General features: G+C 43.2%; 2 protein-coding genes across 3 annotated transcripts; both read right to left on the bottom strand.

Moving 5' to 3' along the window:
* Positions 1-4,734: 4,734 nt before the first annotated feature.
* On the bottom strand, positions 4,735-13,007 carry LOC308112877 (SRSF protein kinase 3). Of its 2 annotated transcripts, none has more exons than XM_080468662.1 (12): positions 12,630-13,007; positions 11,927-12,030; positions 10,088-10,196; positions 9,116-9,203; positions 8,901-8,988; positions 8,611-8,717; positions 8,331-8,481; positions 8,050-8,126; positions 7,359-7,466; positions 6,301-6,370; positions 6,115-6,207; positions 4,735-6,026 (listed from the first exon to the last, which is right to left on the bottom strand). In XM_080468662.1, the coding sequence occupies exons 1-12, from the start codon at positions 12,677-12,679 to the stop codon at positions 5,839-5,841; spliced, it is 1,233 nt and encodes a 410-aa protein (XP_080324788.1). In that variant the 5' UTR covers positions 12,680-13,007; the 3' UTR covers positions 4,735-5,838. The 2 variants fall into 2 exon arrangements, with proteins under 2 accessions (XP_080324788.1, XP_080324787.1); XM_080468661.1 differs by having other exon boundaries at positions 8,880-8,988; positions 12,630-12,693.
* A 6,363-nt stretch (positions 13,008-19,370) lies between these two features.
* LOC308113696 (plexin-B1-like) lies at positions 19,371-68,674 on the bottom strand (the record flags this gene model as incomplete). The annotated part of the gene is made up of 37 exons (XM_080470126.1): positions 19,371-21,279; positions 30,157-30,231; positions 30,454-30,529; positions 31,536-31,600; positions 31,730-31,877; positions 32,535-32,695; positions 33,885-34,057; positions 34,445-34,529; positions 34,661-34,764; positions 36,018-36,201; positions 37,398-37,544; positions 38,079-38,145; positions 38,230-38,408; positions 38,501-38,718; positions 38,794-38,894; positions 38,974-39,122; positions 40,305-40,481; positions 41,409-41,651; positions 41,742-41,964; positions 42,765-42,938; positions 43,708-43,844; positions 44,626-44,731; positions 44,818-44,969; positions 46,404-46,573; positions 46,653-46,746; positions 48,020-48,142; positions 48,227-48,325; positions 49,483-50,259; positions 52,040-52,148; positions 52,388-52,496; positions 53,855-54,011; positions 55,319-55,451; positions 55,547-55,647; positions 59,036-59,164; positions 65,058-65,240; positions 66,131-66,373; positions 67,811-68,674. The coding sequence occupies 37 exons, from the start codon at positions 68,672-68,674 to the stop codon at positions 21,175-21,177; spliced, it is 6,540 nt and encodes a 2,179-aa protein (XP_080326252.1). The 3' UTR covers positions 19,371-21,174.
* Between the last annotated feature and the right edge of the window lie 3,415 nt (positions 68,675-72,089).

Below are 72,089 nucleotides of genomic sequence, written 5' to 3'. Positions count from 1 at the left end.
AGTTTGACCCTGGTCACATAGAAAAGCCAACTGAAGAGATAAATGGCAAAAAGACCAGCAAATGAGGATGTCGAGAGGGAACAATTCTCTTTTATAGTCAGTTGACTTTTGGCTCAGTTGCAGTTATATCTTTGGTCTCGGCTCTGAATCGGTGGTCCTACGTCGCAGTGTGAGGCAGGTTCAATGAAGGCCGTTGTCACGGTCTTGCGACCAAAAACAGCGATTAAATTCAGACTGTGTCAGAAATTTGTGGCGATGGTGAAGCTGCTGCTGGAGGCCTCCGTCAACTAACTAAACAATAGAAATGTAATATGAAGTGACGTACTGATCACCGCGACACTGGAGCGAAACCCAAATAGAGGCTTTGTGGCTATAATGGTAAAACACATCAAAACAAGTACGTGAGATATAAAGAAAAACCGTCAGAAGTCATGTGTTTTATAAATCCATCAATCCTGGATCATCTCCATATGCAGACTTCAATATTAGATCCCCTGGAATCATCTCTGCTTCACGCTCAAGGACATCCTGTACCCGTCTCCAAGCGCGAGCAACTTTTACAACTTTTAGCAAAACGCCAACATTTGACGCCTGAGGAATGAGACTGAGGCAGCTCTTCTGGTATAAACACAGTTCCTAGGATTGCGGTCAGTCACATCTTCAGCCAAACGGCGCACGTTTACTGTGGGACCACCTGTAAAACAAACCAAGAAAACCTGATAAAGTCAGCTGGCTGAGCTTCCCCGCGGCTCCCCGACTGGCCCTGGGTGATCGGAGGGTTGACGCGCGTTGGGTTTCTACTCAAACTCCCCCTCGGTCACCTCAAGTTCCTCCCAGTCCCTTGATGTCCGGTTTGTTTTCTTTTTCGCCGCAGCGTAATGTGTCTTCTGGTTATTGGCCCGAGGGTGTCAGGAAGGAAGGCGCTGACCACAAGATGTCCTGTGGTCGCTCTCACATCCAGAGCTATCGGCCTCTGAGCGTGTGTGTGTGTGTGTGTGTGTGTGTGTGTGTGTGTGTGTGTGTGTGTGTGTGTGTGTGTGTGTGTGTGTGTGACAGAACATCTCCCCACTGTAGATCCTTTTCTTGACGTCTTGCTGTGAATGTTCGAGGTATTTTCTCCAGATGTCGGACAGAACGCGACCCACCTCTTTGGCATCATCGCAGTCTTTACTTTATGCTATGTGAAGGGCAGCATATGTAAACTGTTAAGAGCAGGATGTGTTCTGTGCAAGCCGTGATACTGCTGTCATTTCCTGAATAGATGCAGTTGGTGTTCACATTTAGAGGAGTCAGTATCACCTTTGAAAACTGAAGACCTCTGCAGTGTTATCCGTGCATTTTCTTTTTTTTTTTTTGTAAGTTTCAGAATGTAGTTCTGTGATCATTTGGACCTTCACAAAAGGGGCAACATCAGCACAAACACAGCTTTTTCTCTCACTTCCATGCTGTCAGCAGTCTTAAAAATAGGTTGAGCCTCAATAGTCAGCATCTGTGCGCGCCAGGAGGAGGGGAATAAATGACAAAATGTCGTAGATGGTAAACCGGCAGACAAAAAGAGTCCAGCTGTTTAGAGGCCACTGCAAACCCAACCGAGCGTCCATCCTTCCTCCCACGTAGCCTTAACACGTCCACCGATGGCCAAAGGTAATATTTAGGAACGCATGGTTACTCAGCCAACTTCCAAACAGACCTCCCTCCCTGAAACAAAGGTTAGACGCTGACGAGAAACCAAAAAAATGCAGTGTTTTTTTTCTACAAAATCTGAGGCCATAAATATGAGGCGACTCTTCCAGGCCCTCACAAAGACCTCTCTGGATTGTAACGGACAATCGCACCGGATTTGTTTTGTCTGTAGAACAGTGCTTAAGGAGTTTTTTATTTCCACAATGGCAGATCTTAAAGGTAACACTCATGGATGCTCCATGTCAATGATGTTCGTTTTCTCCTTGTCCCTGGTTCTTCTGCTGAGCTGCGGATGCTCGGAAGCCTCAGTTTACCACAAAAAAGGTGAGAACTCTTTTATAGCTCAATAATAGTTTATCCACACAAAGAGTGTGGAGGCCTGGGGTTGAGGTTATGCCCAATAGGACTGTTTCTTTGACGAAAAATAGTTTCTGATAAGCTACTGTTCTGGAAAGCGGTTGTATTGCTTGTATCGAGCTCACTAGTTTGACCCCTGGTGGGTAAGTCCAGGACGACCAAATGGTCTCATGTAGCCTAAACTATACCGAGGCCTGCTTTATACCGTTGTGTCTTGTTGCTTGGTCCTGCTCTCCGCCTCCAGGGTCAGCACAACACACATTAATCACCACTAACACTGAGGTATAGCCGACTGGTGAACCAAGCCCAACCGGCTCGCCCCGAACGTTCCGTCCTCCACGTCACTGACCTTGCATTTGGTCCCCGTGGGGCTCTTCACCACACATCACCGTGCCGCTATTGATCTGAAGGTGACAGGCAGACCCCAGGAGAATCGCTCTGCAGGAACCGGAGGGGAAACACAATATGGACGCTCGATTTAGCCATTAATGCTCCTGACCTCTGAGCCGAGCTCTGCCGCGAGAGACAAGCATTTATAGCCTTCGTCGAGTTTGACCGTTCCTGAAAAAGTAAATTCTTACCTGGTGGGGAAGGTCGGACTGGACTGTGAATGCAGATTTGTTACTGTGGTGCTTCTGTCTCCCACAGGCATATGTTCACACAAAGACAAGTTCTACAAACCAGGGGAGTCTTTCAGAAGAGGCTGCGACAAGTGCTTCTGCCATGACTTCGGCTTCTACTGCTTTGCGTGAGTAGATTCATTCAACATTATGGACGCATCAGTTCAGCGCCTGATAATGTCACCTTCCGATCTTATTGGGTTTTATCTTTTGACACCATAACTTGGTTGTTTACATCCGATCTCATTCCTTCAAAAAGGCTTTTCTCCCCCTGAACAGGCCGATGAAGCCCACCTCATGGCCCAAGAAGTGTCGTCGACTGAGGACTGAGTGCGGCTATGCAGTCGTCTATAAAGAAAACCCGCTGGTGGCGTGTCGGGCTTACAGCTGGATCGGCTGATCGACCCGGACATCTCACTTGAAGGTGTTGGAAATAATCACTCAAGGGTTTTGAATAGCACCTTGGTGATCGCAGTGCTGTGGGTTTCATTGAGGACAAGTCAAATTCAATTTGATGCTCTTGGTCTAAAAACTACAGAAATTATTGTCTTCAGGTTGAAGTGAAGCCTCTGTCATATTGTGTTCGGCAATGTTTCATGCATCAATATATGTTGCAATATCTCCATTGTTTAATTTGGAGATTCAGCCTGACAAAAACTGGAAATTCATCCATTTCTGTTATAAGGTTGAACATATTCTGATGGTGTTACACTTATACCAGAGTCCCATTATGTCTGAGACCATGTAGTAAACCTGCAGACACAGAACTGTACGGGTGTAAAATGTATTTTTATTAAAATGTTCTGTGTAAAATGTACAAACTGGACTGGTGATAGCATCAGTCTGAACAATGGTTCTGCCTGCACTGATAAGAATAGCTCTTTAAGTTCAAAATAATGAACTTATTGCGAAACTATTTACTCATTGTTGAATATTGCCCGTCAATTTGACTGATCAGTTCTGTAGATTTGCTGTAAAATGCCACCTTGGCTCTTGAACCTTGATAAAGACTCATTTTATACTTTGACTCCAGCTTCCTTACACTGCATTCATAATATTTATATATTGTATGACGACACCAGTAGGTGGAATTACTTTCTGCAAGCAAATATCTTTAGAGCTGATGAATAAAAAAAATTGATTTAGCCCAGTAAGATTTGAAAATGCTGCATATGATCATTAGTGATCATTTGGAGTTAATTTTCTGCTTGGTGAAAACTTTGTTAAAAATTAAGCATAAGATCCTTTAACAGGACTAATGTAGAAATCTTTTTTTAGTCCGACTGAGAAGTAAGATTCTGAAGAGTCTGCATGACAGAGAATGTTAGAATAATCTTAATCATGAAATCTGAGCAAATCTTCAATGCAAAAAAAAAAGTGGTATCGTGTAAAGAACGACTTGCAGGCAATTGTGACCACTGACTTGTGGATTGTAAAAAAATGCAAATTGGATTAACCCGACACATAAACATGACACACCAGTCAAAGGTTTCAGAATTTACACTATGTGGCAACACACAATACTTAAACCAATAGTTGTTTAGTTTATCTAAGTTCTTTTAATGTTAACAGATCTGGACTAGATGGGAGAGTTGGAACACGGACCTTTTTATGATTTACCACATTTCTTGTTCATATTGTCTGTCTCTGTGTTTTATATATATATATATATATATATATATATATATATATATATATATATATATATATATATATATACACACACACACACACACACACACACACACACACACACACACACACACACACATACAGAGAGAGAGAGAGAGAGAGAGAGAGAGAGAGAGAGAGAGAGAGAGAGAGAGAGAGAGAGAGAGAGAGAGAGAGAGAGAGAGAGAGAGAGAGAGAGAGAGAGAGAGATGTGTGTATTAAAAAAGAGCCACACTGACTCCGTGATGTTCACACCAGTATCTGTGTTGGACCCCCACTCTGTTAAAATGTTATAAAAGTATATATGACTCTGGAGGAGACTGCTTTCAACCCACAGGAAGAAATGTTTTTTTTTTTATAAAGGCTTGTGAGACTATAAATAAAATACATCAGACTTCTTTTTCATGGCATTTGCTTTGTCTTTATTTTTCAAAGCTGCATAGTAAAAAAAAAAAAAAAAGAACTAGAAGACAAACTTTGCTTTAAAACATCAATACAGTACTCAATATCTGCTATAATGCTCCAATTTGAATGTAATTTAAAAGCTGCACTTGTTTTTGACACTTTATGTATTTTTTCCATCTTGTAGGTTTTGCATAGCATGCTAACCTCCGTGATCTGGAGAAACAAAATGCTCATTGGCTTTGGGATTTGTTTGAGCAAACTGATGCGTGTGTTTACCTTTGGTTAGATCTCAAAATGTATTTTTTATTGATTCAGGCTAAGCTGAGTTTAGTTTTGGAGGAATTATGGTCGGGTTTTATGAAGGTTGTCAATGTTAGCATCCGCTACAGCTACAGCTACAGCTACAGCTACAGCTACAGCTACAGCTAACAGGTTATTGAGAAGTACAACAGGGTTAAATAAGCCTCAAGTCCTCAGAAGTTTAGTCAAATCTACACACTGGTTGTCAGGCTTGTTCATGGGAGATGGTTTTGAAGGTCTGACAAAGAAAAAAAAAGTCTCATTAACAGAAACTTCTAGTGCAACAAGAAAAGGCTCCACTAGTGATTAGCTAAGGCCCTGTTTACCCAACGTTTTCAATTATTGACGGTGGCGCTCAATTCTTAAACTACCAAGTCCCAGGGGAATATGGACTGAGAGTCATGACACTCGGGACGCCGCCATTGTTGTTGTTGTCCATCTACTGAGCATGTGCACCGCTAACGCCGTGGTGCCTATGCGCCATAGCAATTGTTTTGGAAAAGGTGCATTTCCTCCATCTACAAAAGATTCAAAGTTGGAGTGTCCTATAAATAGCAGTTTCCCCTGTTTTCACGAAGACGGAGCCTTTTCGAAAAATTTACACCCCGGAAGCTGTTTTAAAAAAGTGACATTTTCAGTAGCTCTAAGCACCGCTGCTATGTAAACAGAACCCAAAACACAATGAAAGTTTACCATTTTCACTAGAAAACACTGTCGCAAATAGAGCCTATGTCTGATGGGGTGAGTGAGGTGTAGCTGATGCGAGCGCCTGGCTTATCAGGATTGTAGACTTCCCGGGGGGTTAACACGCAGTCAGCCATGGGTGGCGTAGGCACTGCGCCGCGGTGGCCCTCCTCTCCGGCTGATATTCCAGCATGCGAAGAAGAAAATCGGAGAATCCAGAAGCGTCCTCCAACAGGAAGTGGTATTTCTCCAGCAGCACATCGTAGAGGCTCCACGGCTTCAGTGGGCCGACACGGAGCAGATCACCTACAGCAAAAAAAAACGAATTAGAGTATAGAGTGCACAAAAACGACAGGCAGCCACAAGTCACTGAAAGGAGACTCTTCAAATGTACCTCTGCGGCTGAAGTACTCGGCAGAGAATTTACCCGACAAGGCCACTGCTGGTGGGATTTTGCCGAGCAGCTCCATGATCTGGGCGATGTGATCTGAAGAACACGGGGACGTTTACATTCGGTCATGGAACAGAGATTGGGTATAAAGCGTGCAGCCGCGATTTAAGTGGCGTACGGAGAACAAACCTTCCTCCAGAGATACGGATTCACTGGATTTGGGTTCGAACAGCGAGTCCCCGGTGAGCAACTCGAAGGCCTGACGGAGAAAAGGAGTCCACTCAAACGTTCGCACGGGAAGGTAACGACAAGTCATGATACGTCTTTTTGGTTTTTTTCTGAATCCTGTCAGCTGCTGTATGGGAAGCACCGGTGTTGGGATGGGCGACAGTTTGTGTGAAGGCAGGTAACTTTATTAAACATACTGGGTTTAAATGTCATGTGATGTTTTACAGACCAACCAATAACATTGTTCACCTGCTTTTGTTGAAAATGAGAGAAAGTAAAGAGTCTCAGCCATTATTGACACATTTCAGATTGATCGCCACAAGATTTGGACAGTTTCAGTTCTTTAAAACGTCAGAAAGATGAATTTCTCCACTCACATCTTAGGTCCTTTAAGTACGTTTGTTTCCTCGTTGCATCTTTGTCAAGTCAAGAAATCTTTCCTTGGGTGAATGAAGAAGACTCACCTACATTATGGCAGGAGTCTCAGTACAAGCAGGTAATTTTCTACGACGTTTCACACAATGAATCATTCAAAAATGAAGCTTTATTTAAGGAGGGTTTAGGAGGATTTAGCATTAAAATGTGATTTCACCGTCAAGATGTTCCATGCTTTGTTCCACAGAGTCTTTCGATAATGAAATGTTGTTTTTTTTTTAAAACACAGACTGAAAAAGAAAACCTTTCACTTAAAGACTTGAGGCTCAACATCTCTACATCTATATCTTTAAATAAAACCACTCAAGAACTTTAAAAACTGAACACATAAACCTCATGTTAGGCTCTTTCCTAAATAATACTTTCCTGTCTATAAAAATTCAAATGTCTGCATTATAAGGCAAATAAAAATAACGTCAAGCTGAATAAACTCAAAGTCATTGACATGTACTTAAATGCTTTTAGAAATTTTTTTTAAGAAGTACCCTGACATTGATTTCTGACCTAAATGCGTACGATGACTCACACAGATGCAACTCTTTGATGGATAGCGTGAGCTCATATTGGGTTTGAAGTTTTCTCACCATGCAGGCGACGCTCCAGATGTCGGCAGGCGGCCCGTACTCAGAACCGAGCAGGACCTCCAGAGAGCGATACTGACGGGTCTGGATCTCCTCGCAGAAGTGTTTGTACTGCCGTTACAGCAGACCGGGAAAAAATGGAAGAAAAAAATAAGTTGATTCAGTAATTTCTCTCATTATGATCGTTGTGATGTTTGTTTTTTTTCATTCTGACTTTTCTCACTTGTTTGATCACATTGCACCAACAGGGCGGTGTCCAGAGCTATGTGAGTAGAACTCACGGTGGAAAAGAGCAGTGCCAAGAGACAAACTGCTATTCAAACGGACAGCGAAGCCCTGCCGGGAAAAAGCTCTGACTCCGCCCACACCGAGGTGGTATCAGATTGGAATGGAAAAGCGCCGCTAGTTAGCGTGTGGTGACACACCGGCGCAAGACTGTCTCGCGAGCTCGGCTAGCAGCGAGCCAACAGCAACAAAGTGAAAATGCTTGTAAGGTACAGTTCTGATATTTAACAAAAGTAACTATAATAAAGTGATTTGGATGGGAAAAACAGCTTTTACTGACATTTTTGAAAGTTGTGTCTTCAATCATTCTTAAACTATTAATGCTTTGAAATTTAGATCTAGATTTTGACAGTTTGTCCGTTGGGACGTTTTCCCTGGGGCTCCGACAAACTGTAGAGCAGGTACTGACCACCCAGCAGGAACTGCCCAAGTCCGCGATCTTGACAGTAATTTCCTTCAGGGTGTCTGGATTCAGCTGTTTCTCTTCTGAAACAAACAGAAGAACAAGCAGCATTCACACATTAAACTCTTAAGTTCAGTGCCACAAATGTCCTCATGTTTACAAACCACTTTCAGTGGTTTTTCTTTCCTACTTAATACAATTTTAACATGTCCAAGTTTGGAAGTCTCATAGTTAAAACACTCAATGTGAATCAGGGATTCAACAGAAATGAAAAAGCAGTGCCTGACCTGTGGGTTTGGTTTGTGTGGAGGAAGAGGTGCTGCCCACCGACGGTGCTCTGGTGGACTGCTCCTGCACGCACAGCAGGATGTTCTCCGGTTTGATGTCGGTGTGGATGATCTGACACTGACTGTGCAGGTAGTCCAAACCCTGGAGAACCTTAGCAGGAGAACAGGGTTCCCACACGTTGTGTCATGTGAAAGAGATTTTGTGTCTCATCTTTAAAACACGACATCAAATACATTAGACACACAGATTTTTGTATTCGGTGAATGTCATCAGCTTCACCTGAGTGAGTATTTGTTTGACCCGCGGCTGCAGCAGCCCTGGATTCCCAAAACACAGCTGCCAGCTCCTCAGGTCCGGACCGAGCAGCTCCAGCACCAGGCACATGTCTGACCCCTCGGACGTTAAGGTCCACCTCACTGCGGAGACACCCTGAGACCCCCCCCCCCGACGTCTGACACCTCCCGCACTGCGTGGCTGAAGCTCTGAAACCCACCTTCCAACACCATCACACCTCCGCGAGTCAAGTTTAGAAAGTCTGTCCGAGAAACAAGAGACCTGGAGGAGGATACGGACCCCGTTGACCCCGGCGATCCTGAACTCATCCAGCAGCTGAACGATCCTCAGGCTGGAGGGGTGACGACCCCCCGGACCACTGGCCTGGTGACAGAGAGTTAGATAAAAAAAAAAAAGTGGGTGGGGGTGGGGGGGTTGGGGGGTTGGGGGTGACCACGGTGCTCATAGTGTAAGAAAGAATCTCGATTGTTTCTAGAGGAGCTTCACTGACGCATCGCAGGAGGGTCAGTTCGTCCTGACCGGCCTGAGAGAAACCCTCGCCGCTCTTCAGCACCTTCACAGCGACACGACGACCAAGCCTACACACACACACACACACACACACACACACACACACACACACACACACACACACACGCACACACACAGAAATGAAATGAGAAATGAAGAACTTCTAATGACCATTGGCGCTGCAATCTGTGCTGCAAAGCACAGATTAACATCAAGACACATTTTACAGCTTATCGAGTTTAAAAGTTTACCTTTGATATTCATAAATCTATTAGTTTTGTTTCCTACACTAGTAGCTAGCTGAAGTATTTGTACACGAGCTGATATATATATATATATATATACATATATAAATTGGCCCTTTTGAGTTCAGTATTGAGGAATTGAATGGATTCTAAATTTGCTGGAGGAGTTTAGAGTGAGTAAATTGTTTATCAATAACTTTTTACTGTCAGGACTAAGAAGTCCCACTGAGCAACAGTGGTCCATCCAAGTCACGTCTTTAAGACGTCATCTCTATGTATACCTCTAGAAGACGTCTTCAGGAATCCAGAATTAAAGTTTTTTGTCATAAGAACATCCAAACAAGACCTCTGGATGACGTGACGCAATGAAAAGAAAAACGAAAATAGTGACTGCACCTGGATTTAAACCCAAACCTCTTTTATGACAGGTACGACTCCTATCCAACGAAACACTCTGGATTACACTGATTCATACAATGATTTTGTAAGTATGTCACTTATATATGACACGCTTAAAAAAGTACTGTATGAATCAGTGTTATTTTTAAGCTGTCATATATAAGTGAATCATTGTCAGAATTAAAATGATCAGGTGTATGCAGTGATTTGGACCACTGGACCACAGGGAGTATTATTTGAATTTAGTGTGTTTAAATATAAGACTCTGTGTGCCATTTCAAGCTTGTATGGTGGTTAAATGGACCAACCTGAGGTCTGTGCAGAGCCAGACGGTTGAGAAATAACCCGAGCCGAGCTTGGATTCCACCCGGTATCGTCGGTTGAAGGTGTCCCCTACCTCAACAGGATGGTACCCACCTTGAGAGATTAAAGAGACCAAGTTGTATTAATTGAATTGCATGCACGGGATGATTTAATTTAGATTCAATGACCCGACGTCTTTCTGACTTGATACTTGAAACATTTGCATCACGCGGAGCGGATTTTTCTCCTCGCATTTAAAGAGCTTAAAAAGAGGGCTAAATGTGGCACAAGAGCTATTTCTGGCATTACAACTTCCTCTGAGCTACAACGTGTCTGTTAGTGAGTAATACGTTCAGAGCTGCCAGCGGGACACGGAGAAATGATGCTGCCTCAGCCTCTGTCTCTTCCAGCCGGCGTGACACACACACACACACACACACACACACACACACACACACACACACACACACACACACACACACTTCTTGGACGTCGTCTGAAATCTCCAAATTGAATCTCTGTTTCTATTAAAACTGAACATGATCTATGCTGGTGTGTGATTTATCGCCGTGTCAGGCGTGTGCGGTCGGTGTCGCAGCAGAGGAGCTACGGGAGATACAGGCCGGGTCCTGCACAGCTGGCAGGAGGGGGCGAGACGCCAGGGTCAAGTGAGAGGTTTAAGTGATAAGCGTGGATACACACTTTTAATGGGACGCCATTGTGAAGGGATGTTTGTGTTTACAGGAAGGAAGAATTACATTTTGGAGTGCACTGCTCAAAGAAACGTGTTGGTTTAATGCACCCGGACTATTCCAGGCTGGAAGCATGTAGGGAGCTGAAGCCAGTGTCAGATGATTATGGAGTGGAAGCTACTACACCCAGGACAGGTTGCCAATCCATCACTGGACTAACAGAGATACATAAATACTCACTGAGGCCATCTTTGTGAGAGGAAGCCACTTGAAGATCAACCACTCAGATTCAAGGACCACGTCCATCCACAGACACCCATACGCCCATAATTCAACTCAACCTGCTCCAGAACCAAAACAGAGATATAATGCCTCCTGGTCGTCCTGTTTCGCTCTGAAATCCTCCTTCCAGTTGTGTAAATATATATATATATATATATATATATATATATATATATATATATGCACACACAAGTATATATACAGAAGTAGACAGTCTATAGCTCCATCTTCAGCAGGCGAACAGCCTGATGGAAGAAGCTCCTCCTCATCCTCTGTGTTTGCCTACAGGCAGGGGTAGCGCCGCCCTGCTGGCGGCAGAGAGAACAGTCTGTGGCTGGGGTGGGGGGGTGGGGGGGGGCTCACTCACAATCTTCTTTAACCTGCAGCGTTTGTTGTAAATGTCCTGTAGGTTGGGTATTGTGGTTCTGGCGGTGCTTCGCCGAGCGGAACTGTGTTGATTCCTGAGTAACTTTCCTCAAAATAAAGAAGGTTTTACTTTGACTTAACTTTTTCTATCGGTGGTATTATTTTTATTTATTTATTATTATGGTGTCCAACCTGGTCTAGGAGAACTTCTGTCCTGCAGGTTTTAGGTCTCACTGCTTCAACACACCTGCACCTCTTGAATATTGTCATTGTTTGTGTTGCAACAGGGAGAAACATTCATGACGGAGGCCTTCAGGGACCAGGATGTCACACCGCTGGTTTCAATGATCTGATCCTTACAATTAGTTCCTCCTGATTGTTTCAGCCTTGAACCTTCAGTTTGTCGTCTCCAGCCGGACTTTGTACACACCGTGGTTACAGGACTGCTGAGGTCTCGTACGGACGGTTGTGAGAGGACAAACATGTGGCGGGAGACCATCCTACCATAACAGTACTCTCTGGGGTCTTCACCGTCGCCGCTGGCTTTGGGATCCGGCTGCTCGTGGCATCCGAGGACTTCTAAACTATCTGATGGATCACCTTCATTCCTGCAAACAACAACACACACAGGTGTGTAAAATGCATTGCGTGTGTGTGTGTGTGTGTGTGTGTGTGTGTGTGTCAGTGGTGTGTTGCTGGGGGTGCCACCACGGTCGGTCTACTTTTAAAGTTTCCCACCGGCTCAGCTCGCCGTGGAAACTTGTGGCAGAGCCAAATCGGAAGTGGCAGTATTCCTGACTCAGCTGTAAATTATTCCGCAGCATGTTGGTGCAACTGGATCACGCCGGGCGTCTCCTGGGAAGGTGGCTGCATGATTTAAGGTCACGTCTGCAAATAATGTTCACAGGTCTGTTTTGGGGAGACGTGCAGCCGCGTTAAGGTTAAAGAGATTTTAAGAGACTGACGGTGATTGAAGGTTTCTACTGGAACGAGACAAAGACATTTTGATGCAGGAAACTTTTAATTATTATCATGATTCCAAACATCAGACCTGATGATGAGTTTGTGTTTCAAAGTGCTCCTGGTAAAGACATTAAGGAATGTTAAAAAAAAAAACTACCAATAATGCAAGAAACTAAGAACTTGGTAAAGTCCCTTCTCGTCTTTTAGTAAGACATGGAAGCATCATTTAAAAAGAAATACTCACTTTGGTTGGCGTTGACCCTCTGTATATGTGGAGCGAGGACTCCGCTGCATGATGTGCTTCGGGGCGGACGCAGACGCAAAGTGAGCGCACCTTTAAGGCGGCGCGGCGGCTGCAGAGCTGGAAGACGCTTCTGAATCTGGGCAATCTTTCAAGACAGGGGAGCTGGCAGCGGTCGGCAGGGTCTAAACCTGGAAATCCCCCGCGGACCTCCAAGTCGCTCCCCTTTGGGACGGGGGGGGGGCTTGTCGTTCTCTGGCCTGAAGCTTCCTCCCGTTCTCAGAATTCCTCGAGCGCCTCGCGCTCTCGTTTTGTTGGAGAGCCACAACAGAGAGCAGAAGATTAGAAGGAGCGTCTGGTGAAGCCGAACAGACGAAGGGAGGAGAGCGAGCGACAGCTGTTGAAGACTCCCACCCAAAACGGGCCGTTCGACCTTTGGGCCGCTCAGATCACGGATTGCTAAACCAGGCTGAAGAATGGGATCCTCGACCTCCAGCACAGTGTCAAGTATCATAATAAACCCGCGACAGCAACGGTTCGCCTGTCCGGAGGAACAAAGTGGAGGAAGAGACGGAGCGGAGGACGAACGACGTCTTTCTGTCAAGAAAAGGTGAATTATCGTGGTTCAAGCTCATTCATTTTATATTCCAACCCTCAGTGCGTCTCCTCAACACGTTTGAAAACACCTGAGAGCTCGACTCTCTGCTGCCTCCTGCCAACACCAGGCTGTTAACCCCCCCCCCCCCCCCCCCCCCCCCCCCCCGACATGGCGCAGGGCTCCGGGGTAATAAAGCAGATTACAGATAGGCAGCGTGAGAATATAGATGGAGTGTGTGTTGAAGGGAACGAGAAGTGAGTGAGAGGAGATACTGAGGGGCCTCTTGACCTCTTGAATAACTGTTCATAGTCAGATGACATGCTGCAGAATCACACCTCCTGAAATACCTTCACCATGAAATACCCTCACCATGAAATACCCTCACCATGAAATACCTTCACTATGAAATACCCTCACTATGAAATACCCTCACCATGAAATACCCTCACCATGAAATACCTTCACTATGAAATACCTTCACTATGAAATACCCTCACTATGAAATACCCTCACCATGAAATACCCTCACTATGAAATACCCTCACCATGAAATACCTTCACCATGAAATACCTTCACTATGAAATACCCTCACCATGAAATACCCTCACCATGAAATACCTTCACTATGAAATACCCTCACCATGAAATACCTTCACCATGAAATAATTTCACTATGAAATACCCTCACCATGAAATACCTTCACTATGAAATACCTTCACTATGAAATACCCTCACCATGAAATACCCTCACTATGAAATACCCTCACCATGAAATACCTTCACTATGAAATACCTTCAGTATGAAATACCTTCACCATGAAATACCTTCACTATGAAATACCCTCACCATGAAATACCCTCACCATGAAATACCCTCACCATGAAATACCTTCACTATGAAATACCCTCACCATGAAATACCCTCACCATGAAATACCTTCACTATGAAATACCCTCACCATGAAATACCTTCACCATGAAATACCTTCACTATGAAATACCCTCACCATGAAATACCTTCACTATGAAATACCTTCACTATGAAATACCCTCACCATGAAATACCCTCACTATGAAATACCCTCACCATGAAATACCTTCACCATGAAATACCTTCACTATGAAATACCCTCACCATGAAATACCTTCACTATGAAATACCTTCACTATGAAATACCCTCACCATGAAATACCCTCACCATGAAATACCTTCACTATGAAATACCCTCACCATGAAATACCCTCACCATGAAATACCTTCACTATGAAATACCCTCACCATGAAATACCTTCACCATGAAATAATTTCACTATGAAATACCCTCACCATGAAATACCTTCACTATGAAATACCTTCACTATGAAATACCCTCACCATGAAATACCCTCACCATGAAATACCCTCACCATGAAATACCTTCACTATGAAATACCTTCAGTTGAAATACCTTCACCATGAAATACCTTCACTATGAAATACCCTCACCATGAAATACCTTCACTATGAAATACCCTCACCATGAAATACCCTCACCATGAAATACCTTCACTATGAAATACCCTCACCATGAAATACCTTCACCATGAAATACCTTCACTATGAAATACCCTCACCATGAAATACCTTCACTATGAAATACCTTCACTATGAAATACCCTCACCATGAAATACCCTCACTATGAAATACCCTCACCATGAAATACCTTCACTATGAAATACCTTCACTATGAAATACCCTCACCATGAAATACCCTCACTATGAAATACCCTCACCATGAAATACCTTCACCATGAAATACCTTCACTATGAAATACCCTCACCATGAAATACCTTCACTATGAAATACCTTCACTATGAAATACCCTCACCATGAAATACCTTCACTATGAAATACCCTCACCATGAAATACCTTCACCATGAAATACCCTCACTATGAAATACCCTCACCATGAAATACCCTCACTATGAAATACCCTCACTATGAAATACCCTCACCATGAAATACTGTGGCTCAGGAGGTGTTCGCACGACGCAGCCTTCTTCGCTGAACGTCACTGTGAATAAGACTCATCAAACACCAGAGGAGTGGCTCTTCAGCTCCTCTGTGGGCACGAAGCTTCACTCTGTGGCAAATAAATACATATGGGTTGTTTTTTTGTTATTTCATTCACACACTGATTAAAAAAAACAAAAAAGGGTCAAATCTCCGGGTTAATCACAGTTAAAGAAGGATAAACAGCCCTCACTTTGAGGAAAAGAAAAAGAAAAGGGGAGGGGGGTCGAAAAAAGGAGGGAAAAATATAAAGGAAAATAAAGAAAAGAGATAAATAGGAAAAATAGAATATAAGGGTGAAATATGACAGTAAAGAAAAAAGGGGGGAAAGGAAGGGAAAAATATAAAAGGGAAATAAAAAGGAAAAAATAGAAGAAAAAAGGAAAATAAAGAAAAAAGGAAAATAGAATAAAGGAGGAAAATTGACAGTAAAGAAAAAAGGGGGGAAAGGAAGAAATAAATAAAAAAGGAGAAAAAGATGAAAACATATTAAAAAAAAAAAAAAGGTAAGATAGAAAAAAGGAAAAGGAAAAAGAAAAATGTAAGGCAAAAGGTAGAAAAGAAAAAAAAGACGACAAAAAGCAATAAAGAGAATTAAATGTCCAGTGGAGCTAAAACCGTTCTCACCACTGGAAAATGTGCAGCGACTATAAACAGCAAAATAAAAGACTAAAGAGGATAAAATAATCAAGATGTATAAAATAGCTAAAGCAGGAAAATCTATGAAAAAAAAAAAAAATTTAAAATGAGCAAAACAGCTAAAAATACCATAAAATAAATGTAAATTGAAGCTGTGATGCTTCATTAATGCGACTTATCTTTGTATGTGCGCCGTGCTTTAAAATTATTTTGTGTTTTTTTCTTTACTTCACATCACGTGCATGTGTTGCCTTGAATCGTGAAAACGACTCATTTGGTCCTAAAAGTTGGAGATTTTACAGATTAAACCGATTCTAACTGCTGTTAGAATCGGTTCAGAGAGAAATTCCCAGGAAACCTCCTGAGACTTCCAGCTGAGCTGAAGCCGATCTGGAGGGAGAAGCCGCTGACCCCCGGCCCAGACCACCAAACAAACACAAACACACATTTCTAGAAAGTAATAATCATCAGAGAGAAGAAACTGAAACATGGAATCAAAAAATATCAAATGAAAAAGACAGAAACTAATCGGCCTCCTTGATTCAGAGAAAGAGTGCAGCGCTTCATTCTCTTTGTTTTCTTGTTCCGTTTCATTCGTCTGGTTCCAAAGTTTCTGAGTCACGCTGGTCCTGGGAAGCTGTTACTGCTTTCCTTTGTTCAAAGAGCCACTTTATAACGCTTCCCAACGTGTGTGTGTGTGTGTGTGCGTGCGTGTGCGTGTGCGTGTGCGTGTGCGTGTGCGTGTGCGTGTGTGTGTGTATGTGTGTGTGTGTGTGTGTGTGTGTGTGTGTGTGTGTGTGTGTGTGTGTGCAGGCCTGGCACAGCTCCTGCCAGGATCTAGATCACTGGGCCAGTAGGTAATACATATCAGACCACGCATGAGGACGCAGGTTTCATCATCAATCGCCCACAAATCCGAGGAGGAGGCTCATGAACCGCCTCAAAATCACAAACGGCACAGGATTTCCTCCCACGTTAAAACATGTGGACCCTCCTCCCGTCGGCCCCTCGGCTCCTGATCGCCATCAACCCAAACGCCGCTGATTTAGGACTCCGGCCATGATTAACGCACAGGGATGTTGAGCTGCTGAGAGTTTTACTGCTGCCGGTGTGGCTGCTTGTCTCCTCTGCCGGGGCTGCTGGGTAATCCCAGCCCGCTGGGACGCCACCAGCGGCACGCGACAGGTGAGCACACTCCCAGATTTACAATACCCCGAGAGAGGGAGGGAGGGAGGGAGGGAGGGAGGGAGGGAGGTAGAGAGGAGGTCTAAATATGGAGGCCAGAGTCTCGCACACCGATGGAAAGCAGTTAACGCGTTGAGATCGAGCGCCAATCAGTTCACAGGAAACCCGTTTAGACGTCAAACCACAACCTTCCTCACTTGGACTCCGACACTGGAAACGCTAAAGGACCAGTGTCCTTTATCAGAGGACCAGTATAAAGGACCAGTGTCCTTCATCAGGGGACCAGTATAAAGGACCAGTGTCCTTCATCAGGAGACCAATATAAAGCACCAGCGTCCTTCATCAGGGGACCAGTATAAAGGACCAGTGTCCTTCATCAGGGGACCAGTATAAAGCACCAGTGTCCTTCATCAGGGGACCAGTATAAAGGACCAGTGTCCTTCATGTGTCTGCAACCGTTTCCATTAAAATTCTCTCTTTCCACTAATAAAAGTGTTTTGAGCCACGAAACACGTTTAATCCTAAAGTAATGAAGGAGGGAGAGAAAAAGAGGAGTAGAGCTGCATGAGCTGGTTGCTTCGTCCTTTTGAACGGCAAAATATACAATATTATTATAGATGATTGATCTATTGGTATTATTGTTGTTCTGATTGTAATAATATTTATTGATTTACAGTATAAATATTTTTCCTTCTCATTATTATTGGTACGTGGTTTGTTTATTGTTTTTTATGTAGTTTTGTTCAACGTACATTCATGACGACAATTTAGACATTTTGACGTTTTAGCTTTTGTAGCCACTTTTAACCGATTTTAACAGATTCAGTTTGTTTGATTTGGACTTTTTTTTTTTTTTTTATATATATATTTTTTTAGCAGCTCCTCCTCCAAACACTTTATTTTTTCTGTCTTTCAGCAATTTGAGCTCCTTTACCTTTGTCGCCCGGCGAGTCTGAGAATAAGGCCGGTACGCAGATGAAGTTAAAAAACCAAAGAGAAAGAGGTATAGTAGAGGTATAGTAGGAAGACATCCAGTTTTCAGTGAGCGGAGACAAACCAAAGAGCCAGAGGCTGCAGACCTCGGGCCCCGAGGCGAGAAGCAGACTTGGGATCAGAACTTGGAAGGACGGGCCACCACCGCTCGGGGTCCCTGAGCCTGACCTCTGACCCCCATCACCACCGCGTCCTGGAAATAAGATGCATAAATGTGGGAAAAGGAATTTCCCAAAGGGGATTCATAACATCTGGTTAGTTTAATTAAATATGCAACAACATTACGTCTCATTAACTCTCATGTTAAGTGGTAAAGTTTTCCACAATAAAATGTATCACCACCAGCCTGGAAGCTTTTCTTCGGCCTTCGACGCCCAGCGAGCTGTTGACTATTCGTTCTTTACAGCTTTAACTCTTCTTTCAATATCTTTTTTATCCCCTTTTAGTTTGAACTGTGTTTGTTTTATTGTTTTGTCTGTAGCTTTTATCTATTTTATGTAAACGTGTGAACTGTGTATCTTATTTATTCTTTATACGGCACTTTTCTCGACTTTTTTCTCTCCAAGTTGCACGATGAAAAAAAATAAAAAAATCTTAACATTGTACTTAAAAAAAATAAATAAATAAAAATGCAAAATGGAGAAGGGGGGGGGGTGAACGTATCTGATTTTAAAGCACATGATTTAAAAAAAATAAATAAATCTTAACATTGCATTTCAACTAGTTTTTAATGCGAAATGGAAAAAAGGTGAAAAAATTTGACTTTTTTTATTAAGCGCATGATTTTAAAAAAGGAAATCTCAAGTGCAATGATGGAAAAAAATGTACAAAAAAATAAAAAATTATATTTTGACTTTTTTTCCAAAGTGCATGATGAAAAACAATGTTAACATTGTACTTAAAAAAATTTTTTTTTAATAAAAATGCAAAATGGAGAAGGCGGGATGAACGTATCTGAATTTAAGGCACATGATTTAAAAAAAAATAAAAAATCTTAATGCATTTCAACTAGTTTTTAATGCAAAATGGAAAAAAGATGAAAAAAAATTTTTTTTAAGCGCATGATTTAAAAAAAAAAAGAATCTCAAGTGCAATGATGGAAAAAATGGACAAAAAACAAAAAAAAAAAATCAACATTATATTTTGACTTTTTTTTTTCCAAAGTGCATAAAGTCCTGAGAGAGGAAGCTGCTTTCTCCTCTCCCTCCTCAGAAAACCATCAACGCTGCACCTTCTCAAGAACTTGCGGCGGAATGACTCGACACAGCCGTCAACATCTGGATCACTTTATTGCGTCACATCACGTCGTTGTTAAGTTCATCCTAGCAGTTAGTTGGCGGAGGCTAAAGTCAGGATTATCTACAGTACAAACACCAGAACGGAGCTTTGCAAACACAGATAAGCCACAAACGACACGACGGCGTCGCAGACAATCAGAATAAACTCCTTTTTTTTTTTTTTTTTTTTTCTTCAATGTACATGATAATCGCCTCAAACTTTACAAACCCCCATCCCTCCTACGTCCTTTAAAAACAGTCAAATCAGCAGAATGATTGTGAAGTTGATCTTCAACCGTGGAGATAAAACACCGAAAATTACAACAAGAAAATGACATTTAAAAAAAAAAAAAAAAAGGCGGAAAATGACAGTTTTTTAAAAAAAAATTATAATATGTCTGGAAGAAACAACAACTTAAGCGACAAAATAAATAAACAAATAAATTAAATTGAAAAAAACATCTAATAAAAGACTTTCACGAGTGGCATCGCACAGCAACAGGCGCCGCGGTTTAAAAAGAAGGTTTCCCAGTTAAAGGGCCGGCGGCTCTACGATTTGGCTCGACGGAGAAACTGGAGTTTGAGTAAAGCTGCTATTTTTTTTTTTTTTTTAATCTGGAGAATCGGATCGATCAAGCAAATCGCACTGTAGCGCATGGAACTTAAAAAAAACTCAAAGACAAGTATTTCCGGTGAGGCTTGACGTGTCTTCGTCTCCACGTCGGTTCAACTTGAAGTAAAAACTTCGGACGGATTCTTTTTTTTTTTTTTTTTTTTTTTTTTAAAGTAGAAATTCTGTATCGACTCGTGAGAAAACACAGCGAAACTGCGAACGAAGTACATTTGGGACCGTGAGTCTTCATCTACGTACGTCTTTTCTCCGACATAATGAAAACTGGTATTTTTTTTCAATGGCGAGAACTCGAGATCCGTGAGTCTGTTTGGGATTCCGACGGAAATGACGGACGTCATGCAACATGCTCGCGTCAGGGACGATTCCTTCCAACAATTTAACGACATTTATACGGATTCTAGTGAGAATCGTCTCGACTTTGTTGATTTTCTTTCTTTTTTTTTTTTTTAACATTATTGTGTCCCTGAAACGCTGACTCGGCAGGTTGACGCTCTAAAAGTACCGTCAAAGGAAAAGGTGCCGTGTTAGGAAATTTAAATTTTTTTTTTAAAAAGTGAAATGGAAACCAGAGCGACGGTTAACGTGACACGGCGGCGGCGGCGGATCAACCGCCGGAGGAGGGTAAGACTTGGATGAATGATTTAAAGAAGCATCGTTTGTCCTTTTCGTAAGACTTTGACACGACTGGGTAAGAAACTCTGTTGGTGTTAAAAAGCTCAAGTCCTCTTCTTTTTTTTTTTTTTTCTTCCCTTTTCACGTCCTTCTTCCTCGCCAGGCGGGAATGTTCTGTGCGGTTCCTCTCCTCACAAAAACATCAAGTAAAGAAACTCGACAAAACGGTGATTCTCGTTGCGGGCGAGCTCATCCACGTGGAGGAAAACTGTCCGTAGAAGTTCCTGCTTTCATTCGCTTCTTTTCACGTTTTTCTCCACTTTCCCCTCCTCAAGTCTGCGGGGAACCCGACGGCGTTCCGGAGCCTCTCCCGTCCAGCGTCGGAACGTTCCTCAAAGCCGCGGTAAAAACCACAGTTTTCCTTTTGTCGTCCTTCATAAAGGAAAAATAAAAAAAACAAAACAAAAAACAAAACCAGGTTTTTCTTCAGGAGGAGACGTCGACCCGCACAAAGTCTTTCTTCAAGGTCTGAATCCACGCCAGCCTCGGGGGTCATAGATCCGTCACCTTGTTCTCCACGGCGGCGGCGATCTGTTGGAGCCGGTAGCCCAGCTGCATCTTCTGCGCCGTGGCGTCGTCCTCCAGAGCCGTGATGATCTGGAAAAGAACAACACGGTTAGAAGTGAGCCTCCAGCTGGAAGCTCCTCGAAATGATCCACCGTCACGGTGATGTCACGGCCGATCTCCTCATGGAGCGTTCCCACCGGTTCCTCCTCGACTAGTACCCGGTACCCGGGCAGCCGGGGTTCCAGGCGAGCTCGAGGCCGATTCATACTCCATGAGAACAGTCATATTTAGCTCGTAGCATCGCCACTGTGTGAGCCCCGCGGCTCGTTAACATGTCGGGTTGCGGCTTTACGTGATGCACCTGAACGCATCACTCGGCTCCTGTAGTTAAAACCAACATGGCGGCTCAGACACAGACTCTCTCTTACGGCTGAAACAGTTCAGAGAAACGTATTTCTGAAAACATTCAAAGCGAGAAATAAGCTGTGCAGTTGAAAAGTTTAAACGCCGCTTCACAGACGCGTGGCCGCTGTGAGGGGGCGTGGCCTGTGAGTTCGACAGCTTCTCCTCGGAGTATGACCTCTCCTGCAGAATTATTTTTTTTTTTTCACTTTTCTTCTTGTTCTTGTGGTTCTTATGGGAGAATGTCGGGGAAGTCAAGGCGAGTAGAAAGTGTGATGTTGGGGGCGTGGCTTGACCGCGATGGAGTAAGCCGTGTTTAGCTTGAGCTCCCGTCGAGCCTCTACTAAAAGCAATATTTAATGAGTATTTTTATGTATACAGCAACTACAACTTTATTGATATAACTCCAAAGAAGGCTTCTTCACTGAGGACGGACAAATGGCGACTAATTTGCGGAAATACAAGTATTCTGGCCCAGCCAGCACGAGGCCAAGCAACTCCTCGGACCAGAGTGTTTCCAAGAGTCCAGGTGAGAAGACCCCACCCCCAGCGGATACCGGAGAGATGGAAATAGCGCGCTTAAAGTCGGAAATCCTTCTTTCACTTAAAGCGGATATTTCAGCGGTGATAAAGTCCGAACTGAAAAATGCCCTCGCTGAAGATTTTGATTTTCTTAAGAGCGAGCTGAAAGCAGTGAAAACGGAGATAATCAACAACACCGCTGCGCTGAAATCCGATATCGACCAAATGACGGCAAACATCAGAGAGGTTGAGGGGGGACTTTCAACATGGTCGGACGAAGTAGCCACTCTCCAGAATACAGTAAGTGATATGAAGATAGAGATGGCAAAACTTCAAGATAAGTGTGAGGATATGGAAGGGAGAATGAGGAGGTGCAATATACGAATCATCGGCATCCCGGAAACACCTGACTCCTGCGCCACAGCGACAGTGTCGAAGATGCTAACGGAGGTGCTGCAGCTGGACAAAGAGCCGCTCGTCGACCGCTCACACCGGACCCCGGGCCCGCGGAGGTCGGATGGAAAACCGCGCGCCATCGTTGCGAAACTCCACTACTACCAAGACTGCGCCGAGGTCCTGCGTCGCGCTCGCACGCGCGGGCCATTGCGTTTTAAAGGAGAACTGCTCACCATCTTCCCTGACTACACTCCGGGGGTGGCCAAGGCTCGGGCCGGGTTCACGGAGGTGAGAAAGCTCCTCCGCGACCGACAGGGAGTCCGTTACGGAATAATGTTTCCAGCCCGCCTCAAAATCACTTACAAAGGAGAAGCCGTGGAGTTTACGGATCCGAGCAAGGCTATGATGTATGTGAAGGCGAGCATAATTCCAGGTATGGAGGCTGGACAGTGCCTCTGAGATTGAAAATGTTTGAATGCCTGTTCTGACTTGCTTGTTCTGTGATGCCGAGTGAATCTCAAATCCTGAAACGTTATTTCACGCATGCATAACTTCTCATTTTTTTATTTTTCTCCAACAAAAAAAACTTAAGTTCATATTTACATTGGTATACTAATGTTTCTATGTAATTACAAGCTAGAGAACATCCTGATTAGCACGTCCATATATATCTCTAGTTTATTTCATGTTTATTATGGGTTGTAACAACTATGTTTGTTTAGTTGCTCAGTATTCTCTTTCATAATTATAACTGTGATACACTGTACAATATAGTACTACAGACTTTGTCATGTTGAATCTTGCTGTTCAAATCCTACTTGGAAGGCTTGGCGGGTGAAGCATTGAGCTTTCTAGTTCCCCAAGACAAGCACAATATGTGTGGATTTTTGTTCAAGGGATGTTGTAATCACCTTGTCCGTGTAGGTGAGGGGGGGTGGGAGTTAACTGGACCATTTTACAAACCGAAATTATACCATTGCACCTCTTTCTTTAAATATATTTGTAACTGTACTTTACAGTCCTTGGGTTTCATGTGTGATGCATATTTCCTTGCATACACACTATGGCCAACATGAGTAACTTAAGAGGATACAGCCGCCCTGTTAACTTTATAAGTTGGAACGTTAAATCCATGAATCATCCAGTAAAGAGGAAAAAAGTCCTTTCGCACCTAAAACAGCTGGATACAGACATAGCCTTTTTGCAGGAGACGCATATAAGCGCAGGGGACAGTACTCGGCTTCTTAGAGGATGGGCTGGTCAGGTGTACCAATCCAATTTCCACTCAAAGACTCGAGGTGTTGCTATTCTGATTAATAAAACTACTCAATTCACAGTATCAGATGTACAGAAAGATAGCTCTGGGCGATACATCATTGTTGTGGGAAAACTATACACACTTCCAGTTATTTTAGTATGCATCTATGCCCCAAACTGGGATGATCCCAAATTCTTTACAAACCTTTTCTCTCGCTTACCAGATATGACAACACACTACCTCATACTTGGTGGTGACACCAACTGTACACTTTCTTCCAATATGGATCGGAGTGTTTCTAGGAGGGCATCCCTGTCAAAATCGGCTCACTCTATTCAGCACTTCCTAAAAAACTATGGCGTGGCAGATGTCTGGCGATTTCGCAACCCCACTACCAGAGCATATTCCTTTTTTTCCTCTGTCCATAGGACATATTCACGTATCGACTACTTCTTTGTAGACAAAAGGATCCTTCATACTATAAAAAACTGCCAATATGGAGCCATAGTCATCTCTGATCACGGCCCAGTCATTATGAAAATGCAGATTCCGAATACACAAATCACATGTCGTCTGTGGCGACTTAACCCTTTACTTCTTTCAGACCAAGAGTTTACCACTTTTATATCAGCTGAAATTAAAATGTTTCTCAACATTAATCAAACACCAGGAATGTCACCCTCTATTGTATGGGAATCACTAAAGGCATATCTAAGGGGCCAAATAATCTCATACTGCGCAAATAAAAAAAGAGTAAACACTGAAAGTCTTAAAAAATTAACAGATGAAATATTGGAATTGGACACGCTGCACAGTCACTCCCCCACGGCAGACACTATCAAAAAACGTCTGTCACTTCAAACGGAGTTTAATATCTTATCTACGCGACAGGCTGAATATCTTCTTTCCAAAACCAAACATACACACTACGAACATGGGGAAAAGGCTGGGAGATCGCTTGCACATCAGCTACGCCAAAGAACTGCTAACCAAACCATCCCTGCAATTAATGATGAAAATGGTCTAAAACATACCGACAATGAAACAATTAATTCATGTTTTAAAAGTTTTTATCAATCATTATATACTCCAGATTCGTCTGCCAGCCCCTCTGCTTTAAATGACTTCTTTACAACCCTGAATATACCCCGTGTAGACCCAGTGCTGTCTACTGAATTAGAAAAAGATTTTTCAGCCACGGAGATAGCCTCAGCAATTAGTGCTATGCAAAGTAGTAAAGCCCCAGGGCCAGATGGCTTCCCAAATGAGTTTTATAAGCAATTCTCAAATCAGATCTCTCCGTTACTGCTATTGGTATTTGAAGAATGTTTTGTTAACAAGTCCCTACCACCAACCATGCGACAAGCAGTTATTTCTTTGCTACCTAAAACAGGAAAAAATCTTCTTGAGTGCAGTTCATATCGGCCTATTTCGTTGTTGAACACTGACACAAAAATCTTTGCCAAAATTCTGGCATGTCGCCTTGAAATGATTATTCCCTCTATTATTGCACCCGATCAAACGGGGTTCACAAAAAACCGATTTCCTTTTTACAACATTAGGAGATTATTTAACATTCTCTATGGTCCCACCCTGCGCGAACCCGATGATATTGAGGTAATTCTCTCACTTGACGCTGAAAAGGCGTTCGACCGGGTGGAGTGGGACTACCTTTTCAAGACTTTAGAAATTTTAAATTTGGGCCCTAAATTCGTATCCTGGGTTAAAATTCTATATACTCTACCAATGGCAGCCGTGCGCACGAATAACAATCTGTCCACCTACTTTGAGCTCAAACGAGGCACAAGGCAGGGATGCCCTCTGTCACCACTCTTATTCATTATTGCACTTGAGCCGCTTGCATTAGCCCTGAGACAGAACACTGCTATCAAGGGTATACATCGGGCAGGTTCAGAGCATAAAGTCTCACTTTATGCAGATGACATGTTATTGTTTATCACGAACCCTATATCAAGTTTTCCTAAACTATTAGCTTTACTCTCAAAATTTGGAAAAATATCGGGCTACAAAATAAACCTCCATAAAAGTGAACTTATGCCCATTACTAAAGTGGAAGAACAGCATTTTGTGTCAGTCCCCTTTAAAATAAGCCCCCAAAAGTTCAGATATTTAGGCATATGGGTTACTTCAGACTACAAAGATCTCTTTAAGGCCAATTACCAAACTCTGCTATTAAAGGTGAAGCAAGACCTCGAACGGTGGGACCATCTACCTCTCTCCCTCGGGGGCAGGATCAACACAATTAAGATGAATGTACTCCCTAAGTTTCTTTATTTATTTCAGTGTCTCCCCATCTTCCTGACAAAGTCTTTCTTCCACAACCTAAACAGCCAGATATCATCCTTCATATGGCATAAAAAACCACCAAGAATCAACATGAATATATTACAGAGGCCCCGCTCAACTGGAGGTATGGCACTTCCAAATTTTATGTACTACTACTGGGCTGCCAATATAAGAGCATTGTTATACTGGGTGAAGAATGATGGCATTGATGTCAATGACCCTGAATGGGCGGTGCTAGAGAAAACTTCCATTGGTTCTACTTCATCAGTAGCTTTATTATGTTCCAAGTTACCACTAAATCAGCCTATCTCATCCTTTACCTCAAATCCAGTTGTCATTCATTCACTCAAAATCTGGTATCAGTTTCGGCGGTCTTTTGACCTTATCGACCTTTCATGTTCAGCACCAATATTAAGAAACCATTTGTTTGCCCCATCAATGATGGATGAGGCATTTGATATTTGGTCAAGAAGAGGAATAAGAGCATTATCTAACCTCTACGTTGAGAACAGGTTTGCTTCATTTGAACAACTATCACAGAAATTTAATCTCCCCAAGTCCCATTTCTTCAGGTACCTACAAACCAGAGATTTTGTGGCCTCTAACTTTGCTCAATTTCCATTACGTCCACCTGAAACTCTACTGGAAGCAATTCTCAAATGTAAAGTCAACACAAAACAAATAATAAGTAGAATGTACATATTACTAAATACATCTAATGTGGATAATCTGGACTCTCTCCAACACAGATGGGAAAAAGATTTAAATGAAAAAATTCCAGAAGCAAAGTGGCAACAAATAATACAAAGAATTTACTCCTCCTCAATATGCCTTAGACATGCTGTGGTTCAATTTAAAATAGTCCACCGTCTTCACTGGACCAAAGAAAGACTAACTAGGTTTAATAAAGATATTGATCCTACATGTGACCGTTGCAAACAAGCTTCAGCCACATTACTACACATGTTCTGGCTATGCCCAAAGATGTACAGTTTTTGGCGGTCTATTTTTGAGACACTCTCTATAATATGTGGAACAACAGTAGATCCCTCTCCAATGATCTCACTGTTTGGTGTGGCCCCGGGGGCCACTCCTCTCCCTGGGCACTTCAGAAATATGATGGCCTTTTGCACCCTGCTCGCCAGGAGACTTATTCTATTTAAATGGAAGGATGCCCGGCCTCCTACATATGGCCAATGGATAAGGGAAGTCATGCGCCATATTCATTTAGAAAAAATTAGATATACCATTAGGGGGTCCACCAGAAAATTCTATATTACCTGGCAGCCATTTATCTCTTTTGTGGAAAACATGGCAGCTGCCAATATTGAAACATAACCCAAGTGACTATGTACCTGTTATTTTTAATTTTCCTTTTTGTTGTCAATATGTTTACAAATGTGCTTAGTAAGCTTGCAGATGGTCCAGTAACTGTGGGTGGGTGGGGTGGGGTGGGGTTATTGAGAAATTGATGTAAAAGTTCTGTGATTATATTGTTTATTGGTTGTATTTGAAAATAAAAAGACATTGTTCAAAAAAAAAAAAGAAAGTGTGATGTTGGCAGGCGGCAGGCCGCTGACTGGCCGGCGCGTCACAACACTGATGAGTCGGTTCTTTCACCCCGGAATCCTCTGAACACGACAGAAACGCTCACAGAGACGGATGTACAAAAATAAACCCAGTGGAGCAGCGACCAGGTGCAGATGTTTCTTTGTCTGGTGACCAGAGGATTCAGGAGCTCCACAGCAACACGCTACGAGCATCAGGAGGTCTCCGAGCCACGGGTACCACCGGTGTTTTGGATTAACTGGTTTCCCTGTTAACTGGTGACCGGCTTCTTCGAGCGTCCCCCTTTTCACAGAAAACCCGGCCAAAATCCGTCGCTGTCCTGGCGATCGCCGTTTACCCACACGTCCATTAAAGCTTAAAGTATGGGGGCATTAATGTAGGAAAACTATTTGTCAGTGCGTATGGAGAGTTTCTGTCTGTATTTCAATCCGTCTGTCCAAAGTCAGAGTTGCCAATGTGTAAAAGAATTTCTCAATGTGGACCTGAATCTGCAAACGTCGTCTGTCTGTAATTAGGTATTTAAATCTGTTCATCTGTATTACAATTTGTACGCAAAAAGATTTGTCAATATGTACAAAGATATTTGTGATTTCAAATGCTGAAAATACAGAAAAAAAAATTTATTTACACGTGACTTTTGCTACAGTTCTGCCATGATAGGATTCCAAGCTGTGAAGACTGGGTTTTGAGGCCCTGAGCACAGGCTCACAGGCTCCTTCGTTCTGGCAGTCTACCAACAGGTTGAGAAAAAAACTTTTCAACTACTGATATCTTTGCACGTAATGACAACTCTTTGTACTCTTTGAAATACAGACAAATCGTTTTGCTAGAATAATGTCCCCATATTAAAGTATCGTACCGTTTGTTTGTCTTATTTCAATGTCAGCTGCTGCTAACGGCTGGCGGCAGAAGTCACCAGTTAACACGGGCACCAGTGAAACCAAAACACCGCATTTTAATTTTCCACATTTTGTAATATTACTGAGAAATATATGAAAATATATACTATTTCATTTGTTATTTGAGCTGATATCCAATGCACGTTTGCTCCGCATCACGTCAGGCGTGATTACTTGTACATGACGGAGAAAAGCTCTGATGACTCCGCCCACGCCGCAGTGGTAGGATATTGTCATAGAAAACGACCGAGGCTGAGTAGGTACTAGTGGAAAATGGCTATAAATTATCTAAAAATAAAAATGTTTTTTTTTTTTTTTTTAAACATTGGAAAAACCTCCAAGAGACAAACAAGGCAAAAAAACTGACATAAAACAAGGTCAGACACTAAGTTGCTGTCAGTACTTGGTGAATATGTGGTATATTTTGATATATAGGTCGCTTCTAACCAGCCAGATAACTAAAAGAAAGAAAGAAGTGACTTATAGTCTGGAAAAGATGGTACTTTGATGAGCGTGTAAACATGTTGCTGTGTCGCCCTTTCACTTTTTACAGTAATTTTCCTTTCCTGCCTCAGGGATTTGTCTGCCCTCAGCTCAGACTTCCAGGTTCACGTTCGAATAATGTTCTGCTGTGTTTGAACTCACTGAGGTACTGAGTGTGATCAAGACATGAGCAGCTTATAAACCCAACCAGACAAGTATGAGCCTGTCAGTCTGCACCGAGGGCAAACAGAGTTCAAGTTACAGGCTGAAAGTAGCAAAATGAGAGGTCGGACTGAAATATTAAACATCGGCCGATGGACGGATATCGATTTTTTTGGAGCACAACCAGAGTGAGCGCGCCAAGAGCCCGCAGGCTGTCTGGGTAAAAAAAAAAGAGACGTGATACATATGAAGTGGTGAACAATGATCAGGAAGACAATTACGTTTAGGATTCAGAGAGAAAAGGCCTTTTGACAGTCGAGGTAAAAACACAAATCTCCATGAATACGATGAAGAGCATCACGAGCTGCTACCTCCACCTGGTCTCACTTCAAACGACACTTTCTGATCACATAAAGTAAAAAATGAAAAAATATTTAAAAGTAAAAGCTGATGTAAGCAAGACACTTTTGCTAATGACATTGATGTTATAAGGCAGGATTGTCTTGATCTGCTATCATTAAAAATTGGGGAAATTTCTGATGTTACAGGATGAAACTTAAAGTTTTTTTTTATTCTTTATTAAAAAATTTTTTTACAAAATATTAGTTATGAAAGCAGATCAGGAGCTTTGGAAATAAATTAAAGTTGTATGAGCAATAGCATTTATTTGTAAATAAAAAGCTTATTTCAGTATTTGAGTTGGTCAGTGTCACACTAACAATACATTCAACTCCAGAAATGTGTAGAATAAATAGTTTCAGAATTTTTTCTTGCTCATTTCTTAGAAATTTAAAGGCAAAGGTGATTTTATCTACTGTAGCTCTCTGGTGCCCCCTGGTGGAGACTTGATGAACTCTGAAAAAACACTGATTTATAGTGATAATCTGTCAGTGTTCACTCAGATTTAGTGATTTGGGCTTTGGAATAAATCTCAGCAAAACCAAGCAGCCACGCCTGTGAGGAACTCACCTGATCGTAGTATTTGTTGATGTACTTGTACAGCTCATGTAAAGCCACCAGGCAGTTGACCTCCGCCGCGTAATTCTGTGCGGGAAGGAGATTAAAAATAGAGAGACGTCAGCGGGTGGAAGCTGTTGAAAACCGCACCGGCTGTCGTTCATATTTAATTCTCGGCTCTTGTCATGCAGCCGCCCGGATGGAAAAACTTCGAGGGCCTGAAATGATTCATGTGTTCTTGCTTCTGCCTGAGAAAATAAAATAAATTAAAGAAAATAACGTTATTGGTGCTAAAAGTGAAAAACGTACACGGGAGAGTTCAGCCAGAGCCGAGTTCATCTCCTGGTCGCTGGCCGAGATGGTCTGACGGATGTCTGCGTAGTACCTGGAGGACAGAAAAACACAGAGGAAAGGTTCAAAATGAAGAATTGATTGATTTATATCAATATTTTCACAAATCTACAGTAATTGCATAAAGCAGGGTGATTGTAAAATGTGATTATTGAATATTAGAGACGGGGTAGGATTAAATAGGTTTTCTCTTGTTGAGCTAGATATATGTGTTAAATGTGTATTTGTATGTGTAAAATGATATGGGTTTAGAAATGTGTGTGTACATTGGATGTAGATTTTATTTTGTGTAGATCTATAAAATCTAGATTTAATCAGATATGTATTTAGAAAGGGTTTTATGGATATAACAACAACAATAACAATAATAATAATAATAATAATAATAGTTTTTTTTATGCACTTTACATTCAAGCAATCTGAAAGTGCTACGAAGTAAAAAAGATTAAAGATTATTCACACACATTCTAAGAAGTTCCCTCTGGGATTATTAAAGTATTTCTTTGCATGTTGTTTCAGAACATGGTTAACAAATAATAAAAATAAATTCAATCGATGGTAAAAAAATAAATTACAAAATAAAACTTGGAATTGTTTTACCTTTCGAGCCATTTCTAGTAGTTTTAGCCGCAGATATATTTATAGTAGAATTAAAGTTTGAATATTTCCATTACTAGTTTGAATTTGTTCCTGATTGTGGAAAATGTCAGCGGGCGGATATATTTAGTCAAAGTATTTATTAATAGAAACCTCTGGTGTGAGAAAATATATGTAGAAAAACCAAAACTTTACTATCGCTGATGAAAAAACCCCAAGAAGAGCGTCCCGGCGATGCTTCCATACATCAGCAGTGTAAAGTGCAGCAGTCTGCTCTCAGCCCAGCCAGGCATGGACGCCTCGCAGGCTTTGTCTACCGTCTGTCTGGAGCTGACAGATTGTCCCCCCCCCCCCCCCCCCCCCCCCCCTCCCCTCTCGTTTTCTCTCCACAGACCATTTCTCATGCCCGGGGTCAGTGGGGCGACTGGCTGCCATATTCCTACCTCTCCACCATCTGCTTGTAGCGCGGGATGTCTCTGGCGTACAGCAACTTGTTGATGGGAGAGTCCTGGGCGAGGAAGAAACGAGGCGTGAGCGTCACAGGGAAGGAATCTGGTTCATCCAACAATTCGTCCAACCAGGAGTTCGGCACATGCACTGGGAGCTCGGTGGGGTTACTGTGTTCACGCTCGCTCACCCGTCCCAGTTTGTGGTCGGCGATGGTGCAGGAGTCCATGAAGGTCTGGGCGATGACGGACAGCACGGCGTCCACGTGGTCCGAGGTCTGCACGTCGAAGATGAACTGCGGGTTCTTCAGGATGTTGATCCAGAACCGCAGCGGCAAACTGTGTCAGACGGGGAGAGATCCGGTCATTCATCCGTCCTCCAACCCGCCGTGTCGAACTTAAAGAGTCGCACGGGGCTGCAGCTGATGCCGGCTGATGACGGGAGACGTCACAGGAACTCCTCCAGACAGACACGTTTGCGTCTCATCGGGAGGAGACCTGCCGGCAACAAACTGGAAAAACGTCCCAACAGGCTGCCGACCGTCACTAAATTAAAGCTCAAGGCTGAAAACACAAACATTTCTTCCTAATCTGGTTCAGGGAGCTTCCTGATGCCGATCACATACAGAGTAATACCACAGATGACCACTAGGGGGCAGAGTTGTACAGTGACGCTCATGTGCACAAAGGAAACAAAAAAGAAAATAAAGAAATAAAGATCCGTCGAGGGACAAACGTGAGACAATGTGTTGTTTGAATCTTGAAGCAGTGTGTGTGTGTGTGTGTGTGTGTGTGTGTGTGTGTGTGTGTGTGTGTGTGTGTGTGTGTGTGTGTGTGTGTGTGTGTGTGTGTGTGTGTGTGTGTGGAGAAAAACAAATGAACGATGTTGCTTCGCCTGGACTTTTGTCTCCTTCCAAACCTGGAGGAATTTTAAGACCTGTTGAGGACTTGTAGGACCTGCAGGACCTGTAGGGGGGGGGAAGGGGGGGGGGTCACCTGTTGGTCTTCCAGATGTGGATGGTCTCGGGGTCGGTGATGCTGTGCTGCAGCGCCTGCTCGTCCAGCAGGTCGAAGAAATACTTGACGGCCAGCGGGACGGGCCGGCTGGTGCTGAGGATGGCCGTGAAGAGGTCGTCCACAAACTTCTGTAGCGTGCCCTGAGGGACAGAACCAGAGCAGACCAGACCAGACCAGACCGTCTCACTCAGTGGGAGGTAGTAACCCCTGAGGGGGGGGGGAGGGGGAATCTGAGGAAGTACCCTTTGAGGGGGGGCGGTCTGAGGTAGTACCCTCTGAGGGGGGGGAGGGGGAATCTGAGGAAGTACCCTTTGAGGGGGGGCGGTCTGAGGTAGTACCCCGAGGGGGAGGCAGTCAGATTTTCTCTCAACCTCAATACGTTTTTTCCTCTAACTAATATTTAATTTTCCAAAATAAGTTGAGAATGTGTAATTTTTCTTGAAGAACAATATTTATTGTAATTATTCATTTGTAAATAGTTGATCCAGTTTTTATTGTGCGTATTTGTCTACCTATAACATTTTATTTTATTTTGTTACTAAAGTAGGAGGAGCTTCAATATTTATCACAAATAAATGGAAAAACACAAAGAAATAAATAAAATGATAGAAAAAAATGATTGCCCTGAAAATTATTATTATGATTATGATTATGATTATTATTATTATTATTATTATTATTATTATTATTATATGAAATATGCTTGTTAATTTTACCAATTTCATGTCAATTTTAATTTATATTATGTATTTATTTATTGAACTATTTCCCCCAACACTAATAATTCTTACTTTAGTCGAAGTGGGAGCTGAAACATTTGGAGAAAAAGTAAAAATAAATAAGAATAATAATTTTAATAAAACTTTTCAAAATTTAAGAAAAGTATTTTAAAATGCAAAGAAATTCTTTGTTATTTTATAATGAGACACATCACTATTAGAGTATTTTTTCTGTACTATTAATTTTATCATATGCTTACTTAGATGTTATCTTACAAAGGTTTTTTTTTCACTTTTAATTCTTATTCAATTAAATAATTCTCCACCACCACAATTAAAAGGTATGTGAAGGTGATGCACAGTAAAAGAAAACATTTTCATATCTTAACAGCAACATATTTCAGAGGAAGAGGATCAGAAAGTGCAAATTAAAGATTTATTTTAACAAACCAGTATATAATCTATTGACTTCATAAAGTCATTGAATGTGGTTTTATAACCCACCGTCTGAATTATTTCACATTAATTATCAGTACAACTCCTCACAACACATTTTTGGAGGGATGTGACCTGTAGTCCAGGTGCTACGGTATGAAAACGGTGTGTTCACCTTCATGGAGAGCAGGCGTGTGAGGTAGATCTCCGGGATGGCCTTGGCCCTCTCGCCCCCTCGCTCCCTCACGCTGCCCCTCCGGTGTTTGGGCAGCTCCGACTCCTCGCTGGCTTTCACCAGGTGCCACAGCCGCACGCCTCCTTCGTCCCCGTCGTCCAGCATGGGGGTCTCTGTGGGGAGGGGGCGGAGTTTAACGGGCCCGCGTCTGCTCGGGACGTGTCAGTCTCTACAAAGTACTCTCAACTTTATTAACATGATCGCCGCTGAATATCATCCAAACACTGACCTCTGCTGGCTGTTCAGGCTCAGTGCAGTGCGTGTGTGTGTGTGTGCGTGCGTGCGTGCGTGCGTGTGTAAACGGATTCTTATTTAACATCACATGATCTATATCAGAACTGGTTTGAGAGAAATGAGGCTGTGAGTCTTAATTCAGGGCAAACTAAGCCCTTAAACATCTTATAAAAAAACACACTGGGAGGACTTAAAGGTCCCAATCGAAGCACAAATCAGAAATATCGTTGGACGCGTCTCCTCGTCGGTACTGAACAGAGACTCACTCTCTCCAGGCATGTAGTCGTGGCTGTCATGGAGATGGTGCTTGTTGTTTCGCGGGACGAGGGCCACCGTCGCTCCGTCAGGCACCTGAAAGCACACCGTGAACCTTACTGGAGCTGTTCTGTGTGTGTGTGTGTGTGTGTGTGTGTGTGTGTGTGTGTGTGTGTGTGTGTGTGTGTGTGTGTGTGTGTGTGTGTGTGTGTGTGACCTGCTCTCACCTTGTAGTGCTGCAACGTGTTGAGGCGTTTCCACGAGCCCTGAACCACGGACGTCAGGTCCTCGTCCGAGAGGATCAGGTGACCTGCCACGCCTGCACGCCACTCTGAGGGGAAATATTAACCCACGCACACAGCCGAGAGGACGTTTCAAACCAAAGTGTTGGAAAAACCCCTTTACCCTGTTTAAAGTCGTCCTGTTGGAGACTAAAAGTCTTAAAGACACTCACTCAAATACTTTTTTACACTCCAGCAGTAAAACCTTCCCACAAATTCATTAATAAATTAATTCTTAAATAAATATCTTTAATAAATCATCATCGTAAATAGTCATTTAGTTTGTAAATAACCCACTGAGAGGAAATTACACTCAAAAATATGCTAATTAGGAAGAACAATGCATGTAGAGAGAGTATGAAGCCATTGAATCCATGTCGTCTGTAGTTTAATATTTGTCTCTGGTACTTTACAGTACTCTCCCTGACAGTCAATAAACAACATTTTAATTTTATTTAATTTTTGCACGACAATTGATGAAAAAAAACAACTATGTGATTCTGTTCCTGTTGTGTTCATCTCAACATAAATAGGTGCAAACAGCCACATGATTCCAGTTCAACGCAGGAAAATGGTACAAAATGTTATTATTTGATATTATTATACTATATATTATACATTACTATACACGATTAACATTGTGAAATAAATGTACACATTTCTTAAATACTTTTTTTTTAAAACAAACAACTAAATATATACACGAATGAACATTTTTCTAAAGTAATAAATATCTGGAACGTTTGGTTTCAGTGTGATTTGTAATCATTTCCTGGTCTGATGTCAACCGGACAGATTTTTGCTTGAAGAGTGATCGTTAATAATAAAAACATTTAAACGTGAGATTGAACTTAATCTCGTTATTGGTTAAAATCAGTCAGTAAGAAAATCATTTTTGGGGTTAGTCTTGTTGAAGTATGGGATGATTTGAATCTAATTAGTTTGACTTTTGAAGGTTTCTTTCGGTTTCATTCGAGAAAGCGAGAACAAAATATGAACAAATTAATTAACACTAATCTATTTCCGCCGTATTGAGAAGTGTGATACATTGGTTGCTAGATTTTTTTATAAAAAGGCTGAATCTTGTAATCCAGTCAAATGGTTAGAAACTCACCAGGTTAGGTCAGAGAGCCTCATCTGCCCACTAATGTAACTTCTCAGTAAACAATCTGTAACTTTTACTATTATTCGTTCTTTTACATTGACTGGATTTATTACAAGACTAAACCACGTTTAACTGATGTTCATGGTTTAAATGACAAATGATAATTAAACTACAGTCAGTTCATTGATAAAAACGCACCGAGGAGAAGAGAGTCGATGTGCGGCCTCTGCGAATACGACGTCCCCTTCCAGGTTTGTTCCAGAAGCTTCTCCTTCACCTGCGTGATGGTGTCACAGTCCAGCACTTTGGCGGGAACCGTCTGCGTCGCCGTGACGCCGCCGCCGCCTCCGTTCGTTGTCGCCAGCGTCGCCACATTCAGAGTCTGCACAGAGGAAACGAGGCTCATCAGCCTCTTTTCCCGACTGACTATGCTGGGGCAGCTATTACCCCTCATGATGTCATAAAGGGAAACTCTCTGAATCGCCTGTATGAGCACACATTCAATAGGAAGTGGAGCAAACAAGTGAGGGAGACGACTTTCTTCACTTCTGGAGCCTCATACGCAGGCTATCAGGGCACATTACTGTTAGAAAACCATTATAAAGTCAATTTTGCATAATATTGGACCTTTAATATGAATCTTGACAAATTAGTTTATTTTTTTAACGTCCAAATTGTCCCACCCATCAACTTCGTTTGGCCCAATAAACTACAATTTTTGGTAACTTGGTGGTATTTTAGTCCATTTTGAAGGCATAATTTGTGTATTTAAACATGTTTATTTCTCTTTTAATGAGTCAGAAAAGTTTAAACAGAAGTAAAAAAAAAACAAGAATTCTTAAGCGAACCTCCTGTGATTGAATTTCAATGTGGCTGATGATGGCGATAATGATTAAAGTATCGCAATAACTACAAACGCTTAAATAGAGGATGCTCTTCCAGATAACAGTGCTCTTTCTCTCGGCCCTCGTCGGTTACATCTTCATAGCTTTCTATGAAGATGTTTGAGAAGTTAAGTTGTTTGTTGTTGTTGGTTATTTTTCGTAAGTTTTTGTGCCTTCGATTTCTCCCCCGTGACCTCCACCGAAGAAATGATTGAAGCTGTCAAGCGATTAAGAATTTCTTTAGAATCTAGAGAATAGATCATAGAATCATAGAATCTTTAGAATTCTGTGGTTTGGATGAGCTCAATGCATGGAAACATGATTAATCGCTTTTTTTTTTCTATATTTGGATATCCCATAGTGACATTTACAATACCTTGTGCAGCCTTAATGTAGGAAATCAAGAGAAATTACCCACTTTCTTTTCATATTGAAACCTTCGCAGAGTATAAAAACATAATCTATTGATTTTACGTGTATATTGTAGCATATTGAGCCGCCATAATTATACATGTATAAATAAAGTAATAATAAATAAAAAAGAATGCACTTTGTATTGTACTCGCACTGTTCAGTCGCTTCAATATCTGACAAATCCACAGATTAATAAAGAAAAAAAGTAATAAAAAATGTTGGAAAATGGTGATAGAATCTGCATTTCCAGGATGTCTGATGAGGAGGTGTGTTTCCTGACCAGAGTGCGGTACTCCACGTCCTCTCGCAGCAGCCGGTTGTCGTTCAGCGTGTACTTGGCTTTCCCCGTCACGGCGTCCACAGGTCCTTTATCCACCTGGTGCTTTATGGCTCTGAACAGCATGTAGAAGGACTCGCCCGCAGACTCCTGACACATTCAAAGTTCAGGGTAACTTAGAAAAAAACAGGCACTCGCAGGGTATTTTTTCACAACTCTCGAGCCAGAAAATCTAAGAAAATCTACTGAATCTCTTCACAGGAGGGTTAAAATGTCAAAGAACGTTGTTTAATAAATGCGTTTGTGCTGAAGAGTGACCAAATGTTAGGTTTTGCTTTCATAAATCGTCATTCCACCTCCTGTTTTTATAGTCAGAACAGCGAGAGCGGACTTTTTCATTTAAACACACAACAGTTCCAGGTTTTATGGAATTAAAAGAAACATAAGAAGTGATTCTGCTTCCCACCACTAGAGAGCAGTGCTGTATACTCTATCTATCCATCCATCCATCCATTTTTTTTTTCTTTCCCAGGATTGACTCATTTTATTGAGTATGATCAGTTCTCAGTCACAAAAACAGTCTGAGCTTAAATCCAAATATGGTGATAATAATAATAAAGCTATCAAAGTAAAACCTGTGTGAACTTCTGATGCAGCTGTGAGTGAAATGTTGTTTCTACAAACCCTCAGAAAGGTGAAGAGACAGATCGACATCCAGTTAGTCAGAAGCTTCTCCACCACCGACTCTGTTCTGGAGACAAAATAAAAAAACGTGTCAGTTTTATAATGCGTGTCTCCGTCTGGACCCAGGACGATCGGGACGGGGGGGGCTCACCTGCGCAGCATGAGTTTTGGGTTCTTGGCCACGTACTGCTCCACCAGGTCGTTGAGGAGCGTCTTCAGGATGTCGGTGAAGTACTCCAGCTTGCCATGCAGCGCCACGGTGAGCAGAGAGGCCACATAGGCCCGGTCCCGGGGGGAGAAGGTCCGCTGGACCTCCAGCGTGTGGATGAACTGGAGACACAACAACAAGGAGCAGTCAAGAGAACACGCCGTCTCGTTTTGCTCGGGGCCTCCGGGAACCAGCGTCCGTACGGCGGACCGACCTTGGTGAGGAAGAGTTTGCTGTTGAGCAGGTTGGACAGCTGCACCAGGCCTTGCTCCACCGTCTGCCTCCGGCTCTCCGGGACGTCGAGGTCTCGTCTCAGCGGCGACTCCTGATGGCCCGGGAAGAAAATCCGCTCTGCGTACGCCCGATAATCCAGGAAAGGAATCCCTGAACCCACCAGGTCGCTGGACATGTCCATCATCTCCGTCATCAGGTCTGAGGAGCAGATGAAAGCTGCGGTTTCACTGTGTTCAGGGTGAATCACGGTGGAAACAGGAAGTGGACTTGTACCTGTGAACTCCTTCTTACAGCGGTCCCTCACGCTGGTCTCCAGGTTCTCCAGCTGGATCTGAACCTTCTTATAGTCCCTCATGGCCTGTTTGCTCTTCCTCCTGACGGGAGCACATTCACACACATTCATCTACAGAACCGACCAATCAAAAGATAATCATGGCGGTGAGGAGAATTCACCTGTATATGAGGACAATGATGAGCACGATGAGAGCCAGGATGGAGGCCCCCACCCCGACTCCCACCTGAGCCTCCAGAGGAAAGGTGGACTGAGCCTGGCTGTCGTACTGAACTCTGCCCAGCGAGAAGTTCAAGTTCCCCATTTTCACCTGGGAACCAAAGTCACACACACAATAATAAGAAACCAGCCATTTCCTGATTTAAAAGCAAACAAACAGCAGAAAACAATCCAGTGATCCTCACAGTGTTTCTTCATACCGAATTCATCAAATTAACAACTAAATAGCAGAATGTATGTAGCGTAGCTTTCAACCATACATTTAATGCCACACACACAAACTGATCAAACACAAATGCAGAGACTTTACGAGAATATAAAGTTGTGTCGTATCAATTTTTAACAGAAGCCAAGAAAGTTTCAAAAGGTTTAGAAAGAAAAAAGAAAAAGATTTTACTAGTTAAAGCCAATAAAAAAAATAACTACTCATCCAAGAAACTAACTGATGAATTAGCTTGGTGTAAACACTGTGCCTGCAGCGGTGTTATTGTAGCGCTGCATGAGCTCGGCGGGTGCCAACAGAGGAAGATGCTCTAAAACTAGAAAAATCAGTTCATTCAATGCTGCGAAAGCATCAAAGGTGCTGTGGGTGAAAACACACTCAACTCCAAAAAACGGTTAGAACTCCAGAAAACATTAAGAACTCCAGAAAACGGTGAGAACTCTAGAAAACACTCCGAACTCCAGAGAACACTATAAACTCCAGAAAACAGTCTGAACTCCAGAAAACGGTGAGAACTCTAGAAAACACTCCGAACTCCAGAGAACACTATAAACTCCAGAAAACACTCCGAACTCCAGAGAACACTATAAACTCCAGAAAACACTCCGAACTCCAGAGAACACTATAAACTCCAGAAAACACTCCGAACTCCAGAGAACACACTCAACTCCAGAAAACAGTCCGAACTCCAGAGAACACTATGAACTCCAGAAAACAGTCTGAACTCCAGAAAACAGTCCGAACTCCAGAGAACACTATGAACTCCAGAAAACACTATGAACTCCAGAAAACACTATGAACTCCAGAGAACAATATGAACTCCAGAGAACACTCTAAACTCCAGAGAACACTATGAACTCCAGAAAACACACTAAACTTAAAGAAACTGTCTAAACTCCAGGAAACAAACTGAACTCCAGAGACTCGGTAAACTCCGGTTAATCTCCTTGAAGTTCATAAAACCCATTAAACTCTGGAGAAGCCAGAAAACCATCTGAACTGTGGAGAAGACCCTGAACTCTAGAAAACTCCCAGAGGTGAGTGACTCACGGTGAACTCCGGCAGACTGTCCACGCCGTCCGGCTTCTTGCCGCCCGTCACCGGAGGCTGCTGCGCCGGCGGCTCGCAGTACAGATGGTTGTGCGTCAGCGTCTTCACCAAACACAGGCCGTCCCCGATCCGAGCCTCCACTTCCTGTTTGTAGATGGCCAGGTCCAAGTTCTCCCCCTTGCAGTGGACGACAGAAGACATGAGACGAGCTAGCGGCTCTCTGCAGACGTGCAGATCTCCCATCATGCACTGCAGCTGCCTCGACCAGCAGGTTCAGTTTTATCCTCTGAACACTGGACGCCAACAAAAAAGACCCTGCAGTATAATTAACCCCCCAAAAAATGACACAGAACCTTGTGCCAACTGTTACTCGAGTAAAAGCAGAGTAGGCATTCAAAAACATTACTTGTAAGAGTAATAAAGTACATGGATTAAAACATATTCAAGTAGTGAGTAACTTCTGAGGAACCTTGTCATTTAATGAGGGCGCGCTCATGTTGATACAGTGAAACAATCAAACTTTCACAAGAATCTGCTTAAAAAACATTTTCTTTTTTAAAATACTATTTCTAATTGTTATAAATTTATATTTTACTTATAATTTTTATTAAAATAATTTTAAAATAATTTTTCTCTGCCAGGTATGAATTTAAACATTAAACAAGGCACCATATTATAAATGTTCAGCATCTTTAAATATGTGATTTTACAGTGTTTACGTCCAGTACGACAGTGACCACCACATTGTTTGAACTCTGCTGGGGAAACATTATTATAGTCTTTTCTGGACTTTTGTATGCAAGATATTTGGATTTTTTTATTTTTTTTTTTTAAATCTATCAGTGTTTTAATATGTTGTGTTTGTATCATTATTTGTGGAGGAGAGTTATTCTAGACACAGAGTATAAAAAATATCGAGTATACTGTATACTTGTTTTTGTAAGACGGCCATTAATCTCAGTGTTCTTTCTCATTTTAAATTGTTGAACAGCTCATGGAAACAATTCATCATATCTATATTGTGCAGGTCTTATCCAGAACAGCTCATGAGAGTGAATGAAGGTTAAAAGTTCCAGCCTGTGGGCTTGATGGGGGCTCACAGACCTCCACGGAGATGATGCTGCCCGGTTTGTGGTGGTACGGCTTGCTGGGGTCGTTCTGGTTCAGCGGGTAAAGCTTGGGGTTGAGCTCGTAGCTGAAGGCTTCGTTTCCCACGGAGCTGAAGTCAAAGTGAAGGCTGTCCAACAGGAAGTGAACTCTGACCCGCGCCCGGCGGGCCTCCTGGCCCACCGCCGGGGTGGGGCACAAGATGAGGGAGGAGCTGTTGACGATGCAGCGGGACTCGTACTAGGGCGGAGGAGGAGAAGGGGGGGGGAGTTATACAGGAAGGCCAGGATAAAAAGGAGTGGATGGAGGAGCGGAGGAACATGAAGCCACCTGCTTGACGTGGCACAGCGTCCCCTCGGGGCACTCCGCCTCGGGAACGATCCTCCTCCACCTCCGCAGGAGGCCCCGCCTCCTCTGGGGGGACGGGGCATCTGCGAGGAGACCCCGCCTCCTCCGGGGGGGCAGGGTATCCGGGGGGCTGAGGGTCACCCTCATCTTGGGCTCTTGGACCACGTCGAGGTTGTGACCGGACACTCGGATGATTCTGCCTCCGCTGTGGGGGTGGAGAGAAAGATTCACGCTGCTGAAGGTTTACACTGATAACAATGGATGTAAACGTGACCCGGATCCACTGAGGGAAGAACAATTTCTATTTTCCTTTCATGAATCTAAACTATCTGGTGTGTTCCAAATCAATAGGAAGAGTTTTTCTAAGTAATCTTCACACCTATTCTATTCCTTGGCTTGTAACCCGACTCTGCCCATTTTATTTGCTGCCATGTTATTGTATCTTATCGTTTTTTGTACTGATCGCACCTCATTTCTTTAATTCTTTGTGTCTATTTATGTACAGCTCTTTGGCTCAACTGTGGTTGTTTTTGAAGCGCTATATGAAGATGAGTTAAGTAAAGTAAAAAGTATATAATGTAATTTAGTTTAGTTAATTTTTCTTCACCAAAAACAGGTGTGAGGTTAAATAGCGACTCCAAAGTGTCTCTGTAACTATGTGATAAACTGGTGACCTGTCCAGACGCACCAATCTGCCTCACGTCTCCAAACTTTTCATTTTTGTGGATCCAAGTTTGGCTTTTGTCTCCTTTAATGGAATCATAACACAAGCAAATGGAATTGAGTGTATTATTGTGGAAGCATGCAGCTTGTGAAACACGCTACACATTCGTTTCTCTAAACTACAACGCGTAATTACATTTAATATCCCAGAAAATCTCACGTTTTGATCCCTGATGGAGACGATGCATTTGACATACATTCATTTTCTTCACCCTTAACTTCAGCCTGACTCATCGTCACCTCATAATTTACTTTTCTACAGTAACATTCCAAAGAAAGTACCTGAGGAAGCTTTTGGAGGGCGCCGCCTTTGTGATGTTTGGATTGGGGGTGTAATGATAGAGCGAACCCTGCAGGTGGCGCTCTGCTCCTCCAAACCTCACAGTGATGCTGTGCTCTCCGGTCCTGTTGCTGCCTCTGGTCAGGCAGATGATCTGGTCCTCCTGGATGTTCAGCCTGAACACACACACACACACACACACACACACACACACACACACACACACACACACACACACACACACACACACACACACACACACACACACACACACACACACACACACACACACACACACACACACACACACACACTTTACTGTCATTTCTTCTTCAAGAGCACTGCCACATGCACAAACTAAGATTCTGGATCAAATTATAAACAGTAAAAATAGATCTAATCTTTAACGTCATTGCAACCTCATGTTTTCATGTGTGTGCGTGATAAAGGCTGTTGAGCAACAATAACTGATCTGATTCAGACAAACTGAGGAGCATCAAGACAGAAAAAAACTCATCATATGAATAAATTAATCATTTAAGATTTTTGCATTGAAATGCTGAAAATTTTTAAGTATTTCAAAGTATTAAGTATACAAACACAAATTGAATTGTTCCTGGATTGAACTGAACTCATTATGAAGTGTTTTACATTAAAAAAAATACAGGAAATGCAGAAATCCACCAAAGTTTATGACTTGGTTGAAGGAAAAACTTTAAGTTCTGACTTAATTCTCCTGAGGGAGCCACCTAGACAACCAGCCAGAACTGTAAATCACTTTATAGAACACTATTTCACTGTGAGTGAGGTTTTTCTACTTCTTTGCTTTGTAGAAATATTATCAGGATGATTACAATTGTAATCGTCGCACACATTTTGCCAACAATCATGAACTATGCAAATCCAAATCCCCGGCTGTACATCTTCATCCTCAGAGACACCTACACCACACAGGGGACGCCCCCGACCAGAACGCCCACGTCTGCAGGATGACCCGTCCTCAGCCTGCGACCCCGGATGGTGACGGATGAGCCCCCCGCCTTCGGACCCCTCTGGGGGAAGATGCTGCTGAGCACTGGGTCCTGGAGGTGGAGGAGGAGGAGGAGGTCAGGAGGAAGAAGAAGAAGAAGAAGAGGAATAAGGAGATAAGGAGGAGGAACAGGAAGAGGGGGAGGGAGAGGAAGAGAACAAGAATGAGGAAGAGGAGGTGGAAAAATAGGAGGAAGAAGAGGAGGATGAGGAAAAGGTGGATTAAGAGATGGAAGCGAAGGGGGAGAAGGAGGAGAACAAAGGAAGAGGAGGATGAGATGAGGAAGAGAAGAGGGGGGAGGGAGGAGAAACAGGAGGAGGAAGGAGAGGTGGAGGAGAAGGAGGAAAAGGGGGGTCAAGAGATGGAAGAGAAGGGAGAGAAGGAGAACAAAGGAAGACGAGGAGGAAGAGGAAGGACGAAAGAAATAGCGGGATCAATAAAGTGTTACTGAGCCAGCGTGTTCATGACGAGATAAAGAGACGCAGAGGTGCATTGTGGGAAACGAGGTCATTAAAGCTGCTGTCAAACTTTTACTGTTTTACGAGCTGATGACTTCTACCGCTTTATTTCCACTTCACCGCTTCTTTAATCAGACATAAAAGTGAAAACGTCTCCATATTTCCAGGATGATTCCTCCTCTCTGCCCCTCACTGCCAAGTCTCGCCCCACAGCCATTACAGCCTGAGAGACGGCGACACGCCGGGATACAGAACGATCACAGGCTACAGCCCCTGAAGGGGGCGTGAAAAGGCTTATCCCTTTATTTGGAGTAAAAGTGGACATCGGGAGACGATACGTGCGATTGAATGAGAAAACACACTTTCCCAGTTTACCTGGAAGCTGAAGACCTGAGCCGACAGCCCGAGTCCTCCGCCCCTCACTTTGACCGAGGCCTGGCCGCTCCTCTCCCCCCCGCTGCTGGTGGTCTCGCAGACGATCCTGAAAGAGACGCACGGCTCCGTTAAAGAAGATGACGGCGATTCCCGTCCGCGTGAGTGGATCTGCGAGGTGAAGGGACGTCTTGCCTCGACGAGACTTCGTATCTGCTGTGGATGACGCTGCAGGGGACGCCCGCCACGCTGACCCAGCTCTGGATGTCCTCGGCTCTCTGACCCAGGTTGGAGCCCGATATGGTGACCACCGTGCCCCCTTCTACGGGACCAGACACTGGATCCAACTGGAAGAGGGTGGCATACTTAGAATGAACGTTCATAACAAGCGAGAAGCCAAAGTTTCCACCCAAATAAATAACACTTTACTGTGTTATATGCTAAAGATGGCTAACATTTCACTGAAGGTGGTTTTTTTTTTAAGGTTTGTTAACCTGTACCTGGTAACAGAATGATGAAGAGAACTGTAAAAAAAAAAAAGAAAACTTTGACCATTTGAAATATGTAAATCAAAGTTATAACCCGAGGGCTTTCTCGCATGATCAAATCTGAGGCTAACAAATAAATCCAAACTCGATAGAGTTACAGAAACTAGAGTGGAGCTGCAAAACTGCCCATTGCTTCTATATTAAAGGTCCCATATCGGGCAAAATTCACATTAAGATGGTGTTATAACAGTAACATGCGTCCATATATCCTGTGTATGTAGCCTCTGTCATTGCTCTCATTTGATCCACATTTTAGTAACTGTGTGCTCATACAGGCAATTCAAAGATTCTTCCTTTCATGATATTATGAGGGGAAATAACCACTCCCTCTGGTAGTGAAGCTCTGCCTTGCTGAAATACTGAATAAATTCAGCAACAGTTAACATCAAAGTTAGCAGGGGCTAGTGTTAGCTACTTGGTAGTAACTTTAATGACACTTACCACCAAATTAAGTAAATTATTTTGACACCCTATTTTTAAATGAACATTGTCAGGAGCCTCTCCTTCTGGGTCACATTCTGGTTCAAACTGGTTGAAAAACAGCGTTCATACGAGTCATAGCGATAAATCCACCGTAAACCTTAGCACACTGTCCCGATGTTTTAGATTAACTGGTTTCATTGTTAAATGGTGATTGCCTTCCTTTAGCGTCCATTGTTACTGCTAATAACAACATATATTAAAATAAGACTCACTGCAGGTACGACACTTTTAAACTTCATTGTAAATGCTGTTAAGCGGCGTTCTTCAGGACAACTACGGATTTCTGTCGTGGTTTTAACATCTGTTATTAGCAGCAACGAGGGACGCTAAAGGGTCACCAGTAATATTGAAACCACTTAATGTGAAACACCGACAAGCTCTTGTCCCTGAGTCGGACCTGGAGTAGGCGTGGACAGACACAGAAACAGAAACAGCCTGTTCTCAGTTGAGCTCAGTAGAGGGACTTTTAGACTGACTGACATTCAGGACCAAGGCTGGATTTGATGAAATACACCTTGAATACAATGTTGTTGGACAAATGGCACCGATGCGAAATTGTTGAAAAACTGTACAAGATAGGAGCTTTAAAGGGTTTTGCTTGTAGGTGACAATAGGCGTGTCCACCCACGTTTGGCTTTACTAATCAGAGATCAGAGTGGAGGTTTGCGGCCTTTTTTTTTAGGTCAACCTGAGGGGGATTCATAAAAAAAAAAAAGGAATTTACAACAGGAAAAGATCTGAAAGTCTCACAAAGTGGATGACGGGAGCGGGGCAGGTGTGTTTGATATCCTCCCTGCAGGAGTCTCGGTACAGGCAGCGGGACCTGGACGCTCCACCGCACCAGGCGCAGCCGTACTTGGGGTCGGCGGTGCGACAGCGGCTGCAGTCCGACCGGCCCACCGAGCAGTTGAACAGAGTCACTGCGGCGAGGCGAGAGAAGACGTTCAGTCATGTTGAAGAAAAACACACACACACACACACACTGATGAGCCCGCCCACCGTGGAGACCCTCAGCGCTGTCCACCAGGTGGTTGTTCCTCCTCCTCACGTTGATGGTGGCGCGGTACTCCTCCACCGAAACAGAATACGCGTACTGAAAGGAGAGCGGCGCACGTCAACATGCGTATGAGCTGAAGTTATTCAAAACCACGTGCAAAGCAGGCGTGGTGACTTTTTATTATCAGCACCTGAGAGATAATCAAACAAAGTGATGCAAACACACAGAGGCCGACAATCAGAGGGCAGATTTTCATTGATTTCTCTCCTCGAGCACATTACAGATGTATCGACGCTATAAGAGATTCTCTGTGACCTTTCTTTTTGGTAGTTGTTCGTCAAGAGAAAGACGTGGATGATGTTCTTTCTGTTAAATTCTGACACACAATTTCAGTCACAATTACTCAGTTTAGGCTATTTACTGTGGGAACGAAATAAAACTAGATGAGTAATGGCATGTAGAAAGGTTTTGGTGCTTTGATGGACAAACAAAAACAACAACAGTAGCAAGGCAGGAAGCATACAAATCTTTAGCGTCTTGTTGGCCGCTCCCTTCTACTTTCTCAACCTGATGTGTGAACAAATATTTTTAATATCGCCTTGATCGCCTATCTCTACTTTGAGATTACAAACATGACTTATGAAATAAAGAGTTTGTCAATTAATATTTACACCAAACAATGAAACAGCTAAAAGAGTTAAAGGGGCTTAAATAGCTTCAAGAGCTAAAATGGATAAAAGAACTGAAAATGCAAATAAGACGTATAATAAAATGGATAAAACAACAGAAACGGCTCAAACTGCTGGGAAAAAACAACAAAAAACTAATTCTAGGTGTTAAAGCAACTAAAATGATATGGAAATAGAATAAAAATAGATTTAAAAACTACAACTGCTAAAAGGGTGAGAACAGCTAAAATAACAAAAATTGCTAAAGGAGCTAACTTTTTAAAAGAGCAAAAATGACTGAAACAGCTTAAACAAGTAAAACGCTAAAAGTTTGAGTGAAAAAGCAGAATTAGATAAAATGGTTACAACAACTTAAATAGCTAAACAGACTGAAACTGTTAAATACAATTATAGCAAGTCAGAAGCTTTTAATCCTATTTCATTAATTTCATAAAAGAAACAAACTACAGTTCTGGTAAACCTGGGAATGGGAAACCTTTATGCTGGATAAGTTAATAATCTGCGTTCAATTTATTTGAAGGCTCCAAGTGTATTTAGCAGTTTGCTTCAGTTATTCTTTCATAAAAACCACCAATAAACCACCTCAGATTAAAAAAAAAAAAAGAAAGAAAGAAAAGGATTGTGTAGCTTTGTGAATCTTATTCCTTTGCTGAGCCGTCTCGTTCCCCAGAGTTTCCTACCTGGTGCGGTTGACACGTGATGAGGAAGACCGACGGCTGCGCAGCGTCCGGCTCCACCGAGGCGTCGACCACCACCGACCTGTTCTCCACGTCCAGCACACACTCGTAGTCCAAACGCTCGTCCTGCAGGGAAACGCCGAACCACAACGGTGGCTTATTGCGGTCCAACACAAGCCGCACTTTAAATTGTAAAACTGATAGAATTACCCGGAACAGGTCGAGGTGCTGTCCCACCAGCGTGATCTTCCTCTCTACGTTCACAGGAAGCAGCGAGGAATCCTGAACCTTCTCCACACAGGGACACTCCTAACGATACAAGATTTCCACATATCACTCAGACTTCACACCACTACAGGTGGATTCACTCGAGGTCTCCAACATATATAGAGGATCCACTTCAATTAAGGTCATTACGTATGTATATATTTCTTTAGTCTTTTCAGGCAGGTAGGTTTTTGAAGCATACCATTGACACATTTAGACGGCGTACTTCCATCTCAATCTAAAACGTTGTCTTATGAGCTGGTGTGACTGAAGAAAGCCGTCAAGGCATGTCAAAGGTGGGTTTTAAAAAAAACCTACTTGCTTGAACAGACGAAAGCAAACTGCATAAGATCCAACAAAGTTCTTCCACATGGATGGTACCGCCATGATTTTCTATATGTGGGCGCTTTCGCACTTACAGTAAAGTAAAATTTACACAAAAATGGCAAAACAATTTAAAAAATTGCCAAAAACTAAACATCAGCCAACAACACAACAAAGTTTGAGCAATGAAAGAAAAAGATGTGATCAGAAACTAGATGGGAACCGAAATGTGATCAGAGATGGCAGACTAGCACTTTGTTAGCATGTGGGAGCTAATAAAATATTAGCCGCTGCTAAAAGCGCTGAATGAATGAGGAGTTTAATATTAGAATAATCTCTCCATTTGTCGACTTAACCACCTTTGTTTCTGGGTTTGTAGACGTGTTGTGCAAAATATTATGTCCATATTTCTTCAGATTGTGGATCTCCTTTTGGCTAAACTGATCAGCCAGGAGATTAGCCAAGACTCAGCATAGCGTGCCGCTTTGGCTCCACCTTCGTCTTGCAGAGGACGATCATAACGTATAAATAATCTTGTGTTAAAAGCTACACAAAGGAACATGTGGCTAACAATAATCTTAAACTATTATCACTTACTAAAAGATAACAATGATTGATTGTTGTTTTATAGCCATGACAATAAAGTTTTCTGATTTCTGACCGTAGACTGTGAGATAAAGCGTTTTTATGTTCAGGGTTTAATATAAAGTACCAGTTTATCTGTTTAGCATTGATACCGGCAGCAGGGGCTAACACCTGACATGTCTCAAAATCTCATTTGTAATTTTAATCGCCAACATGCGTTTTGTTCACTTTCAACAAAGCCTAGTTAAAGTATTTTTTTCAGTGAGTTGGATTATAATTTCTGCACTCACCAGGAGATAAGCGTCAGTTGAGGAGTCAGACTGGTGGTTTGCTGCAGATTCAGGGCTGAGCTCAGTAACTGACTGAGGTGACTGTGAGGTGGCCAACGACTGATGGACGGATGAACTTGTTGTGGGCTCCACCTCGGCCCTCCCTGACGTATTCAGCCACGGAGGGGAATTGTTGTCTTCAGAGGGAGTGAGAGGAAGGAATTCCTCGCCGCGATCGATCGGAAGCGTGGGTAACAGGGCAGCGTCGCTGGAAGTAGTGGCGCTTATCTCAAAGGAAAAGGCCACGGAATCAACCGAAGGCTCAGAAACGCCCACGTGAGACTCTACCTGGGCAGTGGTGCTGCTGGGTAATGGCGTGTGGGGTGTTCTCTCAGTTATATTCACGACCTCATTGTTTGAAGGGTTTTCTGTGGCGCTAGTCATAGCGTTTCTGTCAGAAACGGACCCGCCTCTGGGGGTGGTGGTGTTGGTGGTGTTGGTGGTGTTGGTGGTGGTGGCGACCCCCATGCTGGTAGTGGTGGCCTGGGGGACGCTAATGACAATGGGGGAAGTGGTGGGGATTGTGGCTGGTGAAGTGGGCTCAGCTTTATAGGTGGTAGGTGGTCCTGCAGTAGAAGAGGGGACAGCTGCCGTGGTGGGGACAGATGTCTCAGTGGGTGGTGGTGACGGCTGTGTTGTTGTTGGCGCTATTGTGGTTGACGATGTTGTTGTCGGAGGAGTCGGAGGTGAAGGGGGCGGTTTTTGGGTGGGTGCTGATGGGATGGTGGGCGGTTTGGACTTGATGATGGAAGATCAGTGATGACAGAAGAGAATGGAGAAAATAAAAGGGAGGGAGACAAAATTAGGATGCAACAGAAGGGGATGGATACAAAACAAAACAAAAACAAAAAAAACAAACATTTATGGTAAAAACCTCAAAAACAAACACAAATCAGGCTTTCATTCAAACATCCATGAAGGAGTTCGATGAAAATTTCAGGTATCTGAAACAGCTGAATGAGACGATTTGCTTAAGGACAAGTGAAACGATTTAAAAATAATTTCAGCAAAATTACTTTTTCCCAAAAGTGTGGGCACTCAGCAAAGCCTCGACTTTGTAACGTCTCATTCAGAAGATCTAGGAAAAGTTTTGATTCTTGTTTCGGGGACATTTGGATTCGTTCTGAGGTCTTATGGCAGCTACACAATCTGCGATGGGCAATCCTGACGGTATCTGTCGCCATGACTTCAAATCTGTGTTCGGCGAGACAGGCTCGAGGACGGACGATGTCACAGATGTGCGACAACCGAAGCCCGCAATCATTTTCCAAAAGTGTCAAAACTCCCATGGCAGCTGACTCATAAAACCGGACAGGCGCTCACAACCGATCGAAATGCAGCGGAATATGACGCAACAACCAGCACGACACAAAAGCTACAGCAGATTGAAATGGAGGTGAAACTCAAAAGAAATAGTTTGTGGTATTTCAAAAGGAGTCTCATTTACACATCGAGTCATTAAGCTCCAACCACGGCTGCGACATTGTTTCTCCAATCACACCTGCAAGTGTTTCTAAGTAGTCATGCTTTTCGCGTACAATTCTCTTTTAAGGTCTTTATGGGCCCGTTCAGACCTGGCATGCATTTTGGGTGGTCTGATCACAAGTGGCCAGCAGAAACTCTGGGAAAGAACTTGGACGTCTGTGCCTGAGGGTCTGCAGAGACACAGTGTCCAATAGGGTCCTGGGCAGAGGAGACCGTCCAGAGCAAGACGGATGACATAACAGTAGTAATACAATACGAACTCAAGCGGTTAGCGATAAACGCACGATACAGACAAATGTAAACAGTCTGCATCATGGCGCGCCACATGTGATCACGTATCCCAAAACGCATGTTAACGCCAGGAGTAAAAAGGGGCCACAAGTTGATGTTCGGGTCGGGAAACTTTAGCGGACAAATGATCAGCATTGGAATCTTGAGGTTAACTGTGGTGGATTTTGAGTAATTCATAGAGCAACACTGTCTTCTCCATCTTAGCTTTTTCATTGGCAGCGTGAATTCCTTCCTTCAACCGGCACAATGCTTCCCATTGTTCCCTGCTGATGCTGGCTAACACAAACCCGAGGCATGTTCAATCTGCCGGCTGCCAAACAGAAGGACAAAAGTTCAAAAATCCTGCACTCTTTAGTCTGGGAAAAACGATCAATTCTTATGGTGACATGACAGCAAAGGTTTCCACCGGGTTTGTTCATTTTCCAGGTTGTGTGTTATGGCTGCAGAGGAAGTAGTATCATGTGTTTGTCTATATAAACTGAAACTAGAGCATTGTTTTCACCTGCTTTTTTCTATGGTGATAATTGTGATGACTCCATAGCTTCAGCAACTCAAATACAGTCGTAGAATTAAGAAACTCATCTGATTTTATTCCTATTTTATTCACGAAAAAAAACATTTAGACCGACTAAAACACGAATTTGCATTGTACAGTATACCATCGACTCACTGTAATCGGCAAGTTGAAACAGTTTTCAATCCCATTTCAGTGTTTTATTTTGAAAACATGATGAGGACTCACATTCCGGTTGTAGATGGTGACTCCTTGACTGCAGGTGTGCTGATGTGTGCAGATATGCTGGTGGATACACCAGTTACACCCCCAGCGACTGCTAACACACCCGTGGCATCTGATATCCCGCCAAGCAGCAAGAACGCAGTCCCAACAACCAAATCAGAGAATAAAGATCAAAAATCATGACAGAAGGAAAACAGACTACAGATGGTGTTCGTGCCTACTGATCTGAAGCAGAATGCAGCAGACCAGCCAACGTTCACCAGCGTTTTGTTAGGCGGGTTAAGTGTGTGTGTGTGTGTGTGTGTGTGTGTGTGTGTGTGTGTGTGTGTGTGTGTGTGTGTGTGTACTCACGGCCTCCGTCCAGAGAGCTGTTGGACCAAGCTGCAGTTGTAGAAGGTGAACTCCGTCTCTGCCACCGTCACGTTGACGAAGCGCAGCGACAAGGTGACCATCACAAACTCTGCGTCAGAGCAAAATGGCTTCAGTCAGCCTCAGACAGCTTGTTTCCTTCCTTTCTTTTCTATATCAGACCTCTGTGGCCTGACGTGACGAGCTAACATGTAAAAAGCGCTGCTGGTTGACCCTTCCTCTGTACAAACCCCTGACCTATGACCCCTGATGGACTCCAAGCTAGTGGAAAGAAATGGATTAAAACCAAGCATGTTCATCTTTAGAAAGGTCAGATCTTGGGCATGTGGACAGTTTAAGTATCAGATATTCTTCGTTGACATACTGTATATGATTGAAATGCTTTTTTTCTTGTGTCGACTTGTTTTAACACAATGTAAACAAGGGGCGTCAAACATAAGGCCCATGTGCCAAAACCGGGCCCACAGGAGGCTTCAATCCTGGTCGCTATACCACCAAGCAAATGGTGAAGTTTTCAAAGAAAACATTGATTTTTTATATATTTTTCTTTATTCTTAAGACTAGAGAACTCAACACAACACTGAGACCCGAGCTGAGATATCAGTGATGCTGCCATGAAAGACAGATACCTGCAACAAACCTCAAGGCCAGGCTGTCAGGGGGAGTTTGTAAAAACCTGCAGAGTGCAACAGTTGTAGGAGAAGTTTTGGGGACATTTCACTGTACAGTATTTTGCACCAGAAGGTTTAGTTACCTTCGCCAATGAAAGTTGGGACAAAAGTTATGATTTTGGAAAAAACTATTGACCGGTTCAGGGATGATTTCCTTCATCGAAGGAACAATCCAATAGATTTTGGGATCAAACAGATCCTGGTGAGGTAAGATATTTACTCCATTGTAGACACGCTGGAGCTCCGCTGTGAGCAGCCAGTCAGGGCTGACGCTGCACACTTCTAACTCTCCGCCTCCCTTCTACACCCTCAGCCAATCACATGCCAACTCGCTCAAGTAACACAAAAGAATGGGAACCAGCAGAACATGATTGAACTTCGACATTGCAAGGTGGCGTTGGCAAAGCTCTACCGAGTGCCTGTTTTAGTTCAAAATGGCTTCATGTTGAGATTTGAGTCATTATTAGTAATTGTTTGGTTTCGTACGTATCCTCACCACAACAAAGAAAAACGTTAAAGTTCAAATTTAAAGGTTATTATGGCTCTATTTTACTGGTCCAGCCCACTGACACCACTGTTTTAAGCTATTTGTGGATTAAAAGGGATTAAAAATACCCCCACCTGTTAAAATGGAGCACACAAACCTGTAAAAACATGGAGGTTATGTGTCGATGTTAGTCCAATAACAAAACGGTCACTTTTTTACCCCAACAACCAAAGAACTGCACCACACGTATAACCATTGCGCTCATTGTCAAAAAGCCGGCCAAACACTCACCGTCTCCATGACCGATGGGGGGCAGATTGCTGGCATCAGGCGTGGAGCAAATGACACCGCTGGTGGTGAGCAAGGCCGGGGTCTCGGAGTCCTGGAAGAAGCAGGAGTAGGCCTCTCCTTCATGAAGACTGGGGAGTCCCTCCACTGAAACCGAGATCTGAAGGAGAAACCAAGCACCACAATGACCACCTGGAAGGTACACGACTTCACCAACCATCAAAGCGGGACCTGCAGTTTGAGCCATAATAACTATTTGAGACGTTTCGCATAAAATCAATCTACTAATGCCCTGCGCTCCCTGGCCTCAGCAGACATCTTTAAAAAGTGCCTCAAAACACATTTGATTGCCAAAGCATTCTAGTCCAATCGACCCACGCTGCCACTGACTCTCTGCATTTGTTGTGTTTTTAAGATTTTTTTTGTCCCTCTTATCTGTTTTTATCTGTTTTTACTGTTAAGCACTTTGTGACCCCATGTCTGTGAAAAGCGCAATACAAATAAAATGCACTTACTACTAATGAAAACTGTGACAAAACTTAGCTCTTGATTATTGATGCATCGATACTGCCCTCCGTGTCTGATCCTGAGCTCCAAGAATTGACAAGTTCCCAGACAGAACCCGAAACCGATTTACCGTAGCTTAATATCATGAAGGAGAAATAGTCACAATTTTGTAAAGATAAGTGATGACAAATTATCCAATTGTAATCAGTTTACATTGGATTTATACTGAACTTATAAACTAGATTACTTGGATTTAACAGGAAACGTAGCTTCTCCATAGTCGTGACACTCTGAAAGAAACGTTGTTATAGTCCATCTACTGAGCATGTGCAGAAGAACTATTTACTACGGACGTGGTGCGTTGGCGCAGTCGCAGTTTCTGCTGTACGCAAACGGAGCGTTTTCAAAATATTGCGTTTTTAGTGGCTCCATGCACCGATGCTGCGTAAACGAACACCCAAAACGCTCCGAAAAATATTTTCTTTATCAAACATCCAGCTCACTGTGTTTACTGCCAGTGCCAGTGAGTAAAACAACAATTCACTGACCGCTTGCCTAAAGAGAGGCGCCGTGTGGAACTGCTACAATCGTTCAACCTTTCGGCGTGAAATGTTGGAGGAACTTTTTGTCTCGCTCCAGGGGTTAGTATCTTTGCGGGATCATTACACCCAAAAGCTCCTCAAACTTGGTGCGAACAACTGAGAGTTTGTCAAATTTGAAGAGATTCCTGATTTTTCAGAGATATAGTAGCAACAAGAATGAGAAAGAAGTTTGTACCGATCCACGAAAAACCTTGCTGCCTCTTTCCAGCCAAGAAATAACGACGTCCAGGTTTCTCTTTGTGGATTCCACCTTAACATTTCCTTAGATATACGAGTGCGTGTCAGTCCAAGTCGGATAAGATCATAAAACCCATCTAAGGCCTCGACCCTACATAACCCGCCCCTCCCCCCACATTACGTCAGTTTTCTGCCCCCGGCTGATGTTGTAGAGGCTGAGGTGCTGGATGCCGAGGCACTGCTGCGTCTGGTTGAAGCTCCACAGCCACTGGCCCCGCGCGGACCCTCGCTGGCACTCCCACCGCTGGCCGCAGCTGAAATACCACGCAAATGTCACGAGGTAAGAGGGCGGTAAAGGGTGCGTCTTGATCTCACAAGAGTTATTTCTGCTCTGATGTGCCCGACTCACCGTCCCTCCAGGACGCACCAGCCACAGTAGGGGTCTCTGGCCGACAGACAGGACTGGCAGTCTGAGTGGTCTCCGCATTCGGCCACCGGACGCTTCTCCAACTGAGAATTCAAAAGGGAGCAGTCAGAATAAAGTCGTGATTGATGTGCAAAGGGCAAGTGATGAAAACATAAAGCCCCCGGAGCCCCCAACACACACCAAAGACACACTTTAATTCGTTGTGGGAGAACACAAACATTTGTATGGACAGAAGACAGAGTTAGATTGCCATTGCAGTGACTCTCAACTCTAAAACTACCAAGTCCCAGGAGAATGTGGACTGGGAGTCATGACACTCTGGAGGCAACATTGTTATTGTCCATCTACTGAGCATGCGCAGAGGAACTATCTACTATGAACATGTTTTGCATGCGCAGTAGCAGCGTTTCAAAAAAGCTGTGTTTTATCCCGTTCACACACAGTTGAGAGTGTTTTCAAAAAGTTCCTCTTTCGCGCCATGTCCAGTTGTTGTATGAAGGCTTCGCCATACTTTCCGCATTGCACATCCGCAGACCGCTTCAGGGTTCATGTTTGTGCACAGTGGTACACGGATATTTCCAGTCTTTTAAATTGGGATTATAAAAGACGGGGATACGGCAGATCTCCTCACACAAGCGCTCCTTAGAAGTAAACGTCCATTGTTGTTGTTCGTTGCGCTGACGCATGCGTGGTAAGTGCGCTCAGTCCGCGCCGTCACGAAAATTGGGCTACACCCGGAGGACCGAGCGGACCCTCGCACACTGGGGTGGATGTTGATACTGTAGCTACGTCACTTGGACCAACATCCACCCCGAAGACACGGAACGTATGAATCGGCATTAAACCGACATCAAAACAGAACCAAAGTTTTCCATTTCACTTGTAAACTTGTAAACGGGACCAAACACCGCCCACCGCCCCTGGGAGTGTGCCAGCACAATGGCCTCCACTTTCTCTGATCGATACCATTGTTGTGCGTGAGCTCACACCTCCCGCTGACTGTTGTAGCCATCACAGTGGGGTGAGTGACCTCTGACCTTTGCGGCCAGCTGGCCCTCTCCACTTCCATTTGTGGTCTTGTGTCTCTTCTTCTTTTATCCTCTTTTTCATTGAAAGAGACGCAGCATGAGGAAGTATCAAAGCCTGACAGACGATAAATTGTCTGATGCGGATGGCGATGGGCCGCCATCGGTCCTGTGCGAGGAGACATCTGGAGGTGAGGCTGAATGGAGGGGGGAAGAAAGGACGCAGACGTCTATACATCTTTTGAGTGATTTCCACAAAAAAATGGGTGAGAAATGAAGGATTCTAAAGTCTCCAAGCTGATGCTTTGTGGACTCAAGCAGCTGTGGCTCAGTTTGGAAGAGCGAGTTTCTTACCAATCCTGGAATCAAACTGAAGCCAGAGTTTCTCCAAAGGGAGCGCGGCCGCTACTGAATGTTCTTTACGTTGACTTCAGTGGCAGGTAACCTGAAACTCGAGGGCCACATCTTTCAAACTCAACAGCTTTTTCACAGTCACACAAACATTTTCATCATTTCTATTATTTTCAAATTAGAAACACTGTGCACCAGGTGGCGCTGTTGGTTGTTTTTGCCATGAAACCACACACACATTTGAATTCCTAATCAACACGAAATAATCCAAATGAACTATTTCTAACTATTGACATTGTATTATATTGATTTCACTTTAAAAGCCTGTCGTGAATTACAGGAAAATATCTTCAAGCCTGAAAATGTTATCGTGGATGGTTTCATAAGTACCGCATTTCATGGACTATAAGCGTATTAGTCAAACCTGTCCCAAAAAAAATGAAGATTAAAAAAAACCCTATCCTGGTCATCTATAGGTCCCTGACAGTGGGTACTGGAATTTTTTAATAGATAACTCACTTCTTCAAAGTGTAACTTATAGTCCAGAAATTTAGGTAATTTCTTTGCAGCATTTTGCCGGTTTTCTTAAATCAGAATGGGAGGCCAGAGCGTTCAGCTTTCAGGCTCCTCTCATGTGGAACCAGCTCATGGTTTCAGTTATGGAGTCTGACACCAGTCTCTACTTTGAATGTTAGGTTTTTCTATCTAATAAAGCTTCCAGTTATGGCAGGTTCAGGACATCCTGGACCATTTTCTAGTGAAGCTGCTGAAGGTTTCGGCTGCTGGAGGACCGTTGCTGAGCTTCCTGCCCCATCGCGTCTGCAGCGAGTGGAATTATGTCGGTTTGCTCGTTGCTCATTCTCTCTGTGCTCTCCTTTTCTCTCCAAAACTGCAGAAATTCAAAAGGCAATCCCATCAAAATGTCCGAAGCACATATGGAGACGTTCAAACTAAAGAGTTTAGTGAAAGAGTAACTGTTAAGATATCAGTTTCAGTGAGTAGGACGGAGAGAGAGTAATCTAAAGCATTACTATTACCAAACCAGTAATCAGATTAAAGTTACTTCTCCAAGTCACTGTGCGTTACTATTGTATCGTCCCGCAGGACGTTGGAAAGGAAGACGAGTTTCTTGTCTGCAAAGCCACTTTATTACTGAACAGAATGGCATAGATTACACACACACACACACACACACACACACACACACACACACACACACACACACACACACACACACACACACACACACACACACACACACACACACACACACACACACACACACACACACACACACACACACACACACACACACACACACACACACACACACACACACACACACACACACACACTCTCCTCTCCCTGCACAACTGACCCGCCACCTTCTCCACTCTCAGCCAATCACAGAATCGGAACTAACAGAACATCATGAAAGGGGTCATATTATGCAAAATTTTCTAACAGTAATAATCGCCCTCATACCTGGAATGTCGCCCCAGAGTGAAGTAAATCTGTCCTATTTTTCCCTGGCTAGTTTTTTTTTTTTTAATGTGTTGCTCCGACCAGCCAATCAGAAATCAAACCCTATATAGTGTCATCAGGGGTTCAGCCAATCCCAATCAAGGTAGTTCCTCCCTTTGACCCGCCGACAATCAGGCAGCTCTGCTCTGGCACATGGCACCATGAGAGGAAGTACTTCCTCCTCTTCCCAAGATGAACATGTGTGGGCGGAGCCAGTCCAGCTCACACAGACACAGCAGATTCTGAATGCAGCTCCTATGAGCCAATATTCAAATGGATGAAAATCCAGAAAAAGCTGGATTTGGGACAATAAACTTTGAATACAACGTTTTTGGACCAACGAGACCCAAGGGAATGTGTTGAATAGCTGCATAATAGAAGCTCTTTAACATTGCAACAATAACACAACCGCAGAGATGTTACTAGTAACTAGTAATCAGTAATCAGATTACTTTTTCAAAGTCGCAGTGGCAACACCGTCTGCGACTGTTTTCACACATTAGCAGGGTAATAATTCAGATCCTGTTGTTCTTGATGTAATGTTCTATAGAAGTGGAACTAAAATACTCACGGTGGTTTTGGTCATGATGTAGACGTGCGCTCCACTCTGGTCCAGTAAGAGGTCGCTGCTGATGGGGGAGTTGGGGTGAATGGTGGCGTTGGCGTAAACCTCCACCTTTCCATCTCCACCGAGGTACACCTGGACAGAAACACGAGCTTTAGAATCCGAGGCTAAAAACGAAAGCAGACCACCCCCCCTCCACTTTTGGCTTCCAATAGGAAAACAAATCAGATCAGACTCTCAGCCGAAGTGGCCGTGAATGAGATTACCACACAGACAAATCTAATCTGAACGGAGGAAGACACCTCTCGGGTTAAAGTGATTCCCAAGCCCTCAAACTCTCGTGTTACTCCGCGTTAACCAGATCACAGCCAGCACCCGCTCCATTAGGACACTCCTCATTCTACACAGCCTTACGTACACGCCTCCATACAGATCAAATTTGCAAAATAAAAATCTTTTTTAACTACAAATTCGAGAAATCAATTAAGTCAATTTGTTGCCCAGCCACAAAGAGGGTAAAAATATTACTTTTTTGCTGAAATGCACCTTATTACTACAGTTTTTATTCTAAGTGATATGAAGATGAATTAAAAAATATAATAAGTGTAAAACCATCCGTGTAACAACATTTTAGACTATAAATAATAACATGCCAAATGAAGGTCTTTTAACTTGAACGGAAACAGTTTTTCTTTTTATTGTAAAGTATTTCATAACCATGATGTGGTAAAGTTCTGTTTGAATAAAAAGTCAATTAGGTTTTTTCAACTGTTGACATTTTGTCGGCTTGTAAAATTATTGTATTAAAATACAAAAAATTCAGGAATATTGTTGAATATAGTGAGAGCGGCTTTAATAGAATCTCACATAATGAAATGATTATAATGAAAAAGTCTACAGGCAACATTCACAGCCCTCGATCGATGTTAAATACATTTTACATCTGAACTCAAGAATCTGATTAGACACATAAACAACGTGCAGAGAAATGTGTTTTTGTGCCTCAACTTTAAAGGAAACACATAAATACACATACAAGTTTACAAAATCAGGAAGAAGAAAGCAGAAGAAGATATTAGACTTTATTTAAGGCAAATGTTTCATTTTGCATTAAAAGACAGTAAAAAAAAAAGCCTTAAATCAGGTTTTAATGATTCGCCTGTTTTTTTTCATCAAAATAGAGATTTATGTGCAGGAGAATTGTTACACTTTCAAAACAAAGTGTCGTGAATGTAAATGAACTTAGGTTCTCCTGACTCAAAGTAGTCGTCCAGAGCTTTCAAAATGTGGTCATTTTACATTTATTACTAAAACCATTGTGTATCAAGCTGTTGAAACAAGCTAAATAATAAAAATATCAGAGGTTTAGCTCGTTTTGCTTAGATTTTCAGAGCTCCAGCTTTTAGGGGTCAAGATGGAGAAAAGGCAGAGAACCATGACGACATAACCGATGTTCATCGAGTACCTGATCATAATAAACAAATTACCTTCTATCTGCAGCAGGCTTTGTCCAACTCAAAAGACAGCTGCTTCTTTTTAGCCACTAGGTGGGAGTGTTGTATTCGAATTACATCCATTTAATTGGCTCATATTATTTGCCCATCTAGCCAACAATTGACCTTTGGCTAAGCTCCGCCCCCAAATGCAAACGAACCAATAGCATTCAACTCCCATCTGCGTGGTGGGGCTCGGCCAGAAGTCAGTCATGTCTTTCACAATCAACAAACACCTTTTCTAACTCTGGAATATTCATTTACATGAAACTGTGTTTCATTCATTTGTATCAGCAAGTTTTGAAATTCCAGTTTAGAGTGGAAACGCTCTAAGGCCCTGTTTACAAGACAACGTTTCATGTGACAACACCGAATCTGCTAACAAAAAGAAGTGCGTTTACACTGCAGCAGCGGACACAGAGACAACAATGTAGTTTGTATGCTGGGCCAGTGGAGGGCGCTGTTGCTTGATTTTGTAATGAAACTACACAGACGTGTGCAGAGCACCCGACATCCGCATGGACTGATGATGCATCAGATGCTATCATGGATGAGTCTCAACTATTAAACTACTGATATGGACAATAAAACTAGAATATAGACCGCGGGTCGTACTACTACGTGCCGCCATGTTTGTTTACAACTGGATGAACAGGAGGGAGGGAGAGAGGTGTGTATGTGCAGTAACAGGCTCTGTAGCCTCCGGCAGTCTCTGCAGGAGGGAATAGCGGCCGTGAAAGAATCTTTCCACTTTGAGAGCCGGGATAAACACTTTGCGGATACAGTGCATCTGCACACTGGCGTTGTGTAAACGCCCCCCCCCCCCCCCAAAAGTGAAGAAGGTTTTGCGGATACACTCGTATTCGTTGTCGTGTAAACGGGGCCTAAAAGAGCAAAGTAACCATTTGAAAATCAAGACGAAGACTCGGATTTTAATATTCCCATGGGGAAATCTCTTCACCAAATTGGCAGCCACACAGCATGGGGTGGGGGGAGCTGAGATTTGTGCTCAGGGACCCCCAGTGCATGTTATTGTGGGGAAACCGGAGTACCACATGGGGAGAACATGCACACTGCAGGCTGGATTGGAACCCACGACCACCTCGCTGTGAGGCGAGAATGCTAACCACTGCGCCATCGTGGTGTTTATGTGTTTCCGATTCATTTAAGCTGGCAAACTCACAACACTGCCAGCATCCACACAACTCTAAATCAGTTCTTGTTCCATTCTAACAAATCTTTACATAAAAAGAACCAAAACAACCCTATTAAATAAATCAAGTTGGTGACACCCATTTTAAACCCCCTTGAACACACACATGCGCTCACTCACGCAGGATCACACGCACTTGGAGTCCTCTCTCTCTGGATGCTGTGGAATTTATCCTGCTGTGATACAATAATCCTGTTACAATAGCTCTCTTCAGACGGCTACATGCAGCCTCTCTTTGATCTGCTACCTAGAAGTACTCAGTCTGACCCAACGTGTCACACACACACACACACACACACACACACACACACACACACACACACACACACACACACACACACACACACACACACACACACACACACACACACACACACACACACACACACACACACACACTAAGCAAAACAGGCCCACTGGACGAATACCTCACAGCAAAGTTATGGGTACAATCCTCTTATCTTGATCCCTTCACATCTAAGTATTGCAGATGTCGCTGAGAAAAGGTGCCGTAACACTTTGGCTTTGTGCAGAAAAGCGGCGGCGAGACTTCGACAAACAAGGTGAGGATCTGGTCAGAAATCCGTTACTGGGGTACCACTTTCTATCACTTTTAGAGCATTTGCTGAAAAATGCATGTGCCGTCCAACAATCACAAGTCTTGAGACTGAGGCTTTGAGCGCCGGATCGTAGAGGTTTGGCAGTGTGTGTGTGTGTGTGTGTGTGTGTGTGTGTGTGTGTGTGTGTGTGTGTGTGTGTGTGTGTGTGTGTGTGTGTGTGTGTGTGTGTTTGGAACGGTGGGAATCTTTCAGGGTGTTGCCTTAAAAAGGAACACGGGGTACGAGACCTTCTGGTTTCTATTATGCTATTCTTACCGTCTCCAACTCAAATATGTCATTATAAACACACAAAATACTTCCACCTTATTAAACCTGAACATCAAGACTACGGCGTGAAGTCGACACTCTCCCGGTGAACTTTCAGAGCCACGTTTGGAAATCGAACATCTTATAAACTTATAAACAATGTCGAATGTTTGTGGCTTTAATTTGAAGTGTTCACAGCTGTTCCAGAGATACAAGGAGCAGAATAGTGTGTGTGTGTGTGTGTGTGTGTGTATGTGTGTGTGCGTGCGTGCGTGCGTGCGTGCGTGCGATGGCTTTTGGGATCTATTTCTAGAAAAGCAGTGTTTTTATCTCTTTTTGGACCCAATTTTAGCCAGAAGGGACTGCACCCCATTCCTTTCTCTTTCTTTCGTTCTTCATCTCGATCACGTCGGTCACGTGGCTTCAACAAGCTTCAGAAGCGAGCAGTTTGCTGAATTAGTTATTTCTTGGTATTTTTCCTTGTTTTTTGCACTTCTTAATCCCCGCGTGCTTCCGCCAAGTCAGATGTAATGTTGAAAGAATGAAGTGAATCTGATCCGATCTACTGTAGACCCGCAGATCACAAGCGGTCGCTACACACTTTTTGGCCGTCCCAGATGAAAGATAACAATTATGGGAGAATCGTGGAGATATCTTTGGTCTTGACTCTAAATCGGTGGTCCTACGTCGCACGGTGAGACCGGATTGAGGACGGGCGTTGTCATGGTCTTGTGACCAAAGACAACCTGCCATTAAAATTCAGACTGTCAGGTGATTGGGGTGATGTTGATGCTGCGACCGGCGACTTTTCTGTTATGTTTACATCTCGTGTTTATTGTTGGAAAATGAGAGGCTGTAAGAGTAAATGCTCACGGAGAATGCTAGTAGATGCGTGAGCGGATCCACCGGGGTGTTTGCCGCCCTAAAAGAAAGCCTCGCCACTCCTGCTGCCACCACAGTTGGCCACAACGAATTACAAGAAAAGATTTGCCAAATCTGACTTTTACGAGAACAAATCTATGATGTCCGACTGCAGCATGAGCTGCAAGAAATGGATTTGCTTTGAATAAATAATTAAATTTGTCATATACGTCTGTCATATGTTGCCACGCCTCAACCCCCCCCTCAACCTCGCCACCCAAGATTTTTTTTTCCTAGATCCGCCCCCTTCTAACAAGTATTTTTTCTCCAAACACATAAATGCAACAACGGCGAGGACTCTGTTCATGTTTCATGTTTACAGCATCTTATTCTCGCTTAATCACATGGACTCATGTCGTCATATGCTGTGATTCAGCTTGTTTTCATCGTGCAATCTGCACACAGCAAACTTCCTGTTGTGGTATACACTTCATAGATTTGTGTCATACAGAGTGGCTACCTGTGAATTTTTAACCTTGTTAAAATCACACAGTGTGTAGGAGCCTTCACACACAGTGCATGGAAAAACACTTTACTACAGCACAGGCGGCCTTTTGCGATGTGTGAATTCCAACAGTTGATACTGCGATCATGATAACTTCACGATACATGGTGCAGCCTTTAGGGTTTATGGTGTAATTGGGCTCCAATTACACCATAAACTGTGATGTGCTGTGTGATTTGTTTATATATTTTTTTTTCAACCAGCTGTACTAAACATGGTTAGTGCAAAGAGATTCAATTTGTAAAGTCATGCAGTGTGCATCAGGTCTGACACCTCACTGTGAAGTTAACCTCAGCTTTGATTCTATTAATAAATAAAGAAAAGCCTAATTTACTGTAAAAGTTCAATTATACTAAAAATATGAAATCCCGTATAGCCCTCGTCTTGTAACGTCACCGTAGATGAGTAAATGCACATAACGTTTAGGTCATCATGAAAACTCTTCTCATTCACAGTAAACTTTTAACCACCGCTTGACATTATGACCTCAAAATTAAATCCCTGAGAACCACATCTAGTCACTATTATATATACTGTATAATACTGTCAAAGGATAAAATTTGCTAAGAAAACTACACAAATGTGGATTGAAATGTTCGGTGAGGAGGACATTGTGTTTTTCTTTGCTGCAGTATGATTCACAGATGATCAAACACGCAGAACCACAAGGACACGGCGGGTGTGAGCGGAAAATTAATACAATGACTAAATAGGAAATTGTTGGCTGATGAGTTCTCTCTCTCTCTCTCTCTCTCTCTCTCTCTCTCTCTCTCTCTCTCTCTCTCTCTCTCTCTCTCTCTCTCTCTCTCTCTCTCTCTCTCTCTCTCTCTCTCTCTCTCTCTCTCTCTCTCTCTCTCTCTCCTCTCTCTCTCTCTCTCTCTCTCTCTCTCTCTCTCTCTCTCTCTCTCTCTCCCTCTCTCTCTCTCTCTCTCTCTCTCTCTCTCTCTCTCTCTCTCTCTCTCTCTCTCTCTCCTCTCTCTCTCTCTCCCAACAGAGAATGAAACAAAAGCATGTGTTCTGTCCGCGCTACCTTGTGCAGAGTCCCTCTGGAGTCTCCCAGGAAGGCGATGCTGTGGCCCTCCCTCACGCCGACCGCCACGGCGGTGAGACGGGCCGCCGAGGTCTGCCACGTGGCTTTGGCCTCCAGCGGCGAGCGGCTGGCCATCGGGCTCGGGGTGTGGTCCGAGCCGCAGGGGTACGCCTTCAGGGTGTTCTGCAACGGGAAGGGATCGGGAGGTTTCGTTATTTCTGTTGATCATCAACTTTATTCATTTATTTTTCTGGATCTAACAAATTCCCACTGTCGCCCGAGAGCCTGCGAATCCGCTTAATTCACCATAAGAGGATTGCGGCGTAGATTAAAGCAGACTCCTTCGCGGACAACAGACTCACTCTTTTAGTTCTGCTCTAGCAAATCCTACTTTCCCGTAAGACTTTGAGCTCTGGCTCCAGATAAATGGCTCAGAAGGAGGAAGCACTTTTTCCTTCCCAAGTCTGCTCGGAGTTTGTTTATTAAGACAATCAGTCGGCCCATCACTGTTTGAAGGAAACCTCTTTCTCTCTTGACTCTCCTCACTTGATTCCTTTCTTCTACGTCCTCTACGTCGCTTTCTGTGCATCAGCCTTTCAATCCTCCCCCCTCTCATGACCGAGGGTTTCAAAGGAACTCATGCCCTGCCTTGTCCGACCTCATTAAGCGGTTGTACAGACGATCCAGGGTTAGTTTGCTTTATTGATCTCTAACGATCCCATTAAATGGTTCTGAGGGCGTCTCTGGACGGCTGCAGCTGGGCACCGCTCCTCCAGGGGCTTCACAACAAGGGGCCTCATTACAAAGACTTCAATCCATCCATTATATATATCCACAACTACTTCCTGTTATTCATCTTAAATCCTGCCAATCAGCTCCTTCCTTGTTAGTATACTGTACATCCATGTTTCGTCTTCCTCGAAACACTTAACCCAACTGAATCGATATACTTTAGATATAAAGCTTTAATGTATCTACTCCGACGTCTTTCATTCATGGGATAACAAGCACACAGAGGCAGGAAAGTGTAACACAGAAGTATTTGCTTTCCTTCCGTCTCTCCACGTCCGTACCAGAGGTAGGTTGGCACAGCTGGACTTGACCTCGTACTCGATGTAGGCCACCTCTCCTCTGCCCTCCACCAGGCCGTCCTGGGTGTAGCAGAGGTCCCGGGTGGAGTCGATGTGCCTGTCGAGTTCATCCAGAGGGAAGACGCACAGGGCCGAGGCGTCCAGGGGGCGGTTGTTTGTGGAGCTGCTACTGGTGGAGAAGACTCCCAGCAGGTCCTCGCCCTGCAGGCCTGAGCCTTGGCCCACCTGTGGCAACAAAGTGGGAGAGGCAGGGAGGTCCAGAGCTTGTTTTGTGTTCTTATGGAGCATTTTTACAGAGCTGATAACAACATATAACTCCGAAAAACATACATGGAGAATTTCCACTTACAAATGAGGTCAACAGTGCTGACAATCTTTAAACTAAAGGAAGGCTGGGACTGGAATTTTACTTTTAAATTACAGAAAAAATACTGCATTTCAATGTCTTTTATCGCTTTCCTTTCAGTTCCCAACAAACCAATCATACTGTAGCAACTCTATAATGTTCAATGTTTGAAGTGTTATATCTTGTTATTGATTGAAATGTAATGTTCAATGTTGTTTCCTTTTCCTGTGCCGGGCCCATACGTAGTCAGTGGGAAGTGAATCAGACCCAGTGAACATGGAAAAGTGAGACTAAACCAAACCGTCGCCCTGTTGAGTGCGCCTGGTCAGTTTTGTAGCTACCACTAAAACTGCAATTAGACAAATACTATTAATAGAAGGTGGTTGTGGCGATGTGTTGGAACAGGTCTGATCTACAGTGGATCCACCAAACTTTAAGTATTGAAACACTTCCTGTCACCACGGGTCCCCCCACAACAGTTCCGGCCACACCCAGTGGACAAGCCACACACACTCACACACACATACACGCACACACACACACTTTCACTCCTCACGAAAGGTGCTTCTGAAGTTGCTTGTTGTCTGTCATCATTTGCTCAAACTTTAAAAATCATGTTCCTCTTTTGTTGTTGCCTCTTTGTTATTTCATGTTCCTGCTTCACGTTACTGTCTAGATAGAGCTGCTCAGGCTGGTTAAATCTAGGAAATCATCTTACTGTCTAGATAGAGCTGCTCAGGCTGGTTCAATCTAATAACAGTTGGAAAGTATTTGGATGAGTGTGATTATTGCAAATAATATATGTAGCACAACAAGGACATTGTATGTTATCCCCTTCCCCCCACCCCCCTCCCCCCTCCCCCCTCGACTTTCTTCTCTCTCTTCTCTTCTCTCTCTCTTTGTGCGTTCCCCCCCGGTCGTGTACGGCAGCCATGCCAGCTTCTGACGGAGAAGGCAACAGGAGGAGACTCCAGGTCTCTCCCTGTTGCAAGACCAAAAACTGTTCTGACTCCGAAGGCTCTCAATCACATCATATTGTTGGCCCAAGCTGCCGAACAGGACAAGGGCGAAAGAAACTTTAAAAAAAAAAAAAAAAAAAAAAAAAAAAAAAGAAACACTTCCTGTTACACTGTGGGGCCAATGATCAGTCAGCACCTTGAGAAGACTCATGAAGTCTAAATCATAAATGGAGCAAGTCGATCAGAAAAATAGATCATGGTTTTTCAAAAACAAATAACATTCCTGATATAATTTCCGTCCAAGAAATGTTGTGCGGTAGAAATGGTTCTATTTTCTTTGACTCAACACAGAAGTACCTGGGCTGCCTGGAGCAGGTTATAAATCCGGGAGGGCGAAGATGGCGACCGGCAGACGAGAGGAACCTCGACGTAAGAGTAGTAGGAGGTGTCTTCGAGACAGACTCGGGCAGCGTAGGTACGGTACTCCCTCGTCACTGACTTGATGTCACGACGGTAAAACAGGAAGTACACAAACGAGCGTCGGGTGAACGCCGTCACGAAATGATGGTCGTACTCCGACAGGCGTCCCGCCACGGCTAGCTTAGCCGTCTCCTCGTAGGAGAAGATGGGTTCCGATGTGAGATGGCGAGTGGAGATGGGCGGATGGCTCGCGGTGTAACCCCGACCGACATACATCACCGTCCGCTCCCCGCCTGGGAGGCCCACCACCAGCCCCACGGTCGAGACCGACGGATCATTGGCGGCGACGTACTGCGTATCCACAGGCCTCTCCGTGGAGAACAACACCTTCCTGATGGACGACAGACTTCGTTTCTGGCAGGTGCCCTGATGGACGCTGCCACAAGTGATCAACTCCGACGCCTTCGGGTCCACCAGCAGTAACTTGTTGTGGTTGCTGGTCCTTCTGGCTTGGGGGCAGTTGGACTCGGACACCGGGGGGAGGCAGTCCTTGCTGTCGCTCTTGGGGCCAGTCGTCTCCTCCTGCTCCAGGCGCAGGGCGTCCGATCCGTCCAGCTGGAAGAGGTGGTCCCTGGCTCCGATGTACACCGTCCCCACAGACGGGTCCGGGTGGAGAACAAGGTGCTGGAATTCAGTGTCATTGCGGGTAAACCGAGGGTAGCTGCGACCGCGGGCAGTGGAAAAGATGGCGATGACGAGGAGCCAGACCGGGGTGGAGTTTAGAGCCTTCCCATGTAGCATGGCAAACGCTCTGAGGAGAACCAAACAGGGTTAAAGGCCTTCAACATCACCAGTTACGCTGTCTTTAATGGGCAATCACAATACATTCTCTCGTTCTTTAATTTCATTTGCACTATGTTTCAAAAGATCAAGGTGATAATTGACAATGATTCAATCATTTCTCAACACATCCCACTATGTCACCTGTGAGCTGACTTTCACTTCAGGTGATAAATGTTGAATTTCCAAAGTCACTTCTCGGTTTAAGCTTTAGAGGTTTCATTCAATTGCATTGGCTACATGTTTGATATATAGAGACAAACAAAAACTATTTAAAAAAGACTGGTCACATAGCTAAATCTCAAAAGGACCAAAACTGAATAAGAATCCTTTTTGTCATAATGCATAGGTTTCACCCCGAAATAGCAGCCAGACATTAAAATTGCCCCAAAAATTGGTTTAAATACATAAAACAGCTTTAATCTTATCTTGAGAAATGGTAGAAACAAAAAAACAGTAAAAGACTAAAAAGGGCTAAAATTGCTGAAACAGGCATTCTAAATGGCATTTCATCTCTTTGAAATGGCTTTGATTGTTATTTAACGGTTTCTCTTTATGTTTAAAACATATAAAGATTTAAGTCCTTATATGTAAAAGCAAATAAGATAATCCAACTCAAATTAAACTCTTCATTTTCATCCAATAAATGCTTTCCTTTTCTTACATGCATTCCGGTTGACTTGCTAAAGAAGGGGGAAGTGGAAGATGATGAGTAGCAGAAAAATAGAAAAATGAACTGATAAAATACAAATTTTTGTGAAAGTGAGAAGCAGAGACGTTTTATAGACGTGTGGTATTTACCAAGAGAAAACAGCCTCTGAATGAGATGGAATGGAATGTTTCCAAAACACAACACACAGAAATGCATCAAAGGTTTAAAAATGATATATATATATTTATCTCCTGAAATAAAAATACTGAAAAGAATTTTAAAAGTAACATGACAAGTTTTTGAAATGTACGCCGACTCTACTCAGAGATTAAGATTTCAAACGTTAGAATATGTACATTTTGAACAACAAGAAAAAAGAAAATAATTTTTGTTTTTTGTAGATTAAGTGCATAGAGATTTAAAAAAAACAAAAAAACAGTATTTACAAAAATATCCTTACAAAAGCCTGAAATTAGTTAAATTTCCACATTATCCCGTTTCTAATGAAGCATCTCGGTGAATGACACAGCGAAATGTCCAAACATCACGTTTTCCACTTTCCATTCTGTTGCTTGAAGAGACTAAAAAGAAAAGACTTCATTTGGCGACTCTGAGAAAGATCTGACGTCAACCCTCATTCAGTTACTGTTGTGTCACTGACCCACGGGCCGGATGTTTGTCACCACTGCAACAGTGGATGAGACGCGATTTCTTCATTACATAGTCACAAGTTATTTTCAAAAAGATCCAAATCAAAACAAAAATACGATCACACCTCTATGTTGGTTTTTCTCCTTTACATACGTAGTTCGAATATGAACTGAGGGATGAAGATCTTCTCACCATTTATGTTCTCTGTTAAGCTGAAGACGTCCTTCACCTGCTCACCTGGAACCATATCCCAGTCCTCCTCCTCTCGCTCTGCCAAAGACAAACACACACACATCGTTCAGTTCCACGCAAACACCAGAGAGACGGCAACAAAATACATGACTCAGAGACAAAGAGAGAGAGAAGTCATGTTACTCATCAAAATGTGACAACCGGCGTATAATTACCTGAGCCGTGTACAAACAGGTCTGGAAATAAAACGTAAACCAGCATACAGCGGGGGAGATCCAAATACATCGCAGCGATTCGATTTAAAGTTATATGGGTACAAAGTAAGACTTCAATAGTTAAATAAAGAGATAGATTCAACACCAAACAGGTGTTTTGGGGACTTGATAGATGATCCTGTGATTTACGATAATGTTGAGTTTTGCGATAATGATATGAATAACAATAAATATTAACACATTAGTAGATTATGTTAATATCGAAATGCACTGAGGCCACCGGCTAAGAAATAATGTTAAAATATTAAAGAGAAATACGTTGTAATGCATGAACAAATAAACAGTACATAGAATATATACCGTATTTTCCAGATTACAAGACCCATGTTTTGTTAGTTGTTTGGCTGGTCATAGCACTTATATTATACATAAATTATATTAAGCTATATTAACACCTTATATATCAGAATAAACTGTTAAATACTCAATGTCACTGTATGATGAGTACCTCAGAAAAATCTCCATTATATTTAACTGACAGAACAAGAAAATGTAGCTAAAGAGAAAAAGTTACGGTGAAAATTTTACTTTAAAAAAACCCCGGATAAAATGGGCATCATAAAACAGAAAGAGAGCAGCACAGTTTGAGTTCAGAGTGTGAGAAACTTGTGAGGAAACCGTTAACGTGATGAAGACAACTAGGAAAGCTAATCGTGGGCTAAAGGCACAACGGCCAGAGCTCCAGGGACCAAACCACCTGGAAAATGTCATGCAATTACAACAGCTGCTGGTTCGGGGGCGCTGTCGACCAAAACAGACACTGACCAGAGAGGAAGTCAAGAAGAAACACGGCTCATTGATTGGTCCAAACCGAAACTGTAAGTCCCGCCACTTCAGCTCATGGCTAATGGGTAGCCACAAACAACCGTGATATATAGTCTTCAGACCAGATCAATGAACGCCTTCCTCTTGGCTTCATCCTCTCTACGTCTTCCTCACTACTCCACGTCTGAACGCAAGATATTTTCCAACACTTTTCTTTTTGCGTCTGCTTCTTCTGATTTGCACCGTGAGCTTTGTTTGCTTACTACCCAGAATGCATTGTGCACTAGTTCACCTCCTCTCACCCCGCCCGCTAGAGAGATCGTTTGTGACGAAGCAAGACCGAGTTTTTTAAGAGGACCAGAGATCTCTTGTTAGCCCCAGTTCAGAGTTCGTGGGTGTGTTCACGTCGCCTGAACGGAACGGTTTTTCCCTGAAGAGAACTCTGGTCTGGATCAAACGGGAATGGGGAATGCGCCATTAGTTGATTTCGCAAATATGATAGATTTGTGATATACTTACCAATATTGCCAAACATAATATACCTATATAGCAGTATATTCTATAAAAGTGCAAATGATTAAAGACACCAAGTGTGAGTCCGATTCAGCCGCCTGGCAGGCGCCTCACGGTGTCTCTTACAGTTAAAGCATTCAAAACAACAACAACTCTCATTTCCTATTTCCACAGCCGTCACTCAACACCTCTGAGGAGAGTGGTTTGTGGACGCAGGAAGCCTCTGCATTAGACATAAAAACCCCTTCAATTATTGAACAGGGTCTCCTCAGACCTTTCACTGACCCCGGACAGAAAAGGTCCCACAGAAATAAATAAGTAACTGTGT

This window comes from Lipophrys pholis (genome assembly GCF_963383615.2).
Source record: "Lipophrys pholis genome assembly, chromosome: 8".
Classification (NCBI taxonomy): Eukaryota; Metazoa; Chordata; class Actinopteri; order Blenniiformes; family Blenniidae; genus Lipophrys; species Lipophrys pholis.
This window is presented reverse-complemented; position numbering and strand designations above follow the sequence as displayed.

What these genes read in the sequence shown, in the direction of transcription:
- LOC308112877 (XM_080468661.1), bottom strand. Translation starts at nt 12,679, where the DNA reads ATGCAGCGGAGTCCTCGCTCCACATATACAGAGGGTCAACGCCAACCA. An exon ending in GAGGGTCAACGCCAACCAAA is followed by an intron (nt 12,031 to 12,629) that starts GTGAGTATTTCT and finishes TGTTGTTTGCAG; the next exon opens with GAATGAAGGTGATCCATCAG. An exon ending in AACTGACCCTCCTGCGATGC is followed by an intron (nt 8,989 to 9,115) that starts GTCAGTGAAGCT and finishes CTCTGTCACCAG; the next exon opens with GCCAGTGGTCCGGGGGGTCG.